General features: G+C 32.9%; 3 protein-coding genes across 3 annotated transcripts in view; 2 read left to right on the top strand and 1 right to left on the bottom strand.

The window, feature by feature from the left end:
- The first annotated feature begins 8,097 nt into the window (after nt 1-8,097).
- LOC128169906 (uncharacterized) lies at nt 8,098-17,753 on the top strand. Its single transcript, XM_052835940.1, has 2 exons — nt 8,098-8,272; nt 16,818-17,753. The coding sequence occupies exons 1-2, from the start codon at nt 8,098-8,100 to the stop codon at nt 17,120-17,122; spliced, it is 480 nt and encodes a 159-aa protein (XP_052691900.1). The 3' UTR covers nt 17,123-17,753.
- Nucleotides 17,754-28,721: 10,968 nt separating this feature from the next.
- Nucleotides 28,722-29,253, bottom strand: LOC128169904 (uncharacterized). Its single transcript, XM_052835937.1, has 2 exons — nt 29,118-29,253; nt 28,722-29,027 (listed from the first exon to the last, which is right to left on the bottom strand). Exons 1-2 carry the CDS (start codon nt 29,251-29,253, stop codon nt 28,888-28,890), a joined length of 276 nt encoding a protein of 91 aa, XP_052691897.1. The 3' UTR covers nt 28,722-28,887.
- Nucleotides 29,254-61,899: 32,646 nt separating this feature from the next.
- LOC128169903 (ficolin-2-like) overlaps nt 61,900-66,579 on the top strand; it is a 7,893-nt gene continuing 3,213 nt past the window's right edge. Inside the window, exons 1-5 of the mRNA XM_052835936.1 lie at nt 61,900-62,643; nt 63,291-63,375; nt 63,727-63,866; nt 64,087-64,183; nt 66,032-66,196. Coding sequence (XP_052691896.1) covers nt 62,344-62,643; nt 63,291-63,375; nt 63,727-63,866; nt 64,087-64,183; nt 66,032-66,196 — 787 coding nt within the window. The 5' untranslated portion in view covers nt 61,900-62,343. The remainder of the gene's footprint in view (nt 62,644-63,290; nt 63,376-63,726; nt 63,867-64,086; nt 64,184-66,031; nt 66,197-66,579) is intronic.

The raw sequence follows: 66,579 nt of genomic DNA, 5'->3' as shown, positions 1-66,579 counted from the left end.
AAATTTTGAAGGTTGAATATTGTTAAGAACATTAATTTGAACAACTTTTTTTCTGTATTGCATTTCAAAATATTTTTCCTTTCTGAGATATGGGTGATCGAAATTTTGGACTTTTGGCCCCTAAAAACCCTTAATTACGTAACACATAATAAAATCATTACATTGCTTGGATACATAACTGTGAGATAAACATATTTGCTTCTATAACATTTCACAAAATATCTCTCAGTAAAGTGCTACAGATTAAAGACTTTAGAGCCCTTTGGTTCCCTTATTTTAGGGACCAGCCCCTTTTTCGTGATATTAAATGAACGGTCATTTAATACTAAACAAATTTTGTTCAACAAGTGTTTAGAAAATTGTTACCGTTCTTGAGATATATGAGATAGAAGGTTTTAGGGGCCGATCCCTTATCTCCTTATAGGGGCCGTTTAGCGAAATTTTGAAGGTTGAATATTGTTAAGAACATTAATTTGAACAACTTTTTTTTCTGTATTGCATTTCAAAATATGTTTCCTTTCTGAGATATGGGTGATCGAAATTTTGGCCCCTAAAAACCCTTAATTACGTAACACATAATAAAATCATTACATTGCTTGGATACATAACTGTGAGATAAACATATTTGCCTCTATAACATTTCACAAAATATCTCTCAGTAAAGTGCTACAGATTAAAGACTTTAGAGCCCTTTGGTCCCCTAATTTGAGAGGCAAGCCCCTTTTTCTTAAAATCAAATGAAAGGTCATTTAATTCTGAACACATTTTGTTCACCAAGTCTTTGAAAATTCGTTACCGTTTTTGAGATATATAAGAAAGAAGGTTTTAGGGGCCGGTCTCTTATCTTCTTTTAGGGGCCGTTTAACGAAATTTTTAGAGTTGAATGTTGTTGAAAACGTCATTATAAACACCTTTTCTTTTACACTGCTTATCAAATTATTTTTCATTAAGGAGATATAGATGATCAAACTTTTGAACTTCTGACCCTTAAAAATCCCTTCTATGATTTATAACAAAATAACTCTCAGTAAAGAGCTACAAATCAAAGACTTTAGACCCATTTGGGTCCCTAATTTTAGGGGCACGCAGTACAGATAAGGCGGTCAATAAAAATATGGGCAAATCTTTGTGATGAAAACACGTATACTTTAGTTAAACTGGCATGTCCTTTTTAAAATCAATAACAGTCACTCAAATGCAATATATTTCTAAAATATATATATAACAGTACAATATTTTATGTTCATAGTGGTCACGTGATATGGCAGTCGCATGGTACAAGCAGATGTATTTGTGGTTTTGAGGTCATTTAAAAAATTCAATATTGCAAGGGCATAATCATGTCAAAATTCACAACTGAATTATGAAATAACTTGATGTTATATCGTACATTTTGAAAAACGGTGCAGACTTTTTAAGATAAGAATATTTGTTAGTAGAAACCGTAATTTATAATGCATATGTTGAATAATTTTGAAGGTCACAGGGTTAATTTCATTAAAAAATAATTAATTTGTAAGATTTTACAAGGATCGTAGAAGTTTTTAAGTTACATAGCATATTTCAAATTCACATGTAAAAGTTTGTCGGGATCAGGTAAGTGTATGCCCTTGCTTGTTGCTTGTGATTTATTTAGGTACTCAGATTTTAGATATACGATATTTTATACAAAACCGAGGTGGCTTCTTTATACGATGCATACCTTTAACAAAATGAAAAAAAGAATATATAGGTAGTATTATACTAATAATAATTTTAAACAAAATATTCATTTATACTTTTCCGTTAATGTATGACATTTATTTTTCTTCGCTATAAAACTGCACGATAGCCTTCAATGATTTAACTTAATGCGTCATTTTGAAGCATATGACGTCATATTTTGTAGTACAGCGAGAACGACATCTCGCTTATTTCAAAATTTCAAAAATTCAAAATCAAAATTGTAAGTAATAGCATTTGTTGTTTTTAATTAAAAGATTAGTATAAGTAAATTTTACTAATAAATAGATTAATAAGTACTTTCGAGGTTTGTACTATACTGTGATGTCATAATGCACATTTCCCGTACTTTTTGTCTGAACGGAGTTTTATTGACAGCCTTAACTGTGCTGCGCAGCCCCTTTTTCTTGGTATTAAACGAAAGCTCTTATAAATATAAAATTTTTCTGCTATACAAGTTTTAACAAAATATTTTTGAGAAAAGATTTAAACAAAGAAAAGCACAAAAAATCATGACTTTACTTCAATGTCTATTTTCGGGTCCAGGCGAGCTTTTAAACTCTTTCAGCTAGACATTGATGATTGCCTTTAGACATATCTTCAATCTTTCGTCTATCATCCCTGAAAATTTGAACTCAATATCTTTTACCGTTTAGGAGGAGCTCAATGGACAAGCAGACTCTAAAAAAATCACTAAATCGTCAATATCTCAGAAACGAAAATGACGTCATCAATATAAAAAGATTCCAATAATGTTCAGATCAACTTCTATTAGATCTGGAAGTTTCATAAAAATCGACAAAGCCGTTTACGAGAACTCGCGTGCACAAAATTTGTAAGAAAAAAAAAAGAAAAAAAATAATAATAATAGGGAAAAAGAAACAAAGCAAAAACAATAAGGTCTTCCGTTGGAAACGGAAGACCTTAATAAAAAACATAAAAAAAACAAAAGGTCTTTCACCTGAAAGGTAGAAAGACCTAAAAACATAAGAAATACAAAAGGTCTTTCACCTGAAAGGTGGAAAGACCTGAAAACATAACGAAAACAAGAGGTCTTTCACCTGAAAGGTGGAAAGACCTAAATATCAAGTTATAAGCAAGATACAGACTTCATAATTCTTTGTTTTGTAAACAAAGTTCGAATATGTTCGTTGTATCGGTGTAAATTTCAATTAAATGTAACATTCTTCTGTTGATAATAGTATTTTAGAAGATATTAATTGGTTTTGTCTAAGAAATGGTAATTCTCTACATTACGTTTTTTTTGTAAACAACTATAAGACTCGAGCTATGAATTCTTACCTCTGTATCACGCTTGTAACTTGACTTTAACATTTAATATTTTGGTCAATCATTTAAAATGCACCAATAAATCATTTTATACATAAAAAATAAAAATAAAATTTTTGATCTCAAATCGTGTGCAAGTCCCTTTAAAGTTTCATTGCTAAACTATAATTCGCTTAAAGGTCATATGAAACGATTTTTAACACTATGATTTTCTTTCATGAATATAAAGCTTGGTATAAACAAATGTTAAAATACATGATGTAAGATTTTTTTTGCCTTTGAATTACTGAGAAATAACCGTGAAAACTGAGCACCTGAAAAAATTCTTGCCCGCTTATCGTTCTTGATTTTGTGGATTTATGACGTCACAAAGACCCACCGATGTAAACAATGCATTAAAACTAGTGTAATTTTACAGTAGTTTATCGATTAAATTTTAGTAATGTTTGCATAATATATGAACGTGTCTTTCGTTTCAAATGAGATCATTTGATTTCGTAGAAGCCTACAGATGACTTAGTTTTAATTGGTTGTTAATGAATAAATCTAATATCAGCTTCTCACCAGAGTAAAATCATGGTGAAAATCCCGTACTGCAGTGGAAATTTAACGAAAGAAATGCTCCAACATTTACAGCTGATTAATAAATTATCCTTATCCTTTTGAAATAAAAACATCATTTTCTTCTTCGGTACGTATAATGATTGAGCTACATTTAAAGGGAATTAAAGCATTTAAATTGATTTGATTTATTTTGTCGCAGGCCAATGAAAATGTTTGAGGCATTGTGTACATAGTTTGTATTTAAGAGCTGCTATAAAATGCCGCAAAATTATTCTTAAATTTTATTTCGAAATAATATAAATTTCTGACTTATTGATATATACATGTAGCAATATCTTCAGAAAATACTTTGTGTACACGTGTATTAACGTTTTATTAAATTAGATCGCGGAAATATGGCATTTAAGGATTTAGAAATGTATCGGTAAAATAAATCGGTTGTTTGATAAAAATAGTTGTGAACGAATGTGAAGATAATCAACACGCAAAAACGCACACGATTTCATTTCTTGAATGAAAAAATACTGACGTGGTTGATTATTGTATAATTATACAAGTTTTTATATAAAATAGTTTTTTTTTTCTTTTAAAATGCTGCAAAATGACATGGATATTTGTATTCACAACATATCTTTATAAGGCGATTGGGTCTTACTGACGTCATAAGCAAGGGAGGTAAGCCGCGTAAGCCAATATTCCTTTTCCCGATTAAGTAATTTTGATCGACTGTGGCGCTCACATTTTGCATAAAATATCCAAAAAACAATGTCAGTCTTATTAAATAGGCACTTATGAACTCATTCCCGTATATAACTCAATATGGTCAGGATATCGTTTCATATGACCTTTAAGGTTTGTATAGTTGTTCATTTGAGCGGGATTATATATCAGGACTCCACGTGCTTCGCCTGTCAATCAGTTTTAGTATAACAGTACAGATCACGCCATGCGCCGCCTGCTACATAGCTCCACCTATATGGCTAGGAGAAAACTGTCGAATAAAAACGTTTTTAGCTATCCTGAGCTGAAAGCTCAAGTGGGCTATTCTGATCACATTTTGTCTGTCGTCCGTCTGTCTGGCCGTCTGTCTGTAAGCTTTTCACATTTTCAACATCTTCTCAAGAACCACTGGGCCAATTTCAACAAAACTTGGCACAAAGCATACTTAACTTAATTAGGGGATTCAAAGTTGTGAAAATTAGGGACCACGCCCTTTTGCAAAGGGAGATAATTAGGAATTTGGGAAAATTTTCGAGAAATTTTCAAAAATCTTCTTCTCATGAACCATAAGACCAGAAAAGCTGAAACTTGTGTGACAGCATCCGCAGGTAGTGTAGATACGAAATTGTGAAAATCATTACCCCCGGGGGTAGGATGGGGCCACAATGGGGGGGTCGAAGTTTCACATAAGAATATATATAGTAAATCTTTAAAAATCTTCTTCTCAGAAACTAATCGGCCAGCAAAGCTGACACTTGTGTGGAAGCATCCTTAGGTAGTGTAGATTCAAAGTTGTGAAAATCATGACCCCCGAGGGTAGGGTTATGCCAAAATGGGGGCTCGAAGTTTTACATAGGAATATATATAGTAAATCTTTAAAAATCTTCTTCTCAAAAACTAATCAGCCAGCATAGCTGAAACTTGTGTGGAAGCACGCTTCAGGTAGTGTAGAAACAAACTTGTGAAAATCATGACCCCTGGGGGGTAGGGTGGGGCCACAATGGGGGGTCGAAGTTTAACATTTGAATATATAGAGTGAATCTTTAAAAATCTTCTTATCAGAAACTAATCAGCCAGGAAAGCTGAAACTTTTGTCAAAGCATCCTCAGGTAGTGTAGATACAGAGTTGTGAAAATCATGACCCCCGAGGGTAGGGTGGGGCTACAATGGGGGCGGTTGACATTTTACATAGGAATATTTAGAGTGAATCTTTAAAAATCATCTTCTCAGAAACTAATCAGCCAGCAAAGCTTAAACTTGTGTTAAGGCATCCTCAGGTAGTGTAGATACAAAGTTGTAAAAAGTATGACCCCTGTGGATAGGGTGGGGCCACATTGGGGGGTCGAAGTTTAACATATGAATATATAAAGTAAATCTTTAAAAATCTTCTTATCAGAAACTGATCAGCCAGGAAAGCTGAAATTTGTGTGAAGGCATCCTCAGGTAGTGTAGATACAAAGTTGTAAAAATCATGACCTCCAGGGGTAGGGTGGGGCTACAATGGGGGCGGTTGACATTTTACATAGGAATATATAGAGTGAATCTTTAAAAATCTTCTTCTCAGAAACTAATCAGCCAGCAACTGAGACTTTGGTGAAGGCATCCTCTGGTATTGAGATTCAAAGTTGTGAAAATCATGACCCCTGGGTGTAGGGTGGGGCCACAATGGGGGTCGAAGTTTTACATATGAATATATCCTCAGGTAGTGTAGATACAAAGTTGTGAAAATCATGACCCCCCCGGGGTAGGGTGGGGCTACAATTGGGGGGGGGGGGGGCATTTTACCTAGGAATATACAGAGTAAATCTTTAAAAATCTTCTTCTCAGAAACTAATCAGCCAGATGATTCTTTATAATTGTTAAGACTTTGGCCCAAGGGCAATTCTTTGGCCTCACAAGAAGGTTCAGCGTTTGATGTACGTTTATATCCCATATATAAACTATTGTTAAGATTCTTTTTGAGAACCGCAATACTCAATATATGATATGACTATAAAATCATCCTGTTAGAAAAGGGACTAATGATTATAAAAAAAAGAATATCCAGGGGAAAGATGGATTTAATTTATACAGGATCTACATGTATTATTGTACAGTGTCCTGATAGTTTGCATTATGACTCCATTAAGCTGATTGTATCATACCTGTTGTTCCTCAGGTGAGCGATGTGGCCCATGGGCCTCCTGTTGTTTTATGTTTTCTTAAATCCCTATTAAAAAAATATATCGGATTAAAGTAAAAAAGTCCCAATAATCTATCTTAATGATTACATTTATTTGAAACTAAATACTAATTATACCAGATGAATCAAAATTACCTTCGCTTCCCGGTTGTCAAGTTTCACGCAACGTATCAAAAAAGGGGGAACGGATGGACGTTCTGATTTTAAATAGATCGATTGAAATACATTTGTAATATATCCTATAGATAAAGAAAAATTATTGTCATAATTACCAACTTGCTAAAGTATATCGGGCAAAAACTAAACAAAATTATATCGAGAAAAATCAAAGCGTTCAGGCCATGCCTACCTCATTAATAAAGCTCGCAAACCGTTCACAAAGCTTTTTTTTAGCAAAGCGTTCCGCATAGGAATCGAACTGTACCGTTCACAAAGCAAACCGAACCGATCCGTGCAAGTTGTGTACTAGCATCCTTCAGGGTATGTACATGTCTAATTTTATGACTTTTATTTTTGCATTATCCAGTTCGTTGAATTAGTTTTATGTTTGACTGGCTTTATGAAATTATAAACCTATCATCTCGTTGGTTAAATAAATGATAAATTACAAAATATAGAAAAAAAATATTTTTTGTTAATAAAAGAAAAACCATAATTTAAAGTTTTAAGCGGAAAGATTTTTTTCTTTGTGAAACAGATACTTAACTGGTATATGTTTGGATAAACGTTAAATATGTTTGCATATAAAAGTTGAAGTAGTGTTAAACGTGAACCATTACTTCAACGTTAAAATAAAAAAAAATGTACGGTGTTTCAACGTAGAAAATTTAAAATATTTTAAATTGAAGTAAAATTGAAGAATCCAAAAGAGTCCGTCGTGGATTCACAAGAATCATCTTTTATAGTCTGCAGTCTCATTAAAATTATTACTTTCAAGATACTCTCACGTCAATATAATAGTCACAATAGGGCAAAAATTAAAACCCGGAGCTTTACTAAAAATGATACGCATGTAGTGACTGCACGAGGTGTATCTAAGGACTGACTTTCTTTGTTCAACACTAGCGTCTGTAGCGGTGAAGCTGACAAAAGAATCCTGAAATATGCACAATTTTCAGGACTAGCATTAGTTGCAGAAGTGATGGGCCCGCATTGCCTTTTCTCTCTCTAACTGACCTAATCAACGCAATAAACCATTTGCTGTACCTGCATTTTTATCTAAAGTATTTTTGTAATCAAATTTCCTCACATATTTTATTGAATGAATTGTTAAACGTTAAATTTAAAATTTCATTTAAAAAAATTTAAAACTTAGGAAAACTATTAATTTGAGTGACTCAATTAAATATAAATCATTTTAAAAACGTCTCATTTCAAGCTTTCATAAGTTTGACATGTAAACAGTGTTGAGATATGGCTTTGGTTTCAGCGTTGAATAATGGTTGATCAAAGTTGCAACTTGATTTCAATTATTACTTACGGTTGAAACAACGTTTTGTATCCCCTGGATATATACTTGTCCACTGTCAGAAAAAAAAATATGTAAATGTACAAAAACAGTCTCTCTCTTCATTTTTATAAATTCGACACCTCTTTCATAAAAAAATGTATTATTATAGATGACAAAGAACGCTTCAGAATTGAGAAAAAACGAACCATTTATTAGAAAAAATCCAACTCCAAAGGATCAGATGCATTGTATTTTGTATGTTGTGAAAGCCTCATCAAACCTCTCTACTAAAGTTTCTCCAGTTGTGGAGCTGATGCAAGATGTACGACAGTTAATCCTAGAAGGTATGTTTTTGTTATCAGAGTCGAATACGAAAAAAAATACATTTAGTCTTTTTTCTAATGTACGACCCACTGATTTAAATTCAGGAACCACACGTTTCTTCATATCTGATCTTATTTTCGGTAGACCTACTTACCTTGCTCTTGTTTCATCCGGAGCACATAGGGCAAGGGCTTAGGATTTCTTTTGTTTTCTGTTCTTAGCTATCATTTATACCTCTCGTTAGTTACATGTAAGTTTCATGTCTTCGAGTTCATTTTTGGGAGTTGATTTAATCAACTCTCCTATGCAGTTACTTGGGCGAACCGAAAGTGAAACAGTGTTTGGACTTAAGCACAAATCAACACACCGCTGATAACATAAAGTTCTAATCGATAAATTTGATTTAATGAGTTTTTCAAGGAAACGAAATTTTAGATACCTTGTAAAAAGTCAGATTTAAAATGGTACGGATAATTTAGATATATTTTAGAAGTCGTACATTTTAAGTGTTCTTAAGCCAGATTTCAATAAAGTCTCGGTCAGCCAGACGCTCGGCTGTATCCATAAAAGTCCGACATGCAGAGAATATCTCTTTTTTGCAAGGGATAAACGGAGACAGCTGAGAGTCTGTTTGTGAAAGACCAGAGTTCAATTTTGCTTGGGTCCATACAATTTCTCATAGCTATTTCGATTACTGATACGTAGTTTGATGGATAATTCTTTGAATATTACACATGACTCATATTGAGTTTTCACGAAATTCCTGTTGGTTAATTTATATTATAAAAAATGTTCGCAATTCCAATATAAATAGGTAACTACTTGCCATGAAAAATGATATATCGTTGATTTAAAAATAAATAATAATCGATGAAATCAACTCCCGTCAGTACTTCAGTACTTTGATTAAAGTTTGCCTCATTTTTTAAGCATTTCTTTCCTTTACCTTTTAGAATCTAATTTATTGTTGTTATGTCTGTTTATGGGTTTAATAATATTAGCACAAGCACTTTCCGAACTTTATCATTTTTGTCAACCTTAACACAATATGACTGCTCGCCAAAACATACAAGAACACATGGATACAGTATCAAAGAGAAAAACGATGGTTATCGAAAAGACAAGTTCCGGCAATAAACCTTACACTTTTCTCATCTTTCCAATTAAAATTTAAATCATTACAATTAGGTTTGGTAAATCAAACAAAAGATTTGATTTTTAACATTAGGAGTAAATCACATTTAAGTGAATACGTTTAATGCTGATCTATTAGTCTCTGTGGACTGTGACATTCACGAGTTGGATATCGGGGTTATGTTGGAGTGATGTTTTCATGTTTGCGATAATCACTGGTAGACTGTTCAGTAAACAGTGAATCCTGAGAGAACATTACCGGAAATGTTGATTGGTTCCTTCCCACCTTTAAGCGGTGCATTCATGGGAACTGGGCAGTCGAACACGCTTGATTGTTTTGGCTCCGAACCTATTAATTCGCACATGGCACAACATTTACGTATTTGGTCTACATGCCGTTTCCATAACATACCACTAACACTCACATGGTATGTAACAGGTCGCGGTCTTCTCGATATGGTACATTTTATCCAAGAGACTTTGTTTCCATGATAATCACTCACCATGACAGTATTACCAAAATTTAAATTCTCGAGCATACTTTTCAGCTAGAAGTGATTTCTGATGGATACTGTCAGGCAATTTGGGATTCACCACATCCCGTCTTGTACGAAGTTTTCTGTTGAAAAACAGCTTGCTTGCTTGGTGGTGTATTGGAACTTGTATGCGGAGTAGTGCGATACGACAAAAAATACTGCCAATTTCTGATTTAAAGTTCCTGTCTCATTTGCCTTGATTTGCATTGCTTGTTTAAAAGTACGAACGACTCTATCAGCCTCCCCGTTGGATGCAGGATGATATGATGCAGACTTCATGTGACGTTTTCCATTCTCTTTTGAAAGAGTTTCACATTCCCCGGACACAAATTTGGGTCCCTTGTCAGAAACTATTTCTACAGGCAGCCCATATGAAGAAAAGAGGTATCTCAAATCACCGATAGTACTCTCTGATGTAGTAGAAGTCATCACCACAATCCCCTTTGAATATGCATTTACTACTATTAGGAACATGCCCTGCATAAAGAGTCCAGCGTAGTCAGTCGATGCGTACTCGTTTTCAGGGTGCGCTTGGCCATAATTAGGGATTGGCTAGAGCTTTAGAATTGAACCGTACATGATTCACACCGAGATACTTTCATCTCAATATTAAAGTCCAAACCGGGCCACTATACACGACATCTGGCTATTGATTTCATTCTGACCATTCCTGAATGCGAGACATGTAACTCGTCTAGTAAATTTTATCGGTTCTTTTCCGGGATAACCACTCTGAACCCTCGAAGAAAACACCCATCTTCAATAGTTTTTTCAGTGCGTGTTCTAAAAGAATGGCAACAACCACATTGGTAAAATTACACCACACGAGACAATACAATGTCATTCTATGTTGCAGCTGCCACTTTTTCAGCAGTCACAGTTTACTTCCTTAGTTGTATTTTGTGTATCAATTCTGTCCCTCTATCAAATACTGTCCCTGATTTTCCCTGCCGTGAAAGGGTATCAGCGTTTTGATGATTTCATGTAGCGCGATATTTAATGTCAAACTGGATAGCTCTCAGTTGGATAGGCAATGGTTGCAGTCGAGAAGCTGTAAAGACGGAATTGTCTTTCTTTGGTCCAATTATAGTGATTAGGGGTTGATGGTCGGTAATGAGTGAAAATTTCCGCCCATATAGATGCGGTGAATTTAAGAAACTCAAAATATAATGGAAAGGGCTTCTTGTTCTTTCTGCGAGTAATTATTATATGCAGTGGTTAAGGTTCAGGAAGCGTATGCAAAAGCATTGTCCTTCTATTCATCCGAATGCGATATCACTGCACCCAATCAATATCCAGAAGCGTCAACAGCTAACTCAAATGGTGTGTGAGAGTCATCGTAAGTCATTACTCTAGGTGACACTAGCAAGTCTTTTGGCACAAGCTTCTTAACACTCGGGGTCCACTTCCATGGAACATCTTGAGACAATAAATGTTTTAAGTGGTAATTGCTGACATGTTTGGGACAAGTTTCGATAGTAATTCACAATTCCCAACCATATCTGAAGTTCCTTACGTGACTTAGGATCCTATAGGTTAATAATTGCTGCTAGTTTCTTCGATGAAGGCTTGATTCCTTCATTACTCACAATGAATACATAGTATTCCACTTGGTCCAGCATAATCTGACACTAAGTCTTTTGTAATTTCACACCATAATCATACATGTATACGTTGGAATGTAGGTTCTAAAATCGGCTTGTGTTCAGAGTCAGTTGCTCCAGTTACAAGGATATCATCTAGTATGTATCCGATCTTGTTCAGACCCTGAAGATAGTATCCATCGTTTGCTGAAAAATAGCAGTTGCTGATGTGATACTGAAAGGTAATGAGTGTATCGATAGAGTCCTTGGTGTGTGTTAACAGTCACATACTTTCAAAAGTCTTGTCCAAAACAATTTAGTTATATGCCCGAGACAAATCCAGCTTTGGAAATATTTGTCAACCATTGAGCTTTGTGAACATTTTATCACTTTTAGGAAAGGATATTCTGAAATATCCAAGTATTGATTTACCACAACCTTAAAGTATCCATATATAAGCACAGAGCTATCTGCCTCTATTTCTCGGACTATTGGAGCGGCCAAGTCCGAACAACAAACCTTCTCAAGATACCTGTTTGCTCAAGTCTGTCTAATTTTGCTGCAATCTTGTCTCTCAGAGAAAATGGTACGGGTCTAGGCTCGAAGAATTTGGTAAAACATCATCCTTAATCTTTAAGATTGCTGTGACCTTCTTAAACAGAGCACTTCCTTAAGTCATCTGTCTTCACAATATGGATTGACTGCCAGTTAAATTGATACTTTGGGGGCCATTTCTTCCGAATGGACCTTTCCTTTAGCCAAGATAACAGGTAAATTTTGGCCTGTGTTTGATACTTCACATTCCCTTTATTTCACCCACCACTTCTAATTTTTCTTCTGATTATGTCTTAAGAAATGCTGAGCTTGGATGCAACTTGACTTTCCTCTTCAGCTTATTCTCAAAAAACAGTTAAGATATCAAAGAGACAGAAGCACCAGTATTTAAGTTCATTTCCATATGTTCATCTTCCAGCGAAACAGCTATCCTTATCTCTTTGGCTTCCCCTTTTTCATAAAACAGTTAAGATATCAAAGGGAAGAAGCACCAGTATTCAAGTTCATTTCTTTATGTTCATCTTCCAGCGAAACAGCTATCCTTATCTCTTTGGCTTCCCCTTTTTCATAAAACAGTTAAGATATCAAAGGGAAGAAGCACCAGTATTCAAGTTCATTTCTTTATGTTCATCTTCCAGCGAAACAGCTATCCTTATCTCTTTGGCTTCCCCTTTTTCATAAAACAGTTAAGATATCAAAGGGAAGAAGCACCAGTATTCAAGTTCATTTCTATATGTTCATCTTCCAGCGAAACACCTATCATTATCTCCTTGGCTCCTCCTTTTTCCTTTGACAATGAAACAAATAGCCAGTGTTCATTCTTACTGCTTTCCTCATAATGATCTGACTCTGGATTTGTTAACACAAAGTTCAATTTTGACTTTTTCTTTTGCTTTTTACGCCCACTGTTTCCTTCTTAGAACACATTTTCTGTATATGTCCCATTCCATAAAATGTGTGACATTTCTGTTTTTATAAAACAGTAACTGGTATGTGATTTGTCTCCCCGCATTTATAGCACGGTTTATCCCTAACAGTAACTTTGTGTATGGATTCAAGTTCATGAACATCTTAAACATCATTCATTCACAGCATGCTCCATTAAAATTGCTACAATTGCCTTCTTTAAACCTAACTTATCCTCTGCCAATAGTTGTCGCTGAAAAGCCACCGATAAAAAATCACACTCTAAAACATCCCTCAAAGCCTGATTTAAAAGTTCTCTAAATTCAAGAAGTTTTCTGAGTTCCGCAATAAACTGTCTTACGGTTACCTGTTTCCCCAGGTTTCTTTGATAGCATCTGAATCGTTCGGTGATGATAGAGGTTTTGGTTTTAAATGTTGGGCAATTAAATTTTTTAACTTTGCCTAAGTTTTGTCTGCTGGCTTGTTCGGGGACGTTAAATTACGGATGAGTCCATACATTTTCTGCCTACACACTGTCAATAGTATATATTTCATTTTATCAGCGTGTTTGTTATTAGTCTCCTACCGGTTTCACCGGAGGGGACTATAGCTTTCCTCTGCGTCCGTCAGTCCGTCTGTCCGTCCGTCCGTCTGTCTGTCCGTCCGTCAGTCCGTCTGTCTGTCCCACTTCAGTTTTCCACACTTTTTTTCTTTATGCATTTTGAGGAATAATATGAAACTTGCTGAACAGCTTCAAAATGTCAAACTACAGATCAAGTTTACACTTTTGTAGAGTCTGATTGACATATTCTCGAGAAAATTAATTTTTTATATTCCAATTTTTTAATGTTCGGGTTCGTTATCGGGTTCGGTGTGTAACTGAATAAACGAGGTCAGTATGTAGTCAGTATACTGTGCGTTACTTGTACCATTCCTTTTCCTGTACCATTCCTTTTATCATTTCTAACAAACAAATGAATTTTATTATATAGTGTCAAGCATTGTCTTGTAAATTTAATCGGCAGGTTTTTTTGTATTATTATTACAATCGGGTTCGTTGTCGGGTTGGGCTGTTTAACTGTTTGGTTTGATTCGGGGTACAGAAGACGGTAAGAAATGATATTGTGCATAACAGTGCATTGTTTTCACAAATTTTTACCAGCGAATACAGAATAGACTTGGCGAAATTACAGGAGATGAAATAAGGGGATTATTTTACCTATTTCCTATTTAATTTCTATATCAACTATATAGTTTTAATTTCCTCTGTTCTTTTATCTCTGATTAAAGCATGACATCTCGTTTACAATAGCTCTGAAATAGTTGTGTGCTTGGAAGCTTTCATAGAATAATACAAACCGGTAGGGGACGTGTATTGCTTATGCAATACTCTCAGAATGCTTGTTTTCTTTAGATTTTAGCACCAGCACATGTAGGAATATTTGCTTGCCAGAAAATCTTCTTTCATTTACTGGAAACTTGATAGTTTGTTTCTATCACTTTCTGTCACTATTAAACATATAATATCACACATTAGGACATATATTATGACAGATATAACAAGCATTTTGAGAGTTTTGCATCTGCAATACACATCCCCTACCGGTAACCCCTTTGATTGAGAATGGCAATGTTTGAGACCCTGTATATAAAATATCCCCCATCATAAATGTAGTAATTGTATAGTATGAAATTATGAAAAATGATTATAATAAACAGAAAACAATCTTAAAAATCCATTAAAAATATATATATTTGAAGCAGTCTAGTCTATCATTTAACGGGTCTATCATTTAACGGCCCAAACCCGATAACGAACCCGATTGTAATAATAATTATAAAACCTTGTCGTTAAAATGTAAAACACAATAATTGTCACCATTTTACAGAACTTTTTTGTTTATTATTAGAAATGATAAATGTAATGATACAAATAATGCACGATATTATTACTGACCACATAATGTCCTCGTTCATTTAGTACACACCGGGCCCGATAACGAACCCGATCATTAAAAAAATTTGGATTGAAAAAAAATAATTTTCTGGAAATTGTGTTTACCAGACGCTACAAAAGTATAAACTTGGTCTGCTGTTTGATATTTTGAAGCTGCTCAGCAAGTTTCGCACCACTCGTCAAACGCATAAAAAAAACCCAGTGGAAAACTGAAGTGGGACAGACAGAAGGACGGCCAGACAGACAGACGGACGGACAGACAGACAGACGGACTGACGGACGCAGAGGAAAGCTATAGTCTTGATTGTTGTTCTGATGCTATTTGATTTCCATAAACTCTTAAGCTTGGCAAAGGATCATTTGGTTTTACCTAATTTTGCTATAATGTCCATGTCAGTACCGCCATCTGATCTTACTGTACTTTCAAGGCATGTAAAATACGATGAGTTTTTAATATATTGTACTCTCAGTTGTATACGTTTCTTACGGGGAGTTAAAGATTTCTTCGTTGACCTCGGTCTCTTTGAGTAAGGAAAAACATTATTTAGCGGCCGATAAGTGCATAAAACTTAAAACTCGCATGCTTTCTTTAGATATTTAAATAACGTTTGGTTTTATTTCATACCCAAATGTAAAATGTTAAATGTAGTTGAAATTTAAGATAAAAATGTGGGTTTTTTTGGTGTAAACATGTTTCCTCCCGTGAGACAACAAACCATTTTCATGAATATGTTGGGGTTTTTTTCAATAGAAATGAAAGTCGTGAAAATGCTCAACTTGTCATTGGAAATCAAAAAAATATTTTGCGAAAAGCCATTCTGATTGAACACACAAGTACCATGAAGCTGATATTAAAAAGATGCTTGAGTTTCTGATAGACAAAGTCAATACAGTTTTTGGAAATCAAGTCTTCCAACAATCTGTTGGAATTCCCATGGGTACAAATTGTGCTAAATTGTTAGCAAATCTATTTTTGTACTCTTATGAAGCAGAATTTATTCAAAAACTTGTGGAAAAAATGAATCACTCGCTGTGGTCTTTAACTCAACATTCAGGTATATCGACGACGTATTATCAATTAACAATTGTTATATCCCAGTGTTTTATTTTTTGATATTTTCATGGAAACGGACCTAATGGTAACCTAACAGCAAAACGTTATGATAAAGTGCGATGACTTCAATTTTTCTATTGTCAACTTTCCTTACTTACGTAGCAATATACCTTCATCACCTGCATATGGTGTTATTGTCTCTCAGTTGATTCGATACACAAGGGCATGCTCTTCGTATGAACAGATTCTAAGGCGAGGCAAGCTACTGACGAACAAGTTGATATAACAGGCCTATTAACAGTCTCGTACGAAGTCATCTTTTCGTAAGTTCTATTGTCGATACAACGACCTCGTCAGCAAATACTTCCTATAGGTCGCATGCTGACTGACGTTTTTCATACTAATTGTTTGACCATTATTAATCACCCAAATTTTTTTCCTGATTATTTAGATTGTTGACGGTTTGTTATTGACATTTTTATGCTAAATTACAATATATAAAAACCCCCAAAAGGACTTTTTGTTTCGCGGATGGAAGAGATTTTTTTTCAAATCCGTTTTTCGTTAATTTATTTTATGAATATAGCGTTTTAAACCAGAAATACAAGATAATCCTTCTTTGTTTGACCGAATCATTTATATTTCATGATAAAATACACTAATGTTTACATTATTAAAAGAAAAAAAATTTCTTTGGACAATTATCAAAAAATTACTTTTATTTAGGCGGCTACTAAATGATACCAGTTGAAATCCATGTTAATTTGTATATCTTTGTGTTTATAAACTTATCAAAACTAAATTGTTTTCAATTTTTAATCGATTATTATTTCATTGTAGATGACGTTCGACAATTTGCTTTAGTAACGCATATTGATAAAGTCGGAGTTCCTAAAGACGACATGGTGAATGCTCTGCAATATTCCTGCGTCTACGATATCTGTCAAAAAGTGTCTGAAGTTTTTCAGCTTCCTCAAAGTCATGTCATTCCTGTGTCCAACTACTTTGATTCTGAAGATCCAGGCGACGCAAAAAATGCTATGGCTCTAAAAGCTTTCTGGCGTATCTTTAAATCCGGGCGTGACTATATTAGAGAAAACTGGGGGGATGAAAACCTTTTTGAGGGACATGATAGCTCTGAATAGATATATTATCGAATATAACGTGCTTATTATGTGCATTTTACAGATTGTTACATGTATTATAGGTGTTATTATATATATAATAATTTTACCAAAAGGAAATATTATACTGATGTCAAAAAACAAAAACAAAAAGGTATTGTACATGTGGAAAAGACAGCTTGTCCTAAAAACTTCAGCATACTTCTTGAATTTAAAACATTTAAGATTTGATGATAATTTAAAAAAATTCAGGTATTTTTATAGGCACTTAAGAATTATTTTCTAAATTTTTAAAACATTTTTGATTCAAATTATGAAAATCATTTTCTATAGATTATAAAGAATTAAACGGTTTTCAAGGTCATTTGAAACGATATCATGATGATATTGAGTTTTATACAGGGAATGAGTTCATAAAATCGAATGTGTTTATATTTGCTAGCGTGTACATATTCAGGTTAGAGACTCGAGAATGAATGATTTTCTTCATCGATCTACATCCAAGTATAATATTATTTTAATATATGCATGTATATATATTTTGTTTCAATTATTTTTAATGAAATTGTCAAATTAAAAAACGAACTGATAAATTTTGGTTTATGCAATTCATAATGATTTTATTAAATATGCAATAAATGCTGCCTCATTTGCTTTACGATTGAATTGTTTGTTTCGTTTTCAAATTATCAAATTTGATACCATATAATTATTTTAAGTCTGTTGAGTCACGTTATGTCCGCCGCCACGTTATGTCCGCCGTCACGATATGTCCGCCACTTTTTAAAAAACAAAATCGTCACGTTTTGTCCGCCATCACGAAATGTCCGCCACTTTTTTTTGACATCGTCACATTATGTCCGCCTCCTTATAAATTTCATTATTTTTACTTTTAATCGCCATTTAAAGTTCGATGTTACGAAATATTCGTCTATCTTAAACATAAATAATCTTTATGTCCGCCGTCACTGAACATATTTGCCAATAATTTTAATCAATAAGAGCGTCACATTATGTCCGCACTGAACATACTCGCCATTAATTTTAATCAACAATAGCGTCACATTATGTCCGCACTGATGAAGGTACACTTAAAAAACTGATCATGTTTTAAAATTAAATTTGTCGGCTTTGTAATGTGTTTATTTTTACTTTAAGATTAAAAGATAAAGGTGAAAATCAATACTACTTCTTATACGAAATGTCATTCCCCATTTAGCATTTAGGATCGAGTCTTTCAGGTAATCCATATCCCTCTAAAATTAATTTTAAAATGATCACGTGAATGAATCAACCAATAGAGAACGTGCTGATTATTGCACCTGGCCGCAGGTAAACACACGCATACACTTTGACCGCTGCTGCGACCCGTGACAGGTTGAAAAGAAGAATGAAGACTATCAGGTAAGTGCCACCTAATTAATATCGTCGTGTGTAAAATAATTAAAACAATTTGTGATTATAAGAGTTTGTGTTTTATTAGTAACTTGATATCTTATCTAAGATAAAGCCTCATAAAATTTCAAGCAGAATGTGAATGTTTATAAGGCAACGATTTCGTAACGGATCGTGTAACTTCAACTTCACTCAATTTATCTAATTTAAAACATTGTCACAATGCTTGCAATTTATAAAACAGTCTTTCTTTAGACAACTCATGATTAAAAATATCGATATCTTCACTTATCTTCTAATAGAAGGGATGAATTTAACGATCATTAAGTTATTATAATGTTTAGTCTTCCAAGACGTACGCTTTAATTTTCATTGTCTGGTTTTTCTTAATTTCTGTTTTTAAGTTTTCTTTCATAACTATAGTTTCTTTTATTTTTCGATTTTTTTTGCCGATTGTCCACGTTAATGATAATGTACTAACATTTTAAGAAATTGCAGATCTCATTGATTCAAATTTCAATAGATTATAGATTATTTATATTTGAAGTTTTATATATTATGAAAATTTACTAGTTTAGAAGTGAACGTAATGGCGCTAAAATCATTAAATTTGAGGTACAATTACAATGTCTTTGATTAAAACTAGTGATATTCTCGTGTGTTTGTCGAAATTGGCTTCATTGTTTCAAAATAACAGGTGTTGCAAATATATTGTACACATCCGGTATTGCCCAGTTTTAAAACAAAAGGTGTGAATCTCTGGTGTCTGTTGAAAATGGCTTCATTGTTCTAAAAACATAGGTGTTGCAAATATATTGTACACATCCCGCTTTTACCTGAAAGGTGGTCTCTCTGTATCGTTTGATGTGATTATGACATCCCCACCCCACCCCGTCAAACAATGCGCTATCCCATACCAAATTCTACTTGCAAAAAACAAGTAAAGATATTGGAAATTTATTTATTTAATTATCAAATGATTTTTTAATACAATGTAAAAAAATGTTGAAAATAATTGTAAGTAATAAATGAAATGTACTGATATTATTAATTAGAGAGACAATTTTACAGGTTGATAAAAATTAAGATTTATAAACGAAAGCCGTAAATTTAAATTAGAAAATAAACTAGAAGTCTTTTCATTCTTCAGTTAAATTTCCACATTTTAAAAGGTACTTTTTTTTAAAAAAAAAAAACCATGGAGATGGGGCAAAAATTAGAAGAAATAATGCTTTTGATATGTCAAGAGCCGACCGAGAATATTATATTACTTGTAACGTTATGTATCATATATATTCACTTTGCCTTAATTTGTTTTTATGAAGGACGGATAACAGAACCTCCATTGCCCCCCCCCCCCCCCCCCTCCCCTTTTCATCGAGAAATAAATTTCGTAGTTATTATTTATAATCTAATATTTGACAGACTGGTACAACCCGAAAAGAAGTAAATAAATTTTTGGCGCTCAACGGGCATATTCATTGTTAAATATTTGATTAAAATGGCAATAATAAATATTCGGCGTTGACATCAATATTTTATTAACATGTAATAAATATAATCTTTTTTTTAAGACATAGAGTTTTAAGCGCCTATTGACATTTTTCCAAATATTTTTAAAAGAGATCTGTTCGTAAAACCATCGTTGTGAGAAATATTTCCACGTCAGTTTAGTTTATGCGTGTGTCGAACTTAAGAGTAATTAAATTAATTTGTAAATTGGGATAGGGAAAACACGCATTAGAAACACCTCCACAGCAACCCAAAAAGCAAAATATCTCTTAAGATAGGAAGACCAGTGCACTCTGTATTTATTTTTCAGTTCAACCCTTTCATAAAATAGTTATCGCAAACCTTGCATTGTCCAAGTTGTTAACAATAATAAGTTAAATTTATCATCCTTAGAAAAGCCATTCATTTGATCCGCGCCTGTGATTTGTCGTAGCCATATACATGTACACAATGTATACCGACATTAGGGACAAAAGCCTTCTTTAAAGTTTCCAATTCAAAAACATACTTAAGAATACGGGTTCCAGATATATATGAGCGTTCTTAATAAAAAAATTATTTAGAATTATTCAACTTCAATTCTTTATTCACTCAAGACCAGTTCACTGGTATTTATGGTTCAAAATCAGTATATGCAATTGTACACAAAAAACAGTCAAGGATCACATGTACAGGAGGAGTAAGAATGATGGAAAAAGTTAAGTTTATACAATACAATAGGTTGGTTTCTGGAAGAACAGACATTGAACATTTTCTTAACAAACCTTGACAAGTTTTTTTTTTTTATATTTTCTACATTAAAAGTATTCATGAGCTCGTTTAATTTTATAACATTTTCATGATATATCTTGGACACAAACATTTTTCTATCGTTTACAAAATGTGTACATTCAAAAATATAATGAAATTCATCCCCAATACTTTTAGAGTCACACATTGTACATTTTCTTAAATTGTTTTCAATAGTATGTCATCTACCTGTTACTATGGAGAATCGGTGATTATAAGCATAGGCGTCGGAACGGGGGGGGGGGGGGGGGGGGCTAGAGGGGCTTAGCCCCCACCCTTATTTTTGCAAAGTTAGACACAACCATTAGAAACATAGTATTATCGAGGGTTGAGCCCCCCTCCCCCCACCACTTTTTCTCGCAGTAAACATAATTATTCACTAATATACCATGAACAGATTGAAATATTGAGAAGTTGGAGTCATAGTGTATATTAGCCCCCCCCCCCCCCCCCCCCCCCCGAGATTAAGATTTTCATGATTATGGAATGAAGGGCTGTTTTGTTTTGTTTTTTGCTCGTCAAGATTTCTGAGGATTTGTCCAGTCCCCCCCCCCCCCCCCACTTTCAAATTGTATCCGACGCCACTAACATGTTCGTAATTTTGTAAACGTGATCCATAGATCTGTAGGTAAAATCAACAATTAAATTTAAAAATTCTATAATTAATACATCTTGGTGAGTTATCTACTATACTTCTCCAATCTTGTATAAATTGACTTAAGTACAGCTATTTGTAAGAACCAGGCAGAAACATAGATGACTGATTCATGATAGTTAATTTGTTTATAAAAATTGGTACAAACACATTAAAATACATCCATTTGAATATTTTTTCTTAAATATGATTTTATTGTGTGCACTTGTTTTAAAAAAAAATGAACTCAACAAACACCATAGTTGCTGATTCAGTCTATATTCGCTATTGTAAAGTGGTTACACATTTAAGGTTTGTTTCTAAAAATCCTACATTTTCCGGGTATATGGAAAACAAAATTGTGTTTAATTGATTATGCAGAATTTATATCAACTGAAAATTCCATGGGTTATCCAAACTGCGAATATATATTACAATTAGAAATTAAGCAATTTCATCAAAATCTAGTTATCTCCCTTTGTCGCTCTTCAGTGTTGGAGTTGAAAAGGGTACAGTTATGCTCTTCTGTGTGTAGAAGGTCATGGAAGGTGAGGATTATGCAGTTTTATTTGAAATTAAGTAATATATTGAACATGTAGTTAATATATTTCATATTAGGGGAATATTAGAATCCATGGAAAGTAGTCTTGTATGCAGTTTTTCTTCATTTTTACCTGATAAAAGCAAGTGTACCACATCACCTTATTTCCCAAATGAAAACAGTTTAGTGAACGTGAAAAACTGTAGGAGAAACATTAAAAACCACCTCAAATCATGTAACATAGGAGATATAGCTTCTGAGGGACATTTAATATGTTACCGTGCTGGTGTTTTTTAGCTATTTGGGGACTATACCATCTGTCCATTTCATCGATACTCCCTTGGAATACGATGGAAGAAGAAGTCATCCTGCTCACACCCGAGTCACAGTACAACGGCAAAGGCAGAGGTTGGCAGGAGCATTACTTTGTCTATGTCTCGGCACTTTCATACAGTATATGGATATATTGTCCATATTGGCTCAGGTATATATATGTATTGTATTTGTGTAGTGGAAGTTGCATATATCATGTCAATGAATACATTTTGCATACATTAAAAATGCAGACACATATCAATTTATATAATATTGAGAACAGGATAGATTTCAGAATTAACATAGGCAGAGACATAAATAACAATCTCTGTTATTTATGTCTCTGAAATAGGCACTAAAACCCATCTTAATCAATGTATAAAATTTTTATTCTATAACATTTTATACATGTAGTAGGTTATATGGAGATAAAAAAAAATATTATATTGATTTAAATAGGGAGCACCTATAATTAAGTGCGAAATGCCACAATTAATATATCCAGAGACATAAATAACATTTATTATGTTATTTTAATATGTCTCTATATATCACTCTTGTAGCTTTATTGAATGCCTTTTAAAAAATTCTATGTAATTAATTCAAGACACAATAAAGGAACATAATTTAGCTTCTATGTCTTTTATGTATAATTTAAAATACATTTTTAGGCTTGTGCAGTAGATGTAGAAAAAATGTAACCCAGGAAATGAAATGGTGCGAGGTAAGAAATAATTTTTATGTTTTATTTTAAAACAAATAAAACAATGAATTGAATGCTGTTAATTTTTTAAAATAACTTGTACATGTTTGATCTACATGATTGATTAAGGGAATAGATGAGCTAGCACACACACAGACACACATAAAAACTTATTTCTGTGTGCTATTTTAAAGTGCATATTACCTATAATATATAAAACTCTAAAAATAATTTGGCTGCATTTTTAACAAAATATATTTAAATTTGCAATTTATTTATCTGTTTGATCATGTCTATAATCAATATGATTATGATATTGACCTTATCGGAATTGCACGTCATACACAAATTAAACTAAAAACAATCGGGATAGGCATTTATAAAATAAAGAATTTATATCGCTGCATGGCCAAGTTAAAGTTCAGATGCATTTGTGTCTCATTTTAGTTATTATATTGGAGTAACGAACTATTTTGTCAAGATAAATTTTAAATATATGACATAATTTCAGTGCTGTAAAGATGCATCTTCTGCTCAAATTTGCAAAATTACCTCGGATGACAACCCTGAAGCAACCTCACAGGTAACATTATCAGCTGTTATTGATTTATCTCTCACTAGTCTTTTAACAGTTTTATTTTATGCACTAATTTCATGTGCTTATAAAATATGGCTTATTGTAATACAATCCTGAAGAAAGTTGTGTGTACAACTTGTCAGAAACTTTCTGAAGTTTCACAGGGCGAAAAACAATCTTTAAGCAAGTCCTTAAAGGTGGCGTAAAGGTGGCTTAAAGGATATACAATCTTTAAGCCACCTTTAAGTCACCTTTAAGCTGAGCTTATAGGTCCTTAATGTCCAAACTTCTTTAAGTCACCTTTAAGCTATCTTTAAGCCACATTTAAGCATCTTTAGGTGACATTTACGCTCCCTTTAAGTTGTCTTTAAACCATCTTTAAGTTCCCTTTGAGTCAAGTTTGATCAAGCTGAGCAATAAAAACATAATTATATTAAATACAAAAACTCTTTTATAGGGATGGGAGGGGGTCATCCGAGTGACAATATAATTTCCAAGGAAGGGGAGGGGGTGTTCCAGCCGGTTTTAATTGTCGCTCCATTAAACACAGAACGCTATCATCAACACAGCTCCGATGGACACATATTGCCGTTATAAAATTCTTTATAATTTTTTTGGGGTTTCAAAATTATTGTAGGGGCGAGCGCAGTCTCTGTATCTTAATCTGTGCATAAAACTAATTAAAGTATGTTTGTTTCCTATTATAAATTAATCGGTGAAATCTCTCTCTCTCTCTCTCTCTCTCTCTCTCTGTGTTGAAGGTTTGTATTTTTTTCTTCAATTTTCATTATTTCTAGGTCTAACTCTAGATCTACTAGATACATGTTAAAGATGAAAAGACTCTCAACTGCCTTTGTTATATCGGGCAGGATATTACTGCTTTGTTTGTCTAGACATCGTTTTGTTCGTTTGTGTATATCTAATTAGAGCCTATTGTTTGTCCAACTTAAGAAAACCCCTGGAACGAACACAGAATATACAAGATATATACAACAGGTGTGTCGTGTGCTCAGGTGCAGGTCAGGGTTTCTAAAGGCGTTGAATCTTAGTATGTACGAGTATACGATAAGTCTAGTGAATAAAAGTTAATTTACATTTGTAATTCATTTTCAAGGTATTATTTCCTAGCTCTGGGTTTCAAAAATGTTACCTCTACAAATTACATGTATGTAAGAGTCAAATCTTCAGGCTAATTAATTACTGTACCGGTGATCATAAATAGGGGTTAATTATTTAAATATATGTATAAGGGTAAATATATCACATACCCGGCCTGGTACATCATACAATTGTATGTACAAGTATATGTGTACATCATTTGCCATTGCCACATGCAGTAAATACGTCGCCGGTAATTGGTAATTTTGTTTGTTATAGAATTGATAGTTTAAAAATCATGTATACAATTAAATATTTAAACATACTGGAACGGCGCCGCGATCATGGAAATTGCGGGGAATTGAACACATACCCTAATAGTTTCAATGCATTTAATAAAAGAAATGATTTCATTACCTATCTTACATTTTTATAGTTATAAATTAGATGAACGTATGTACATGTATACTCGGTTTAAATTTATTAACTAAGAAAGCCTACTAGTGAGCCTAACGGTTTCCATTTAGGTATATTATATTTTTGTTCACTGAAGACCAAGTTCCGTATTTCATTTTAAATACATGCATGCATGTAATTTATAAATTAGATATAATTGATTGTTACAAACTAAATGGTTTGTCAATGGTTTGTCAAAATCTTTTCAAGCAAACACATTCAATGCATTGATTCAATATCCACTGATATATAGAATATAAAATCGCCCGTAAATTTGTAAGTTACCGTGGAGCAGGGGGAGTGTGGTGATGCTAGTAAACAAAGGGCCCCGGGTTCAATTCTCGCCGTGGGCGTTTTTTTCCATTTTATTTTCTAGAACAAAAACCGTTTTTTAATACCTTTTCTTTCATAAAGTTAATACATTTTGTTGGTAAATTAAGCACAATATTGAATTAATTTTTTTTAATGGCTTAAAGGTGGCTTAACGGTAGCTTAAAGAAGTTTGGACATTTAGGACCTATAAGTTGTCCTTAAAGGTGGCTTAAAGACAGTCTTTAAGCTGCCTTTAAGCCATCTTTACGCTTTCATTAAGCCACCTTTAAGCAACACATATCGCTTAAAGGTGGCTTAAAGATCGTCTTTAAGCTACCTTTAAGCTTTCTTTAAGGAGAACTTAAAGATGGTCATTCATCCTGTGTTTGTTTTAATGATGCATAAAATTCACAGTAAATTGATCAACTCTCAAATTTGGACAAAGTCAAACGATTTTGTTTTCAAATGATTTTGTTTTGTTTACTAAGTAGTTGCAGGTCTTCAGCTCCCGGTCTTAAATAAATTAAGATGAACGACCAGGGAGCTACAGTGCCAACCATTGAAACAATTGTTTATTTATTGCCCACAACAATCTGCAATAGTTTTGGACTGTTATTTATACGCACCTTCTGTGAAAAGTAATATTATTCAATTGTGCATGCAATTTACTACTGAAATCGTCTCCTTACTTGCCTCAGACTTTCTTCGGAGAACGCTATACCGACCTCGGAAAATTAAGAATGTTACATGTAAACAAACTGCACCACTTCTCTTTACGGGGCTGGTAATGTTGCTTTAAAAGAGACAATATCAGTAGAAAATGGCATGGCGAATTTAATGGTGCTAATTGTGTTCACAGAATCATTCCAAAACTAGCGCACGTTTACGTTCGCAATAAGTATACAGTTGTTCCACTTTTATTCCACCACACGTATCTCAATGTTTTCAACTTCGAATCACTAGGCTAGTGTTTGTTTTAAAAAAACATGAACAATTGTTTCTCGTTCGAGTCAATTCAAACTACATAGAATTCGCAATTCCGTGTATGTCAACAACGTAATAATTCAAGTATTCTGATCAGTATTTCCATTAAATGAAGTAATTAAGCTCTAAGAAAAATTGAGAGATAAAATAATATTTTTAAGTTTATTTCAGTGAAATTTTACATAAAAACAGTAAAATTAACTCCGAAATAATAACTAACTTGTATTGCACGATGTCACTATTCTGCCTCAAGAAGACAGATAGCTTATCAATGACTTATTCCTGAATTCGGTAAAAAGCTACAATAAAACGAAATGATAATAAGTACACAATTAACTCAAATATGACACCAAATTACACATTTCCTCAATTTCCTTAAAGCTAAACACTGCTCGTAAATATGCACTTGCGCCGAATTTCTCTATTACCACCGGTATCTCTACAACCCCTTTAGAAGCTGCAGACCTCTTCGCAGTTAAAACTAATTCGCTGTAGAGGTCTCACCTGTGTGGACATACATTTTGCCTCGCCTTGTTACTCGATCGCAATAAAAATATAAAGCTTTACGCACTTTTTTCATGCCAAGAGAATATTATCACCAAATAAACTGGTCAAAATATAATAACAAACTGAATATGCAAATAAAATAAGAACTAAATGCATAAAATCCAAAGACCACGAAAGGAATACTATACCTCAGCGACGAGTTTCAGTTGGAAATCCGGTGTAACGAAATCGAAGGGTTCATATACCAGGTACCTGTGTGGCGGTGACAATTTACGAGCGGTGTTCAGCTTTAAGACAATATTAGGGTTCTGAGCAATTCATGCATTCAGCACACATTATGTAGAAAACAGGCATATACTGCAAACATACATGTGTTTGACCTATTTTTGACGCTACAGATTGACCGTAGAATAAAGTTTAAATCTTCATACACAATATCATGAATTATAACTATTAGATGCACGTTTACAATACTTATTTCTGTTATATTAGGACAACAATCATTTCTCTAATTATAAAGTTTATCCCCCCTTTCTTAGGAAAACAATGGAAAATATATAAAATAGGACGAACTTTAAATTGGTCAATAACCAAAAGGGTTTACGGAAAAAGGTCGCCAAGCAAAGTTCTGGATATTTTACTTTTTTTAATAAACACTTGGTTGGTGTAAAAAACAAGAAGGTTAAATTGCTACTTAAAGGGGCATGGTCACGATTTCGGTCAATTTTTTTTTCTGTTTTTATTATTTGCAATGCTTTAGGAATGCATTTCTAATGATTAAATGAAATGTGGATGCCAGTCGCTGAGTTTTAAGCGAGATACAGGGCTCACTATTCTTCGTCATGTAAATAAGGCTCGTTCCCTATTTTTGTTGACATAGGTTCAATATACCAGTAAAAAATCTTTTTAAAGCTAGTTCGTCTATCTTATTATTCATTTAAAGCATAAATAAACGGTTCCTAACGATTAACACATTTATTTTAGGTCTTAAACTGGAATTTTCACTTCAACATTCGAATATAAACAAACGCTGTGTTTACATAGCGAAGTATTGTAACTCGCTTATAACTCATCAAATGACACTCAAATGTTGGTTGCCTATTAAAAATGAATTACTAAAGCATTGTAAACATCACAATCGAAAAATTAATTTTTGACCCAAATCGTGACCATGCCCCTTTAACAAACCAATTTACACGGGAATGACTGTTTTAGACCTGTCAAGAAACAGTATAGTGACAGGGCAACTTTGCTTGTTTTACAAGTTTCAAACGGAAAATTTCTATCAAGACATGGCTCGAAATAAAGAGTTATTTGATACATCCAACTACGCAAAGAACCATTTCATTTACAGCGAGACAAACAGATACGAAGTTGAGAAGATGATAGACAAAACCGGAGGTGTGTATTAATTTGAAGCACGTGGAATATTGATTGTTTCTATATACTTAACGATTGAACTAATACTTTCGTCATAATATGGTATTCAGGGTATCCCGTAAAATATACAAAAATGATAAAAATATTTACATTCAAACTGTCTAATAATCTCTTTCTTACTAGTAGTAGTACAGTTCAATATTATATAGAGTATAAATAAATCGTTTTACACAATTAATGAAACTTTTCTATATAGAGTAATATTGTTTGAAAGGTGGATGTTTAAATTTCCCCGTGTTATTCATACCAGTAACAAATTATTAACGCATGCAATAATTCTGATAGAAAAGTTTCATTTTACAGATTACATATAAATAATATATATTATCTAAAAATACAATGCCCCGGATATTTTTTTTTTCTTTATCCCTTTAGAACTCATCATCTCCGTCTAAATCCACCACTCGCTTCTTTTTGCGTGGTGTCATCACAAGCTATTGATTGACGAAAACACTCTCCATTGTACCCCGATATATCCTATTAGAAAAATTAATTGAATGTAAGGTCTGCGACGCTGAATTAACTAACTTACCAGTTCCGGGCTAGGTGGTCCTTGATTGGACTTCTTGATTTCATCCACCGCTTTATTTATTGTGAAGAATAGATTGTTCATAGTGTCAAAAATGTCGTCTGGGAGTGACACCTGTTTACCGTTGTTGTTGTCTAGAACGTTAAACGAAAGACAACTCTTTAATATATAGATCCAGTATTGTCGTTGTAAATTTACGTTATTTAATTCAAAATATCACTTACCCTGCAAATGCAAATACACCTTCCCATTGTAGTAGGACAGTTTGATGGCATACTGTCCTCTGGCGTATCTTGTAGACTCTTTCAGCACAAACTGTACATTCCCGTTGCTCTTTTCGTCTTTTTCAAATGACTGCATCTTAGTGTGAGTAAATTAATCGCAATAACACCGCAAGATGAAAATTGTGAAAATGTTCTGTACCCTATTTATATAAGTATATGAACATGAACTGTCCCTGAACCTTTTTTGTGTGTGTTTACTAAAAATTTGGAAAACAGTAGTGAAACCATTGCATGAACTATCACCCCACCAGCAAACTTTATTTCCCACCCTCTAAAAAGAGGAAATTATAAGTTGTTCACCTTTAGTTTTAAAAAAAGGTATAGTGTTACAAGGTGCTTACTTGATCATTTTGTGAAGTAAACAACATTTTTGAAGTAAACAATACAATTATAGTTCGTTCACGACTTGAGAAGATCTCATCATGAACCTACACCTGCAATGCTGCTTTTCTTACATCAACAACGGGACAAAGACATCACCGAACACTCACATCAACACACTCAGAGTTAAAAGATAGCATTATAGTATATTTACTATACACAAGAGTAGATTAAGTTCTTGTAGACCACAACCTCTGCTTAATTTCGTGGGAATAGTTTTTAAACATTATGTGAAGTTTTTTTTTGTTTTTTTTGTTTTTTTTTTACATACATTTAGGTAATTTGTAGGAGTCAAACAATATAGATCACTGCTTTAGAAGACCTCTTCGTGAACTTCTTGCAAACAATGACGCTAAATGAAGACTCCTGAAATTACATTAACAGCGGGACCAAAAAACCTCATAGATCTCTCACATCAACAACGAAATTTTGTTGTAAAAAAATAAAGTAATTAATAAAATATAATGATAATAACATTAAATATATTATTTCAACCTTAAATACAACATCCCATCTAATGGTCTCATGTGTGTACGACCGTAAGCCTAAATCCCCCCCCCCCCCCCCCCCACCACTTCAAACACTCACATACACACAATGGTTTTTACGAAATTTCATTTTACTGATGTATAGTAGAACATATAACTGTTAACAACTTTGTTAATAAATCCACGCTTTATCGTCTTTACATAATACAATGAGCTTTTGGTATTCGATAAGAATTTTTATATCGGGATCGATATCCTAAATAATTTAACACAACGTTATCAAAATCCCGCGAAGAAGTTAGAAATAATGGCACAGTTAACGCGGTTGTCTCTTTTGTTGTGCGTAGCATGCATGTCTTTGACTTTTTTCTTTGGATCAGGCCTCTCTCAGATGCAGTTTGGATTATTGTGCAAGGATTACGGTTCGTGTGATTGGAGACCAAATACGGTACACACTGGATGCTTGTCCAATGATGTAACTGTTTTGACATTTGAACGATTTGATTCAAGCAGTCACGTAGTGTTGTCCTGCACGTCAGTACAGTTGATTTACATTGAAAATACATAGCTCACGTGCAGTGAAATTTCTACTCTTTTTACAACGCCGAGACCCCTTTTAGTTCAAATCACCGACCCTTTGTCTTCTTGCGTAAGTATTGACTATAAATCAAAAATAATTTAGAGTCAAATGAAGGGGGGGGGGGTTTCAATTTTTTTTTTGCACACATTAGAAGCATGTTGTGAATGTTTTATTGTTCATATCATAGGAGGTTACCCCTATCTTACTACAGATATGATGCATGGAGGATCTACCAGGGGTGTGGAGGTTAATATTTTTAATTTTTTTTTCTGCAATTTATTATTAATTTTTGCATCATGTACATAATAAAGTTTAATGTGTTTTAGACCATTCAACACCCTGCCACGGATCTTAAAATAAAATCCCAAGAAGAGAGCTTACAGGAGACTTCACCCTCTCTGCAAGGAGGATCTACCAAGGGAGTGGAGGTTGATAATTATTTTTTTCTGCAATTTATTATGTATTGTCCCCAAACTATGGCCGTCACTGTATTTTTTTGCATCATTTACATAATATAATTTAATATTTTCAAAACACTGTGTAACCATTAGCCTAAAATTTATTTTACTGCATGCGAATTCCGTGGTTTATGTTTAAAGCCCCAAAAATTGTCGATTGAATGCGTTTTTTATAGGTTCTGTTCATCCGCGCACAGTTTTCTATATAAACCATAGTACGAAGTGTTTAGAAACAGACTATAGGGTAGCAAGGGACAGTTTGGAATAAAGTACCCGTCAATATTTTTGTAAAATTGAGAGTTGCTGTACTTGAAGGCTTATGAGTGTTGCTAAAATTCATGAAAGGATTTTTAATGATTATCATTAGTTAGAGGGGTGTGTCTTGTTGAAATTGATATGCAATATGTAGGCCCCTTATGTTAGGTACATGAGAATCAGAAGTAAAATGCGAAACCTGCGGCTATGACTGTTGTGCTGACTTTACACATTGAAATTGCAAGTTACAGACGGGAGGTAAAATAACACGAAAAGTAGGTGGATGGGACATTGTAAACTATACACCGGTAAGTTTCTGACATGTGATAGTGCAACATGCACGCGGTACGGAAGGTCAACCCTCTGCAGAGAATAAGCTGGGGGAGGTCTAAAAAGCTGAAAAATCATGAAAAATTAGCAAAATATGAAAGGGTCGAAATCTCATAAAAACTAGTATGTAGAGAATTTTACAGGTTTTGATTAGTAATTTTCTTCAGAAATTGGTGATTGGCCTTATAAAGAGTGAATTAAAGGTATTTGTGCTGAATGGGAACAGAGGAAATTCTAGTTACAGAGTTCCAATGACATGCATCCATTGGCTACAATGAATTGAATTTAAAAAACTGCCCTCTGCCACCTAGGCGACCTTGACAGGAACTCTTCTACGTTGGAGGTGTGAATGAATATGAAACTGAATTGAAAAATCAACAAGTATATATTTTGTGGGATTTAAACCATTTTAAGGTAGGAAACAAACATTATATGACGATAGAGAGTTAAAAGGATGTCTAAAGTGAAAAAGTGAAGCGGGCAGTTAATTCAAATATACGTATTTCTATCGTAACAATCGGCCGAAGTTGGGGCAGATTTTCCCGAATCACTTTGTGTGGCACTGGACTGAGATTCGGAAGAGACGTCCGTCAAAAAATGTGCTATCTCGACGAATCTCGCTGAGATTAAGTTATGGTGTCCATAAAGACTTGTACCAAAAATTATGAAATTTATGGCCCCTGTGTCAGGGGTTCAGGCTCTAAGGTGGGGCCAATATGGCCATATTGTAAAAATGTAGTCAATCTTAAAAGATCTTCTTCTCTACTACCATACATATTTGTTAAAAACTAAATGCATGATTATGATGTCCATGAAGCCCTCTACCTACATTGTGAAATTTATGGCTCCTGGGTCCGGGGTTCTGGCTTTAGAGTGGGGCCAATATGGCCATATAGTAAAAATGTATTAAATCTTTGAAAATCTCTTCTCTACTCCCATATATTAAATTTTTATTTTAAAAATTTGGAAAATAAAATAACGAGACTGAGATTTTATTGCTTTAATTTTTTTTTAAATAATTGATAGAAAGAAAACAATTTCACAATTTCTTCATATATTTCTTATACCAGAATGTGAAGTGCTTCATCCTAGAAGGACCAGGGACGAGGGCAATAACTTCAAGGTACTCCGCAACAGGAAAGACGTCAAAGTTTCTGTTCTCATGCCTGGTCGATGAGGATACAGAACCCCACATTATAAGCACCTTTAAGGAGGATTTGAAGAACAGACTGCTGCCTGGATCCAGTTATAAACTGCTGTCTACAACATATTATCAGTAGGAATACGAGCTGAAAACAGATTCAATTGAAAGTATATGTATTACAGTATAGCTGAAATCCTATTTCTTTTAAATGGTTAACTTTAAAATACATTGATAAATAATTTAAATTCTTTTCCAATTTCTTATCCAATGTTTTGAAACAAGACTCCACATGGAAAACAATATCAGCTTTACAAGAACAATAAATATGTAAGCCAATGCTTACTAGTGATAACCCGATGTAATGTTTAAATATTTTAACAATAAAATGCTTTTTTGGTGATTCATACGGGATATGAAGGTAGCGGTCATTGCAGAAAAAATACATTACCATGTTAGCGATGCCGCCACCTTCATATCCTGCATGAATCGCCAAAGAAACCATTGTATTGTTGAGTGAAGCAATGATGCTGGTGTACACATTTGTTACGCAGCACATTCCACAACATATAAGCAGCCATTTCAAATGTATGCTAATGTATTCCCTTGAGAAGACAGAAAATGTCACATTAAAAGGTCATATGAAACGATATCCTGACCATAGTGAGTTTTATACGGGAATGAGTTCATAAGTGCCTATGTAATAAGACTGACATTGTTTTTTGAAAATTTTATGCAAAATGTGAGCGCCACAGTCGATCCAAATTACTTAATCAGGAAAAAGGAACATTGACTTACGCGGCTTACCTCCCTTGCTTATGACGTCAGTAAGACGCAATCGCCTTATAAAGCTATGTTGTGAATACAAATGTCCATGTCATTTTGCAGCATTTTAAAAGAAAAAAATACTATTTTATATAAAAACTTGTATAATTAAACAATAATCAACCACGTCAGTATTTTTTCTCTCAAGAAATGAAAACGTGTGCGTTTTTAGACGGTGGCTATAAATAGCCACGGTCTATTGCTACGGTCCTGGCCGGAAGAGTATTTCTCACGGGGACCCTAGCGGATAACGAACGATAACTCTGTTAGGTATGCAGTGTTACACGCAATGTTTTATCTATGTGTCGATTTCAGTATGATAGCTAATTTTAATCTTATCAGATATTTTAAGCATTATAGCTGCTAATCATTTTGTACATATATTTAAATAATTTATAAAATTGTGTTTTATTTTAAATGAGCCGTTACCCTGCTTGCTTACGCGGTATCGATAATTTATGCACCAACTGCCAGTTGTGACGTAAAACTCTGTATCAGGACTGCATAAACTATATCACTGCGATAATTGGCTAAGAGATCTCACAATAATCGCTTCTTGTTTTTTTTATGATGTAAACAATTGTCAGAAACACACACAATTTAAAAAGGTTTGCCATTTCATATTTCAGCAAGTATACTATATGCTTCATCGATAAATTCATTCATTTTCAACGCATTAATTTTAGTTGAGGAAGAATATTTATTTTTTTGTAGCTTATTCTAAAGAATTCACAACAGATACTGATAATGAATATAAGATAAATTACATTTTATTGAACTTCAACCGATCAATGGCACACTTTCTTCTACAAGTGTTCATGTGTTCTTTTAAAAAACAAAAAACTTAAAATTTACGATACAAATGTGTTTAATTTTGGACTATCCTGTGATTTACCTAATTTTGTAACCCACTCAGTCTGTAGGAACATTAATATAATTACAGGCAACTCAATATTCATCAGACAATATTTACTACTGATGTTGACGCTTTATTTGCTGCTGACTTTCTCTCAAACACGCTATTCGATCGACCTCGGATTGTAAAATTCACGTGCAAATCAAGTCGCCATTTTACATGTACATGTATAAACAAACAACATTTTACGATGTTTCAAAGATTTTCAGTTCAGATTTTTAGTAAGTAAATAAGGGATTAAAGACATGCTGTAAAATGTCTTATGGATTTCACGGCGTATCAGCTCGTGTATCTCTAATTTGCAGCAATTAAACGCTAGCTTTTTTGTGAGAAAAAACAATCAGTTCAACTCATGCAATATTCCATATACATTTATGGTACATTGTTAACGGTAATGTTAACGGTAAGATATAATAATTTTGTTTACTTAACAGTTTCTGACGAATTTTTCACACTAAACTGAAATAACGCAATTTGATGAGCAAAGTACAATCTGTAACTTAAATCCATATGCACCCGTCTCTGCTTTTAGAGAACCATTTCTTTGGTTTTGGGGGATTTTTTCGCAAACAGATAACATTATTTATTAACTCGCGAGTACAACTCTATTATGAGCTTTCTTCGTCATTTGTTTCCATTTACAAATAGGCGGGCCTATATAAATGCGCCAGTTTGTTGCGACTCGCAATCGAACTAAGTGTCAACACTCAACTAAATGCTACATCGGCCGTAGCGTATACATCCATGCTATATTTGCGATAAATAATGAAACATGAAGGTAAGAAATGTGCTTCATAGATGCCTGTAGTATTCTGCTTAGCTACAGAACTATAGCTTTCCCGGAAATATTTCCGGGATTTGCGGACCGTAGCTCTATTGCATAGACTATAGTACATGCAAAGAATAAAATGAAATTTATATACACAGCTGTACGGTCAGAAAAACATGCGTTTAATTTGGATTCTGTTTGTTTGGTGTTTTTAAAAACTAATTTTGAATAATTAATCTATATTTCTTGTAGGTTTTTTAGAAAAGTTTAATGTTGCAAGTAAATTATGCGTGTTAAAGTGTACTGAGAAGCGATAAAATATACATGTGACTTTCCCAAATTCATTCAAATGATTTGAATAAATCTATAGCTAAATACAATTAGACTAATGTACTTTTAAAGGTTAATTAATGAAACTGCCGTGACTGAATATTGTATGATATTTTTTTCTCAAATTTTTATTCACTTTCGTTGTGAGCAAATGGAAATAATCCACTACAGTCGAAGATAAAATATTGATTGAATTCTGTTTCATGATGACGTGCATTCCTAAAGCAATACCAGTTTTATCAAACAGGTTCTTGCAAACCATTCCGTTTTCTAAACATCTAAATGTATAACTGACTATGAGGACAAAAGCAAGTGTGATAGTCCACAAGCAAGTGTGATGATGCAACTTTTTCCCCGTGAAGAAATTGAGGGGAAATGCTGTCGAGAGGGACAATAAACATACTACATGTATGCCCAAATAGTTAGTAAAAACCTGATAAGTATTTTATCGTACATGTATTACCGAAAACGGAGTTTTAATATCAACTGATATAGATACAAACATATCTGGATACAAACATATAGATACAAACTTCTATACTACAAAGGCTACTGTGATAAATCTATGGATTTTCCCCAAAAGATGACGATAAAGAGACACAACATTTGTAAAGTATGGATTGTGATCACAACTACGATTTCCACAGAATTATTCATGTAGGTAACTCACGACCAGTTGTGCGAGTAAGCGTTCGGTATTAGTACATGTATGAGACGCTGGCTGTGGATTTTCGACAACAATACGTAATTTACATACATGTAATATGCCACTTTCAAACGGCACCACCGTCTAACAGTACTTTCAGTACTTTGATTATTTACATGTAATAGCGTGTACATAATGATATTCAGTTTCGAAACTGCACGCAGAATAAATGATTTTCTTCATAGATCCACATGCAAGTATAATATAATTTTAATATAAGCATATTTATATGTTGTTTTTTTTTTATCTTTTTAATGAAATTGACAAGAAACAGCAAAATTGGCCCTGTTTTCAAAATTAATGAAACTTTAAGTGAAATATTTGGAGAATTAGCCGGTTTCAAAACAGTTTAATTTTTACCTCACCGAGACGAAGTCAGGGGGAGCTTATGCTATACCCTCGGCGTCGGCGTCCGGACCTGGATAAAGTTTTTGTTGCAGGTCCTGTATCTCAGCTATTACTTGTCCTATCTTCACCAAACTTGCATGGATGATGCATCTGGACCTACTTATGGACTTGAAAGGCTTGGATGCTGAATCTGAGTCCTAAATTTCAGATGCTGGAGGAGGTTAAGGTTTTTGGAGCTGGTTAAAGTTTTTGTTGCAGGTGCCCTTTGATAGCAATGTCTAAGTTACTGCAGGTCCGTACTTCACCAAACTTGCATGGATGGTGTGTCTTATGATACTGATGCACCAGACAGGCTTGACTGCTGAATCTGAGCTATAGGTTTCGGATGCTGAAGGAGGTTAAGGTTTTTAGAGCTGGTTAAAGTTTTTGTTGCAGGTGCCCTCTGATGATTATATCTTAGTTACTACTTGTCCTAACTTCACCAGACTTCCATGGATGGTGTGTCTTATGATACTGATGCACCAGACAGGCTTGAATGCTGAGTCTGAGCCATAGGTTTCGGATGCTGAAGGAGGTTAAGGTTTTTAGAGCTGGTTAAAGTTTTTGAAACAGGTGCCCTCTGATGATTATATCTTAGTTATTACTTGTCCTAACTTCACCAGACTTCCATGGATGGTGCGTCTTATGATACTGATGCACTTGACAGGTTTGAATGCTGAGTCTGAGCTATAGGTTTCAGATGCTGGATATGGTTAAGTTTTTTTGAAACAGGTCACATGTTTAATACATAATAGTACTTTTTCAAACTTGCATAGTTGATTAAACTGTAGTATGAATGAATCACAGAGGAAGCTTCAGATGCAGAGCTTGATCTCCATTATCAAGGATGCTAAAAAATATATCTTAGTAATTACAGGTCCTAACTTCACCAAACTTGAATGGATGGTGTGTCTTATGATACAGATGCACCTGGCAGGCATGGATGTTGAATCTGAGCCATAGGTTGCGGATGCTGGAGCAGGTTAAGGTTTTAATTGCTAGTGCCTGATGATGATATCTTAGTTATTACTGGTCTGAACTTCACCAAACTTGCATGGAGATGCGTCCTATGTATACTGATGCACCTAACAGGCTTGAATGCTGAATCTGAGCCATAAGTTTCGGATGCTGGATGAGGTTTAGTTTTTTTGGAACAGGTCACGTTTTATAGATGATAGCATGCATAGTTGATTTAACTATATTATAAATGAAATGCAGAGGTTGCTTCAGATGCAGAGCTTGATCTCCATTATCAAGGATGCTAAAGAAATCTCCTACCTCACTCAAACCTGCTCGATAGATAGATGTGTTTGTTGATAAATGATATAACATGATTCCTATGATATAGTATTGTATGATATGAAATAATATTTTTTAATATGATACAATATAGTATCATATGTAATATTATAAAAAGTTATATGATACGATATGATATTGTATATTTTTTTTTGATATTTTATGTTATGATATTGTATCATGATATTGTTAGGTATAGTATTGTATATTATGATACAATATTGTATAATATTATATTGTAATATTAATTTATTATTTAATCACATGATACTATTACATAAGATATTGCAAAATATTAAATTGTATCCTATGATACAATATTGTATATTCTATAATATTGTATCAAACGATTTTGTATAATATGATATTAGTTTCTGTTATATAGAAATATATCACATGAAATTGTATAATATGATACTGTAATATTATATAATATCGTATCATACGATATTGTATAATATGATATTGGTTTATAATATGATATATTATCACATCACATGAAATTGAATCGTATGATATTGTAAAATATATTATTGTATCATATGATAGAATATGTATAATGAAATATTGTATTATACAATATTTTACTTTATCACATAATATTGTATCATTTGATATGAAACAATGTTGTATCAAATAATATTGTATCATATGATACAATATCATATTATGTATAAAAAATGATACGGTATCATACAATATCATACTATATTATACAATATAATATCATATGTTTCAATGTTATGATGTATTATGTAATATAATATTGTAATATAATACTATATTGTTTTATTTATTATGATATTGTATTATTTGATCAAATAAATAACGTATAACACAATACAATGTTATATCATACGTTACAATATCATATCTCATCATTGTTTATCGTGGTATTTTATTGTATTATATGATATATGTTGTAAAATTTGATAGGATGCAATATTTAATATTATATTATTGTATTGATTAACTTATGAACATATGATTATCATACAATTTTTTTAACAGATGATATACGATATTGTGTCAAAACAGAATCCATGAATATCCAAGATCATAAAGTATGATTTTCATTTAATATGATAAAGATGGTCTCATACAGGTGAAGTCTCATAAGGGTGATGTCTCATCTCGGTGAGCTTTGTAATCTGTGATTACCTATGTTTTAAAATATCTTGTACGGTTTCCATGTAATAGTTATCTAAACATAGCATTGTTTACAGCTATTCAGTTAACCAATAACGTCATGACGTCATGAAATGTATTGATAACGTTCCTCAAATAATAATTACAGAAAGGGTGTGCTGGTATATAATGTAAATAAAGACATATTTTATACATTATTTATTTGTCTTTTGCATTAAGAAATTAATTATGTTTCATGCTTCATGTTTCATATAAATGTATACATCATCATCATAATAGTTTGCATTCTCTCACAAAAGGTTGTGTTACGCAAGTTTCGCTTGCATCTCTGTCAACGCCCAATGTACAAAAAGATTAATGTACAAACTGAGACGATGGGCAAAATGTATTTCAAATCAATGTAGTTTATTTTTTCATCTAAAAGCAGTGATAATAAACAAATCAATTTAAATGTTTAATGCATGCGAACATCTTTCTTACAAAGTTACTGTAATAGCTTTTTAGCCGAGGTAAAAATTTAAATCTGCATGATTACATAGTTAAGAGGGCAATTTTTGACCGCTCCCGATTCATCGGTAGTTTAATAGAAATCAGCAGCAATATCAACTCCTATAATCTTAAAAACTTGCCCACAATGTCTTTGCCGTTTCTTGTCCTCTCTTTAAGATGATAAGACAGGAAAATGAAAACAGCAATACCATGTGCCTGTCATCCTTGTTTTGAGCATGTGACATACTATTTCTCCAGTGTTGACAGAAGTGAGAGCTGTACAAATAATAGGTTTTCAAAAAGCTTGCTCGACTTAACAAAATAATTCAAGGCCAGCCGTATCTAATGACATGAATTTTAGTTTTCGCTGTTGTTCATAAATTCATAAACGGAACTTGCAGATTAAAGTAGAAAATTCAGTCTTTTTCTTCGATCTATAGCTTGAGCATGTACGTGTCTATTATTTGAAATTAATTTATTTCATTTTTTCAAATGATTTTGAAATGTACATGTATCAAATAATTGCATGTAAGCTTAAAAGATAAAGCAGTTAAATTGTATTTGTTATATAAAGATGGAAAATCAAAGGCCTGTTTGTCATTTTCAACCATAGGAAAGTAAGGTTTTTGTTTTTTCATATATTTATAAAGCTGCAAAAAGCTGTATTCTCTTGATCCCGATAATAGACTCGAATTTTAGGGCTTTACTACCGAGAAATCAGAGGAGTACCGTGTTTGTTTTATATATTTCAAACATCATGTGTACCTGAAGATTACCGATTTGTTTTTTGTTTTTTTTCCCCATCAAGCTTCGCTTATTTTAAATAATCAACGAAAATTCCTAACAAAAATCCCGAAATCATTTAAACTTTTTACAATCTAGCGCAAAAATCCCGAGAGTTCCGAATGTCAATAAATAAATTGTAAATATTGAAGGGAGTAAAAACCGTTGATGAAGAAGTGTTGAATTCGAATTAAATTTTTATTTAGATTAAGGTATTTATGCGTAAAAAACGTTATGTCGTCATAGAGATTTTAATTGTTCTCTCCTTAATGTGTTTATAAAAATATATTTGAAAAGACAATTTAATATTAATGTTTTTGTTATCGTGTTGTTAGGTTTTGTTGTCATGGTGAATATTTAGCCTTTGTTTTCTCTACTATTGTATATGGTCAAAACACTGTCTCTTTTACAAAACAATTAAAAAAAACTTTTTTATGTGAAAAATAATTATTATTTATTCATCATGAAAAATAAGTCTTGTTTTCATAAATATTTCGCTGATAAGTGATGTGTATACACACATTTCAGACGCCCAGAACTAAATAGAAGGTCAAAATTGAAATTCGTGCAAAAAGAAGATTCCAGATGATAATTATTAAATTGTCGATTTTTCATTTCTCTTATAATTTAAATAATAAATTATTCACAATCAATTAAATTTTTACCTTGTCAAATAACCATTCCCTTTTTTTTGATACCAATTAAATTTTCCATCATGATAAACAAAATTCAATTTGGCGTAAAACAAAGTAGAAGAGTTAGATTTATTTCAAATAGTTCTCCTTATTAACATTTGATATTTATGATCATTGTTTAAACGGAAACCAAATTAAAACTTTTTCTTTATTGTTAACAAAGGATTTTAACATGCATTTAAAAAAAAATCAAGTTATCTTCTCATTTTGGTGTCGAAGTCACAACAAAACCCTTCAAGTATATTTTAACATTTATTCAGCTTTAAAGTACATTTAATTTTCTTTTGGCTTGGTGGAACCGTAAAAAAGAAAAATAATTAAATCATGTAATTGGAAAATATCAAAAAAAGTGGAAACTAACTTGTTCTTTTACATTTAAATTATTATTTTTACCCACACCAAAATGATTCTTAAAAAAAATTTACTTACGTCACTTCCATGCATGAAGAAACATGCTTACTCTCCTGGTTACTTTCCTCTACACTATAAAAAGAGGAGTTTTGTGTTTTTAAATCAGAGTTTAAAAAAAAATAGTTTTGATTTTAAATTTTATTTTAAAAGTTCTTATAAGTAAATAAAAACTGAACTTACATTTCATTGACCCCTTCATGAACCGGTCCGGGACCACTTGCCCTGGTACTTTCATCTTCATACATGTTGTAAGAAAGTTTTTTTTAAAGTATATAAATATATTTTCTTATGATAAAAATTAAGATAGTTTTACTTACTCATCACTTATTGAAATAATTTCTCTTCTAAAATAAAACAAACAAAAAATATCAGTAAAAAAAAAATACGGCATTAAAACGTTAATGTGTACGATACTTACGGGTTTCGCACAGGGGCGTTAGGCGGCTCTCTGGAAAAAAAATCAATACAAAATATAACAACAAAACTTGCTTGATATAACTCTGTGTAAGATCAGATTAAATCATGAGTTACTGACCCCATTCCTCTTGGTCTCTTGGGTGTGCTATAAATAAATAAATAAATTTATAAAAATAAATCTATCTGTGTGTATATTAAAGATAAAAATTTTGTTTGATTTTAAAGATTCTTCTTTTGCTAATTTGTATTAACTTCAAAGCAATGTTAACTTACCTTTGATATCGGGTGCGTCTTTTTACCCCAATGATACCCCAATGAACTTTGAAATACCCAAATGATACTAAGTATGTTCATAATTGATACACTTAATGAATTTTATGTAACAACATGTTACACAAATAAAATTCAACTACGTGCCGTTTTTTCACCGATTGGGCCATATCTTGTAATGGGAAATGATTAAAATTGATTGTTTGTGACCTGTAATTATGTCCTGATGGGAGCTTTGGTCATTTGTGCTAGTTCAACATAACTTTACGAAAAAGAGACATATCGATTCTTTTCCATTAGAGAAAGACTTCAGTTGTGATATTTTCATTTGTGAGCTTGCTCGCAGTACCTCTAGTTTCGTTAAAAAAACCAAACATTATGAAAGTACATTGTATACATGTATTAAATTATACAAAACGTATCCCAAATAATTATAACACAAGGCACATTTGTTGGGTCTAATGTATAGATACTAAGCCAGTATTTTGAATATATAGAGCAGTGAAAATGGCTAACAACGCGAATTTTCACAATTTCAATTTTTCGTGTCGCTAGCCATTTTTAGTGCTTTATATACTGCGGATTCATATACGAGGGTTTTTCAGTAATTATTGAGACATTTTCTCTTATTTGTTTAGGAACAAAGATTAACCCTTGAAATTTCACAAAAATCTAAATAAGGATAGAGTTTATTGATGTGAAATTTTTTTTGTCTACGGCATGATTAGATCATCCCTAGTTAGCTGTTCAATGTGCCTTTGGCCAGTGACCCAGCGCAAGTTCTGCAAATTTTTCGCAACGTCATTTTAACGCTTCTCATTGCTCCTGTGTTTTAAACACCTTACAAACGAACAGAAATAAGACTTGTTCTTTATTTCTCATCTTTTGTTTTCATTTTAAGATGTCATCATTTACATTTTCTCTCATTCTTGACTTTTTGTGGAAAACATTTCGGGTTATTTTTTACACGAAAGTCAAATTACTGTAAATGTCTCCTTCAGTCATTTTGTACTTACAATTATTTTAGAACTGTTGACAAAAGTTATCGTGTAAAAAATGCTTGATATTTAGTCCCTTTGTTTTAATTCTAGTAAAACCAGCAGTAAAAAAAATATGACGAACTGAAGCTCTTTATCCCTTGTCATCATATAGTTTTTGTTTAAGCAATTGCGTGGCCTTAAAAGGTCTTCTTCTGATATTTCAACCAGTTTGAAGTATATACGCCTTGACGTCAAAATTCAAAGTAAAGTCGTTGTCAGATTTCTATTGCTTGGTAAATATATTCCTACCATATTCGTATTTCAACTCAAACATCAGTGAGACATGGTCAAAAGGTAGTCGCAAAAAATGTAAAGGAACATATATTATTTGATTTATTATAACATTAACTGTAAGTGTACGGCCTTTAGAAAGGGGATGTTCAAGTTTTTAATCTCAGAGTTCATGGCTGCGCCAGGTAATCCGACCACCGACTTGTTTATCTACAGCCGTAAACAAAACATTTGATATTCTTTTAATATTACTTTCTTTAATTATTTGTTGGGGTTTCTTCGATTTTTATACCAATTTTCACACTAATTCGTCATTTAAAAAGGGAAATATTTGAATTGTCTCAATAACTTCCAAACAACCCTCGTATATATCTAAACGCCCTGAATGATTGGTCGAAATCAGCGGCTGAAACTGACAAGAAACTGATACCGGGGTTATGTTTTATTTTTCTGTAATGTCGCTACCTTCATATCCCGAATGAATTACCAAAGAAAGTATTTTATTGTTTAAATAAACATACACACACCCTCAATCACACAAACACATATTCTTTGCTTTCTGGTATGTGTTGATGAACATCCCAAATGAATGATCACAATAGATTTGAATAGAAAATTAAAATCCTATGAATGCCTTAATCACGGTAGATTAATCTATTAACACATGGTTACTGCAATATTGTCCCGATGAAAATTATCAATATTCATAAGCCAATAAAAAGTGGCTTATTCAGATAGGTCATTCATCACCCGTGGTGATTTTATGATAGCTGATCATTGAACTTTTGATGATATATTCAAATGATGGTTGTACTTGCACACATTTTGCCAACATTTTGTTTAACCTTTACCGCATTGACAATGATTTTGAACCACAGTAGTCTTCTGTTTACAGACCAGTTTAATTTTGTATCAAAATCATGGAAGGATATTTATACTCCATTTTTCAATGCTATTAAAAAACACTTGACTTAATGAGGACCAATTTTGGTGAACTGCTAGTGTTTTATTTTAGGTTCATAGTTCAAATTTCTTTAATCATTATGATTACTGATTTGTCAAGGTAAATGGATATATCCAGAAAAGCAACCAAAATTGAGCCATCATGAATACAAATGATTCCATTTTATACTAGAATATGACTGAATAATAACAAAACATCAATAATAATTATTTATGCAATTTTATATAGCAGTCTTATGATATTTTCACATATTCAACAATGACATAAACGCAACAATGACATGGGTACACTAGGGTTTCTGCTATCCAGTCTAAGTCAAGCATTACACTTCACAGCGCACATAAGTGATGCAAAAAGTTCAATATATTTGCTGATGGTATAGACATATAATATATTGCATGCAAAGATATTAGTCCACAGAACTATTCATAATTATTTTAATCTCGTACAATATGTCACTTCCAAAAGTCTTACAATAAATATCAGCTAAGTTTGTCTTTTTTTTTTTTATAATTTATTTTTTTTGTTTTCATTTTCACAATCATATATGATTTCATAAAGAAGGTAATATATATAAGAAATTTTTTTTGGCATTCTCACTTTCACACTCTTTCTCTCTCTTACATACTACACGTACCTTCTCTTCAAGAGCAAACATAAAGGAGATATATATATATATATATATATATATATATATATATATATATATATATATATATATATATATATATATATATATATATATATATATATATATAAACGCACATATACAAATATAAATAGTACAGTTGTTTACCATGTTTAAAAATTATATCTCAAAAATGTTTTTCCAATTTACCCAGAGTTTATTAAATTTTGTAATCTCACATGATTTGATAGCTATATATTTTTCAACTTTATATTTGAATGACAGATGATGTAACATTCCAACAATGTCAGGTTTTTTGTCTTGTTTTGAACAATTAAAAATGTATTGCTTGGAGTACAGAATTATAAAATTAACTACTTTGTTGTAACCACTGAAAGGAAGTTCACTAAATAGTACATTTTTAACATTAAAGCCAATTCTATTTGAAGTTTTCCTATAAATGTACATACTAAGATTATTCCATATAGGAAGTATTTCTGAACATGTCATAAATACGTGCTGAATTGTTTCCACATTTTCCTTACAAAAAGTACATACATCATATGAAATAACATTAATCTTTTTCAAATAATAGTTTGTTGGAAGAATTCTGTGAAGAATTCTGTATTGTAGCCACTGTATTGAAGTATCAGTTGTTGTCTTAAAACAAATTTTAAAAAAAATCTTTCACAGAATCATTTATATCTAAGTGAAGTGATAGTTCAGTGTTCCATTTTTGAATTGCCTTTGGAACAATATCTTTACTATTAATGAGTTGATACAAAACTTTGGAACATTTTTCATTCAACAGTATATATTCAAAATAAAAAGGAATAAATGGTGAAAAATCTTTACTCACATCAGATCTATTAACTGACATGTTCTTGAGAAACTTAGATATTGCACCGATAACACTATTAAATTGCATGGTACAAATATTTGTCAAGCTAAATTGCTTTTCAAAATCATGTTGTGATAAAAAAGTTCCATCATTATTCAAAAAGTCACTAACTATTTTTACACCATGTTCATACCACAATTTGACATAAATTGTTTTATTACCAACACATATATTTGTATTGTACCAAACTGGCATGGAAAAGAATTTTTGCTTAAATATTATGTTATCCGAAGCTTGAAATATTGTTAAGTATGACTGAAATACATCTTTCCAGAAAACATTACTATGTTTCACAATATTATGCATATATTTGTCACCAAAATCAAGCATATTTTTTTGTAACCTCATTGCCATGGATTTCAAAAAAAATGTCCATCCATGGTTTCTTATCTTTAAAAAGTCTCCTAATCCAGGAGCATTTTAATGACTTTAAAAAATTGTTAATTTCTAGCATTTTAAATCCCCCTTTTAAATAATCTTGGGTGATAATTTGTCTCTTCACTTTGTCAATCTTTGAATTCCATACAAATTCATAGAAAAGATTACTTAAAAAAGATAATGTTTCTTTATCCGGGTTTGGGAGAGATATAAAAAGATGATTAAGCTTTGGATAAAGTAATGTTTTTGCTACAGTGACTCGACCAATGGGAGTGAGTATTCTCCTGTTCCACTGTTGTATCATAGCTTTAATTTTTGGTATTTGGATATCATAATTTAAGTTAACTATTTTTTCCAAATCTACAGAAAATTCTATTCCCAATAAACTAAATGTTGTACATCCCCACACTAGTTTCCACCTAGTATGGTGATATACTTGCTTAGAAAATTTTTTAGCACCAATCCAAACAATTTTTGTTTTCAAGCTGTTGATATTTAGTCCTGAGAAAGTAGAAAAAAAATCTACAGTGTCAAGTGCAGCAAAAAGTGAATTTGGTGAACCATCAAGTACTAAAGTTGTGTCATCTGCATATTGGGTAATCTTATGTTCCTTACTATTAACCACAATACCTTTGATATTTGTATTTTGTTTTATTAGAATTGCTAAAATTTCTGCACATAGAATAAATAAATATGGAGCAATAGGATCCCCCTGTCTACATCCTCTATATATATCAATTTGTTCTGAAAGGAAACCACACTGCAAGATTGATGCTTTGATCCGTGTATTTAAAATTCTAATCCATGTAATCATATTTTCCCTAAAACCCAAATATTCTAAAACTTTATAAATAAACTTCCAAGATATGGAATCAAAAGCTTTCTCTAAGTCTATAAGCACAAGTAAACCAGGTAAATTTTTTGTTTCAGTAAAAGACATTAGATCATAAACAAATCTGGTATTTTCTCCTATGTAACGACCTTTTATGAAACCAGATTGAGTTTCTGATATCAAATAATTTAAAACAGATTTAATTCTATAACTGAGACATCCTGATATTAATTTGTATAGTACATTCAACAAGGTAATTGGACGCCAGTTTTTCAAATATTGTCTGGGTTTGTCCCCTTTTGGTAGACATGTAATAATTCCTAGCCTTTGAGATATAGGGAGCTCTTTTTTAACAAAAATATGGTTAACCGCAGACACAATGTAATGTTTGAAATCCTTCCAGAAAAACTTAAAAAATTCAACAGTAAAACCATCACTCCCTGGAGATTTGTTATTTTTCATATTTTTCAACACATTATAGATCTCACTTTCCGATATATCGCCTTCAAGGGATATTGAAGTGGATGTATCTAACCTTGGAATGTCAGTTTTTATTATATCTTCAAGATTAATATCTAGAAGATCTGAGTCTTTACAAGAAAAAAGAGATTCATAAAAAGTTTTGACCTGATGAAGGATACTGCTTTGATCATATATAGTGTTATTGTTGTGTGTTTCAACTTTTTTAATAGTTTTATTAAGAAAGTTTCGAGACTCTAGTGAGCAAAAATATTTGCTTGGTTTCTCTCCTTCTTCTACCCACTTAGCCCGGGATCTTATAATATGACCTTGTAACTTTTCTTTTCGAACTTTTTCAAGTTCAGACTTTTTTTCATGCAAAAGCTCAAAATCAATATCAGACTGTGACTCAATATTCTCAATATCTTTCAGTAAGGTAATTTCAATTTTATCTCTTTCTTTCTTCTTAAATGAAGAATATGAAATTGTAATACTACGGATCTCCATAAGTAAAACTTCCAGAAAAATACTGTGATATATATCATCATCATGTAGATATTGATCTTGGACTTTATGAATAGTTTGTTTAACCTTTTCAATGTAAGTTTTATCTGTCAGAAGACTGTTGTTAAACTTCCATAGCCCACGGCCTCTTACAAATTTATTGAATTTTAACTCTAAAAGTACTGCAGAGTGATCTGATCTATAACCAGGTTTAATAGAAATTGTTTCTACCATGTTTGACAGGCTTTCAGATATTAGTATATAATCAAGTCGGCCTCGTTTTAGAGGATTTCTTTCAGCTAAGTTTGTCTTGTATGCCGAGGTAATGCTCATTTGAGAATTAATCTTCATCTGTTGAACATGCAGAATTCCTTTTGGACTTTTTTAATTTGAAAAACGACCTAGTTCTCTCAGCACGGGGTCTGCTTCTTTGGTTTGGTTTCTTGGCTAATGACTTTGTTTTTGGTATTGTAAATTTTGAATCAAATTTTGAATCCTCTAATTCTTCAGAGATATTCACTTTCCTGGTTGTTAAAAACTTATTAAATAGAACTTTTTTTCCCTTGTAGATTGTACTGCCCATGTTGATTCACTTAATCGAAATTTGGAAAATTGGGTGGTCAACTTGAAATTTCCATAACCATACAAAGATCTCTTCAAGTTCTGCATCTGACTGTTTGTAATCTTCTCAAGGCATTCAATAAGGGCTGGTAGTTTTTTCACTTTCCAATTGCATTCCATCTTCATCCTGTTGTTTATTGATTCTGTGTTGTTATTTGTCCAGAGCTCATGTATAATTCCATCGTTGATAGGCTTAATGGCATGGTTGATGAGGTTGTCATGTAAGTCTTTGTCAAAGTAAGTTTGAAAAGATGGATATTTTTGGAAATATGGTTTCAACTTATAGAAGGTGGTTTCAGGAGAGGTCGAGTCATTGCAGTTTTTAACAACGCCTTGTGGTCCAAAAATTTCTTTAACAATTTTTTCGCGATCTTCCTTTGAACACCCAATTTTGTCTTGTAAATTACGACGAATGTTTTCTTTCAAATGTTTTGTGCAAAGCAAATGGGTTACTACAGGAAACACATAGTGAATTGCTTTAGTTAAAGCCTTTTCCTCATCACTTCCAAGGAAAACTAAATTGTCTCCTATTTTTTGATGAATATGTTGAAGGAAGGTGGTGTATGCTTCAAAATTGCTTTCATAATGCAGCATTATCTGTTTTCCCTTGGTCTCTCGCTGAACAACTGCTTGGTGTTTGAAAGTCATGGCCGTGACATAGCAGGATCCTAAGTTAAAGGTTCGGTCAATGCCAATCACGCTGTCATGCTTTCCTAGGCAGTTCGCTCTCAGATCCTTAATTTGGTTGTCTGAGTAAAGGAGGATAATAGGTCTCTTCTTCTTGGTAAAAACTAACTGTTGAATAAAGTCAGAAGTTTGTAGGGAACACAACACTTGGTATACTTCGTCTGCTTCATTTGTCGGTTTAAGGGCTTTAGGTTTCCATAACACGGCGCAAGAAAAATATATAAACACCTACATCTGAAGAAATGGAACATCAGCACTGTACTGGAGGAATACGTTTAATTAGAAATTAAGTACTTTTTATAATCGGGGCCCTGTAAAGTTTGCATTTTAATGGAGTTTATATTTACAAGTCTGGTTGTTTTGACTAATGAAAGATCATTCAACTTTGATCTTTAATAATGAATATGTTATAACTAGAAAACATAAAAACAAATTCGTTTCCAATACTTTTAATCACTTTACCTTTTTTCTGTTGTTAAAAAAGGCACTTGAAGAAGAAATGCTTCTATACAAAATACATTATACACAAAACTCAGTGATGCAGTAACACTGTTTTTTTTATCTTAATGATACAGCAACAAATGAGGATGCGAAAACTGCTTCAACTAGAACTGTCCTAATGGGACTAATACCCCCGCTAGGCTAATTTCAAATGGGAAAAAGAAATGAATGGAATAATAAAGGTTCGGAACACATACAAATAAAAAAAAGTTCTATAATTGTAAAAAAAAAAAAATTAGTTAACAAAGAAAAATTAAAATCAAAATTGTCAGAATTTCACTGTAAATACAAATGTATAACAGTAATACATTTACAAATGTATGCATCTGATGATATTTTTTTTATTTAATTGTTTTAAAGAACAAAAAAAAAAAATGACAATAACCCCTCCCTTTGCATTAAACGGTAGCCAAGCAATGCTCTTCTGTTGATAAAACTTTGAATATCTTTCTAATCACTTGGGACAAATAAATTCAGTCACACTTGTCTTTGATGTTCTTATTAGTTCTTAAGAATTTATCATTAAAAAACAATCATTTTGCATTGTCAGTTGATAAAATACTTTACAAAAATAATTTAGCTAAGACATAAAAACAAAAAACCTCCATCTGGATATATTTATATAAATATATTTTAGAGGTTTTAGTACTACTAATTAATACATAAAATCTGTAAGGATTACCTCCTTTACTTTTCAACACCAGTGTACAATATATAGAATAAGTAAATGAAAACTCATAAAATCATTAAAACTTGTCTGATCTTAGACAAAAATTGCAGTTGGTGATCAGCATATGTACACATTTTCAGACTGTTCCATGCAGTAGTAAAACATTCTATAAAGGGGACAAAGTTGCGTCTACAGACAGACGGACAGGATGAATCGCACATACCCCCCTACTTCGTTTGCGGGGTTATAAAACCTGAGTCTTTTTTAAATACGTACTGGAGCATTGTGCATGATCTTATGAAATTGATAGAAGCTTATGATGGGAATTAGACGGACTATTTCTAAAATAATGAATAGTCAATATTATTGGCTGCGAATGAAGCGATACGCTCAAGATTATGTGTCATCGTGTGTTATTTGTGAGGAGATGAAAAATCCAACACGGAAAAAACAGCCGTGTGTGATATCCTATCTATGCGGTGAAAGGGTTTCAGAGGATTGCTGCAGATATTTGTGCATTCTTGTCGTCTCTGAATATTTTACGAAGTTTTTTAAAATTTGTCCTCTACAAGACATGGAAGCTGAAACGGTGGCCGAAACTATATCTAAAGGATGGGTTAAACGATACGGATGTCCGTTAGAACTCCATTCCGATTAAAGTAGACAGTTTGAAAGTCAACTTTTCATGAGATGTGCAAATTGGGCAATGTGCAAATTGTTACAGATCAATGAAAACACGGGCAACTACATACCACCCACAGTCAGACAGGATGCTTCAGAGATTAAACCGAACTATCAAAGAAATGCTATCAAAGTACATTTCAGCGCACCACACAGACTGAGACAAGTTTATAGATGTAGATGGAATAGTTTTAGCCTACTACAGTACTCCCCATGAAACAACGACTATTACCCGGCCGTACAGAACCTACAGTTCCGTTGAATATTATGACTGCGGAACTAAAAGACGGCAATTCAAGTCGGATATATGAATCCGAATATGTGACAAACTTAGAAAGTGGACTTTTTTAGTGCACAGTATTGCAAGAGAAATTTCAGGGAAATTATCGCTAAGACTAAAACAATACGACAGAAATGTTGGTCACAAATGCAGCGAACGCCATGTTGGAGAGACTGACTGGTTGACCTTTGTTGGTGACAAAGAAGCGGTAACATCAGAGGATGCAGTAGGCGCGACCGAGAAAAATCAAAGTACTGAAGTACTAACGGGAGTTGATTTTATCGATTGTTATTTATTTTAAAATCAAAGATATGTCATTTTGCATGTCAAGTAAATTCCTATAAGTATTTGAATAACGTACATTTTTATAATATGAATCCTACAGGAATTTCGTGAAAATCCAATATCAATCATGTTGTGTAATATTCAAAGAATTATTCCATCAAACTACGTATAAGTAATCGAAATAGTTATGATCCTAGCAAAATTGAACTCTACTCTCGATCAACCAGACTGAGGCTCTGAGCTGTATCCGTAAATCTCCAACAAAAAAGAGAGACTCTATGCTTGTCGGATATTTACGGAGACAGCCGAGCGTCTGGTTGAATGAGACTATATTGAACTCTGGTGTAGGAATACATAAAATGTACGACTTCAAAAAATATCTAAATTGTTCGTACCATTTAAAATCTTACTATTTACAAGGTATCTATACATGATATATAGTTTCCATGAAGAACAGTGCTTTAGAAATCATTACATCGAATTTATTGATTAGAACTAATGTTGTCAGCGGTGTTGATTTGTGCTTAGGTCCAAACACTGTTTCACTTTCGGTTTGCCTGAGTAACTGCATAGGAGAGTTGATTAAAATCAACTCCCAAAAAGAAGAGGCTCGCAGAAAGAAAGAGAGAGAGAGAGAAAGAAAGAGAGAGAGAGAGAAGCAAAAGATAGAGGGAAATTGTTCTTACTGGTAGTTTATAGTATTAAATTTTAAGTATAGAATAAGGGGTTGCCCTTTTGAGGAATCGAGTGGTGGTTCTAAATGCGCTTCGTAAACGGAAACTTCAAAGAGAAATTACAGAAAAAGAAATAAAATACTTAACAGTATCCCAAAATTAACCCTATCCCAAACTTAACCCTACCTAACTCGCTACCAGAGATCCAGGTACCTAATCAAGAAAGACTCAAAAATTACCTTAAAGATTACTGAAAAAGCTTGTCAAAAAAAGGTTGCAATGTACATAATGAGATTGAGGCCAGATAAAACTCCTAAAACCAAAAAAATGATTTTTTCTAATATACTGAAATACTGGTCAGCAGCTAAAAATAAAAAAAAGATGTGCATGAAAAAGAATTTTAGTATTTTTCACAAAATATTTTGTGTATAGTACTGCCATAACATGTTACATGTAAAGAGCAATTTCTCACAGGGTATGTTATGTTACTTTATCAACACATAAACCTATGTATGATATACAAAAAGTGACATAAAAATAAATTCATTTCTTTCTTATGTGACTAAAATATGAGAGGTGCAGATGACTGTCTGAACTGCAAACTCAAATTTCTAAAGAATAAAATATTTGTATGTATAATTGTAGATGAACAAAATGAAGCTGAATATTTTAATCCCCCACTTTTTCCAGGTATGTTTTAGGTCACCTACACAAAAAGCACTACCTGACGTATCCAGAGAAATGGATGACCAATTTGCAATATTTTGCCAAAAAATGATTAAGTTCAAAAGCTGGTATTTTTTCAAAAGTTATCAGATATCAAAATCCTAGAAAGATACACACTTTTGATATACATACAATTGATCTGCAAAAGAACAACTTCCTTCCTTGAAAACTGTAGGAGAAGTTATCCGTACAATAAAGGTACCCTATATTTTTGAATATTTTTGCCAAAAAATGACTAAGTTCAAAAGATGGTATTTTTTTCACAAATTATAAGAAATCAAAATCCTAGCAATATGCACACCTCTGATATATGTACAATTGATCTGCAAAAGAACAACTTCCTATCTTGAAAACTGTAGGAGGAGTTAACCGTGCAATGAGGGTACCCTTTTGGCAGCCACCCGCCCGCCCGCCCGCCATTTTCAACATTTTAATAATTTTCCGTTGGAAAACCCGGTTAACTAAGTCTACAAAAAAGTCTTGTCCCTGGCTTACCTCATTCTTTTCAACAGATAAATTGAAACTGACAATGACTTAGCTCAAGTATCCAGATTAGAAAGAGCAGACGCATCAATAGGTACAGTACGTGTATAGAACGGAAACATATAAGTTATATGAGTGTGTATCCGATATCATTTTACTATTGTTCTTTGGAAATGCAGTCCATGAAACAATGTATGTTGAATATTATGAATATAAATAGATGCATGCAATTGACTCAACCAGTATAACAAGACATCATCCAAATTCTAAACGCACAAAAAACATTACATGTACATTACATGTACATAAATCTACGTAATAGAATAGAATAAAATAGAATTTATTTTCGAATTTAGGGGCATGACTTTTTGGGGCATGACATTAAACAATTATGATTTCATATCCTGTGGAGTTCACTGTCGTGTATCCGCGCCGGTAGTGACGCGTTTGGATAAAGTGAAAATGGCGGCTCCGTTTGTTTCTTGACAAGTTTTTGTGTTATTTAAGGCTTACATTGTTGACTTTTACATTAAAAAGATCGTCAAATCTATTTAAAAGCATATTTAATCTTCAAAGTTCTACGAAGTTTATGTTAAAATTAGGTAAATAGTCGTTTATGTCGATTAATTTTGAACAACGGAACAGGTTTGGCTGACCTTGTTTTCCAAAATAGGAACGGTTTGGATACGCATCTGATACGGTTTGGATATGGTTCATATGTTGTTATCTTTAAAAAGAACAGAGGAGAGATCAGGCTCGGCACGTTTATTTATTAGCAGGCACACATATTATTCAGAATGCTCTGGATTTCATAATTCCGGGAAGTAGAGTTATCTCCCATAACATTAAAAAAAATATAATATGGTACCTGCAAACGGCCTTACAGTACTACAATGTGAGTGCAAATAGTTCTTTTAGTTATCCCTTTGCAAAGGGGATATAGCATCGCTACTGTGCGATATACATGCCCTCACTGCAAATCATGCTTTCAATATTATGGAGATCGTCATATGAGAGACATATGAAGTCACATTGTTTAAAAAATAAACATACACGATTATAGATATCATTTCATAATAACTAAAAATACATATAGTATATAGTGGTTTGCCATAAAAGTAGTAGATAGTTGTCTGTTAAGGTGTTTATATTATGTATTGCTTTTTACGTTTAGTGAAAAAAACTTTTTATACATTGTTTTATATAGTTTTATTGTGTTCCTCAAGTTTTAACACATATTTTCTTTATAATTTAAAATTAAAGAAAGTTTTCTTTTGAGATGTTAGTAAAATAAAATTGATATAACTATATATACATTTTCAATTTTTTTTTCATGTGATAACACAAACGTATCAATTTTGTATACTATATTCAGTCCAATAAAGGCCTGCGAACGATAGCATTGTCTAGCCACCTAACTAAAAGTCATTTTTTGAAAGTTGTCTAATTAGAGTTAATTTTTTATAATAATGTAAAGATTTATGTATATTTTCATTAGATATAAATAATTTGGTCAAACAAATCGAGATAACTTTGTATTTTGGGTTAAAATAGCTCATTTTATAATAGAAAATAAAGGAAAACGGAAATGCTTTTTAAAACATCCCCCCCCCCCGTGAAACAAAAATTCCGTTTGAGTTTTAATTATTGTTATTTAGCATATTTTTACCAAAGGGTTTGTTGTTTCATGGGGGGGGGGGGGGGGGGGGGGGCATATGTCTACAGACCAAAATACATTCCAAAAAAGAATTTTCGAAAACTAATTAACAGGTATGAATTAAAATGAAATTTTACTTTAACATATATCGTAAATATGTTATTATTAAGTTTTTATGCACATATCGCCCGCTGAATACAATTTTCCTCACTCATAGAGACCGGTCTCAATGAGATTTTTTTAGACCCCGTAATAGCAAAACTTTTGTTTAAAAATTAATAATTTTATTACAAATTTTATTTTGATATGAATTGATTAGGATTTGATTATACTTTTTAGTAGAAAACTTAGTTTTTGAATATCTGACAGAAATTCCGAAATATTTGGATGTAAAATGTAGGCGGGTTTGGATGTAAAATGTAGGCGGGAAACGGGCGTTAGCGTTCGCAGTTCTTCAAATGACGTGTAATTGAAGTGCAAGTGGGGTTTGCTTATTTGTATTCAAATATTTAATCGTACAATTGCTGTGAATTAAATTAATATAAGTAATATTGAATCATTCTTTGGATACTGTGAGGTGATAATTTCACTTCGGGCTTTATTTGACCACTCCCCGACCGAAATTATCAATTATGTACTAAATATACCATTTTATCAGAAGAAAAAAATCATGCTTGTCTACAGAAATGAACTTAGTCATCCAGTTTTAGTTCCCTTCGAACATGTGGAAGTATTTTGTTTTCATGACGTTTATGAAACTGTCGGACAGGAAAGAAAAATTCACCGTTCTTTTGATCTTTTGCATGCTATGTAATTGAATGGTCAACTGTGTTTAAAAAAGATGTATCTTCGATTGCACACCGATAAAATGCAACTGCTCCATTTATGTCTAAAATATAAAAAATGCTATATCCTTAAATAATTCAAACCGTACCATTTGCACAATTTATATTTTGGCATCAAAACCGGAATAATTTAATTATCAAAATCGCACTACTTCTTTGGCAGGTGCATGAAGTAATTGCTATTTTTATACGTATTAATGTATCAAAAAGATATTGAAATGATTTCATTTTGTTAGTGTACGAGGGTTGTTCGGAAATTATTGAGACAACTCGAACATTTTCTTTTCTAATTGACGAATTTTGATGAAAATTGGCATAGACACTGAAGAAACGCCACCAAATAATAAAACAAAGTAATATTAAAAGAATATTTAATATTTTGTTTACGACGGTAGATAAACAAGTCGGTGGTCGGGGTACCCGGCGCAGCCATGAACTCGGAGATTTAACAACTTTAACATCTACTTTATAAGTGTACGTAGAATTACAGTTAATGATGAAAGAAATCAAATTAGATATATTCATTTTGCTATTCTTTGCGACTAACTTTTGATTAAGTTTCACTGATGTTCGAGTTGAAATACGGATATGGTACACATATATTTACCAAACAATAGAAATCTGACAACTACTTTACATTGAATTTTGACGTCAAGGCGGCGCACTGAAAACCGTCAAACTGGTGGAAATCTCAGAAGAAGACCCTTTAAGGCCACGCAATTGCTTAAAAAACTATACGATGACAAGACAAGCTATAGAGCTTCAGTTCATCATATTTTTTTCACTGATTGTTTAACTAAAATTAGGCCAAAGGGATTAATTATCAAGTACTTTTGACACACTAAATGATGTCAACAATTCTAAAATATATTTAAAAAAATGACTGCAGGAGACTTTCACAGTAATTATTAGGGTAAAAATAACTCGATTTTTTTTTCTTTAAAAAAACAAGAATGAGAGAAAATGGGAATGATGACATCTTGAAATGAACCAAAAGATGAAAATAAAGAATAATTCTTATTTCCGTTCGTTTTTAAGGTGTTTAAAACACAGGAGCAATAAGAAGCGTTAAAATGACGCTGCGAAAAGTTTGCGGTTGCGCCGGGTCACTGGACGAAGGCACGTTGGTCAGCTTACCAGGAATGATCTATTCATGCCATGGACAAGAAACTTTTCACATTGATAGTCTCTATCCTTATTTCATTTTGGTGAAATTTCAAGGGTTTATCTTTTTTACTAAAAGAATAAGAGAAAATGTCTCAATAATTTCCGAACAACCCTCGTAGTGTTTTAAATTAATTTTGGCTGCTTCAGATTTTTAGTAGGTGTCATATTATTTACGTTATTTCGAAATAGATCTTGGATTTTGCGTTTAAATGACACGTTAACGATTGATATTCCTATAAAGAAGTCGTTATTATTTACGATTAAGAAAAATAACGCACACTTTTTTCAACTGCAAAACCTTCAGAAAAATATGAATGATTATTACGATATTTTAATTAATATTTACCGCGTTGTCGATAGAAAAAAGGACACAACACTCATTGTGTATGAAGTGGATACGCCATTTTCACGTTATCAAAACATGTCACTACCGGCGCGGATACACGACAGTGGGATTTGTTCGTGGTAGACCAATGTCCCGTGGCTTTTGTGAGTAACTCTTGCCAACGGACTAACATCCAAACGAACGTATATACTAGTATTTGTTTAATATTTATCAAATCAAATTTAACTTTAACTTGCTACCAACGAAATTACGTCTCAACAAACTATGCTGTCTACAAACATCGACCCCCACGAATTTAAATGATATCACAGTAAACACAATTAATACACATACACTTTGACAGTTTTGTATAGAAATATATATCGCGGTTATGCAAATTTATCATGCCAAAAAAATTGAACTCAATGGCTTCAAGGAAAGTGTACAAGCACATTTATATATTTTTCTCAATGTAATTGTAATTTAACAAGTACACATACATGCATGTACATATACAAAGTAAAAATAGCTAGAAGTTACGAAAGGCGGTGCTTATAGACATCAATTTGTTTACTTTTACTTGGAGAATATTTCAGCAACTCCAATTTATGTTTATATTCAATGTTATAGAAATAAAATATACCCTGGTCCAGGTATAAAAAATATCATAATTTCAATGAATATTTTTACTAAGAAAACTATCACGAAATTTTATGGGTTTTCAAGATTTCTTTTTATGATAATTTTAATTGCAGTCACTCATTTTTAATCAAATCTACGTAAATAGTTAAAACTTCTCTATTGATTTGGATTTAAAATGTTGTTTGTACCTTCATTTAAGAAAACTGATTTAATTATGCTACAGCTGAGTGTTCAAGTATCGGAGACATAACAAAGATCTGAAAGATCCGAGGTAGGAACTTTGATACTTGCAAAATGATTTGAGGGTAAAGACTGAATAAAGTATATAATTTGTCACTTAACAAGATTTTTTTTAGACTGAAAGTTGCAATGAAAGGAACATTGATATTTTGTAGGATGTCGGATCTGTTGCTCCGAATAACACTCCTGGCTTTCACAAAGGGCATGCACTTAAGGACTATCTTGTAAGACTAAGGAAAAAACCACTAGGCTTTGTCTGATCAATTGTTTGCTGAAATTTCAAAATTTTCATTAAGGTTGAGAATTTGTTATAGAGAAGAAAGTTTGCTTGAAGTAAATGCTGTAGGATCTTTACACCTGCCTTCTTTGCAAATAGTCGTTACCCTGTGATGACCTGTAACTGTAGGGGTATCGAAAAGACTGTTTTCATCATTACCAACATCATCTTGCTTGTATGATCCTACAATGAAAACAAAATTACTTTATATTTGATTGCTGAAACTATATTAAAAACCATATGTATATTTTAATTTCTGTTGGTCATACAATGATTGTCTTGCATAGAATAGCAAATAAAAAAGTTTAGTTATGGAGATGTATAATTGATTGACTTTTATTGTTTTGATTTTTCGTTTCTGGGCTTTAACAGATTTTAATAATTTCAACTAAGGATGTTACCAAATCTAAGATCTGTTTTGCTACTCGGCCTTGTAGGTATTAGGTAAATTTGGCAAGTTTGATGGCATATAACCTTGCGTCTGAGCCTTTCAGTTGATTTTTGTCGCCTTTAGTTGTTTGACAGAATTCATCATATTCCTGCTTTGCTGCTTTGTAATCTATGTAGTTTGCGAGCTCTGATATTAAGTTTTGAACCACATTTGTTATATCGTGTAGTGGATCACAGCCCAACATTATAATGACATGATACATGTACATACCTGAGCCAACCGGTACCAAAGTAGCTTAGCTTGAGCAAACAAGTCTGCTCATTCGAAGAGAAAAACCAATGCGGTATGATTTCGCCTTCCCTTCGTGAAAAGGATATTGACACTATGCTCTCTGCTGCCATGCTAGTCCTAGAGAGTCTCTATGAAAGGGACACATGGTGAATGAGCTAAGATCTGTGTCGAACAGTCCGCATCGAAATGCAATCAACTGTCCTTCACTTGTAATGTCGGTGCTTTTAATTGAAAACTGTCATAAATGGTTGAAAATGGGCCTGTTACAGTCATTAAACCTCCTCACTTCACAGTCATTCCGATATCTTGAAGATACCTTGCAGTCTGTTTGAACTTTAATAGATATACAGGCGATCGAAAACCTGCCGTCTGCCGTTTGTTTACATCAGTAATACGAAAGAGTTTCAAAGGGGAATAACTCTTACCTCAAAAACGGATTTATCAGAACTGTATTTTAAAGGGGCATGCTCACGATTTTGGTAAAATTCTATTTTTCTGTTTTTACTATTTACAATGCTTTAGAAATGCATTTCTAATGATTAATTGAAATTTGAGTGTCAGTCGTTGAGTTATAAGCAAGTTACAGGGCTCAGAATTCTTTGTCATGTAAACAAGACTCGTGCCCTGTTTTTGTTTACATAGGTTCAATATACCAGTAAATAACCTTTTTCAAGCTGATTTGTCTATCTTCTTTTTCATTTTAAACATAAATAAACAGTTCTTAATGTTTAACACATTCATTGTAGGTCTAAAACTGGAATTTTCACTCCAACATTTAGAATGTCAACAAAAGCTTTGTTTACATAGCGAAGAATAGGAAGCTCTCTAACTTGCTTATAACTGAACGAACGACACTCAAATTTAAGTAGCCTTACTGAAGCATTTTAAACAATTAAATCGAAAAAAATAATTTCTGACAAAAATCATGACCATGCCCCTTTAAACCGTTATATTTCATAAAATAAAAATAAACACATCAGTTTTTTTTTTATCATGAACTTAGATCAGTATTCAAAGTAATTGTTTATTATATATATGGGATTGTATCTAACAAGTAAAAGGTGTCAAGTCGATGTGAATTTTTAACACTTTGTATACACCGTTATGGCGGAGCTTGATTCGTAAGCTTGTAAAATAATAATGATTAGCGATATTCTTTATAAACTTGATTTTAACATTTCCTAGTGTTATAATAGGAATTTTTAGCATGGAACACACGTTAAATGTACCTTTTGTTGCCATATCTCATTCATTTTTCAAACACGGTGCCTTTTTCTTAGTAAGACCGGTACTTAATTATTATAAATAATTTCAAAATTATTGATGGAGGAATTTATTCTCGACATCTTAGTCAGCGAGGAGGAAATGGCTGAATTATACAGAGACATCCGTCCCCTCTAGCAGGAAGGGGGATGAGGTGCACATCCGGCGGATGTGATGCTCTTAGACAGTATATTGAAATGCCGGAAGCACTGAATAGAAATCCATACCGAGTGTGATTCTGGATACAAGTGTACATTGTCGTTTTACAACCATGCGAAGAAACCAGGTAACGAGACATATGAGTCGCATACACCCTTGCAAGCCAAGTGCACTTTCGTCAAGAAGAATGATAAAAATCGGGAAAGTGGCCTTATGCCAATAAGGAAGTATCCGACAGTAGAAAACAATTCAGAAACCAGGAAGCCAATCGACGGAGGTCGCTTTTTGCGGGTATTGAGATCAGTTTGGTCAGAGATAAAACAAACTCACGCGACCAAGTGGTGTTTGCACATGAAAAAGAAACCGTGATCTTGGCAAAAAAAATCTCGGAGCCGAAGAGTAAAGAAAACGTTATCAGAATAAGAAACAGTAATTTCAGTTAAATTAAAGTGTTGTATAGATGGAATATTACTAGAATTAAAAACATAAAACCATTTTGTTTTGTTTGAATGGTTGATAATCATTGGTTATATGTTTCAAAGTATTGTCTTTGTCTGGTAAAGTAATTTAAATATTTTTATGCTTTGATAACAGTGAAAGTGAAATAAACGAAATTCACCTGACATGATAATATCTTTATAAAAACCAAGCAATTTTTCAACTTCATTAGATTTAAGAATTAATTCATTTGATAAAGAGAAGATAGTTTAATTTTTTTCAAACTCATATTTAATTGAGAGAAAGGGTATGCATTTACTCACAAAGAGGTTCGATTAATTTACAGTTTATTTTACAATATCGATATAAATGGATCATTCAAAGTGCAATTAATTCGACAATAGTAGAATTCATTTGGTGGAGAATTATATCAATAATATTGTGTTTATATCAGGCCATCCATTTATTACGTCAAAATTTGGTAGTTATACATCGAAAACCTTAATTTAATATGATTGAAATAATATGGAAAAGAAAATATCCCAATATAGACGTGAATCAGAGAAACATAAATAATGGATTACATCCTGTTAAAGACGTAGTTATATCTTCAGAGATTTCCGGTCGTGTGCTTCGTGATCTAATATTCAGAACAGTTCAAAGACGTTTATTCTAGAGAACTTCCTAATATATATTATTAATTTCGTCAATGGCTATGTGAAAAAAAATGTACATTTGTGGATTTTAAAACATAACTGGCTGTCAGTGTTCACTATAGAGTCTATTTTTTAGCAAGGCAAAGACAATGTAGTTTACACGTGTTCTTAATATTAAGAACAAACACAGAATGGCAGGCCTTTTCATAAGTAAATCTCTGGAAAAAGGAACATTTACACTAGTACTGCTTTGTGTGATATTATCTTACAAGGGAGTGACATCTTCGGTTGTTCCCGGTGAGAGGTATCGTGGTCCTGTTGTCCGGGTTGTGGGGATGATTGGACAACAGCAGTGTGTCCGGGAATGTAGACACAGACCCAAGCTATGTCGGGGAGTCAACTACCGGAAACAGGAACTGCTGTGTGAACTCGTGTCGGCCATCAACAAAACGGAACCGAAACCTGACTATGTCAGAATTGAACTCCATCAGGTAAGTTCTGTTTATACATCTCTCTCTCTCTCTCTCTCTCTCCTCTCTCTCTCTCTCTCTTTTCAAACTGTTCTTCACATGCTGTACCAAACTGATAAAACTTTTCTTTTTTATATATCAGGTATTGTTTAAGTTATGGGATGTCTTGTGAACAGGCACGCAGCATCGTTTTTGAAAGTGGGGGGGGGGGGGGGGGGGGGGGGCGGAAGACTCATCCAAAAAATCTTGAAAAGTCAAAAAAAGGGAATTAGGACTTTCCCAAAATCCTAATCCGGTGGGGGGGGGGGGGGGGGGGGGGTAGTATATAACTTCAATTTCAATCCTGATTTCCTTATTTTCATATTAATTTTTCCATGCTTCCCAAAAAGTGGGGGGGGGGGGGGGGCAACTCAATGATGATTCCATTTTTTATGTGTAAATTTTAAAAAATTAATTGCTGCGAGAAAAAGTGGGGGGGGGGGGGGGAGGGGGGTAGCACCCCCCCCCCCCGATGCTACGTGCCTGGTGAATACACACTATATCTTGTTCATTTCATTACCACAAAGTAAGATAATATGCATAGTAGATTCCTATATTTACAGCTTTATTTTTCAATTGTTCCTAACTTTTAAAATGTTCCAATTTTTATGCACATGTTCTCACGGAAGAACGATGTACCAGACGAGTGCATGGCGTGCTCTACTGACGATCTGTGTGTGACGCTCTCTAGTAAGAAAGTTCACTGTATTCGAGGTATGTTATCTAGTTGTTAACCATTACATCACTGGGGTAATAACACAATCATATATCTTTTGATGTCTTTAAGTACATATAGTTACATATTGGCGTTTTCAGCTTACTTGACTCTTGTGTACATTAATTCATATATTTAAGAAGCAACTTGACTAGGGATGGGGATTCAAAGCATCCACTTACGGTGTAACAACATTGTTACACATATGTAACGACATCTGACAGCCACTAAGCACATTCATCTGCTTTATAGGACAGATATGCTCGTTTACATACCGGTTTGTCAAATACAATTGTAAATTTAATGATGTATCACACGTTTTACAAATAATATAAATTGCATGTTATTAGACAATGGCAGTCCGACGGATTGTACATCCCTGCACAACATCAACTGTGGCCTGCCTAATGGACTGTACAGAGTACGTCTACCATACCTAGGTCACGTGACAGTTTTCTGTGACATGGACAAAGATGGCGGTGGATGGACAGTAATGGCAATTTTCTAGGGTTATGTTTTCGTCATAATAAAAAGCACTTTGGTTCTATCAATTATAATAATTTAATTTTTTATTGTTAAAGTGTACAAGGTATTTAGTTTACGTTAACAAGTAGTTCATTTTAAAATAAAACAAAACGTTTACAAACTTTAATAATATAAAGAACCAAGACTTTGCCGTGAAGTGGCTACCATGTGACATGTTTATTAAGGTGTTTCAACGTCGTCAGGATGGTTCGGAGGATTTTTACCGAACCTGGACAGAGTACAAGAACGGATTTGGAGATTTGAGCTCCGAGTTTTGGCTAGGTATTTAACTGTTATTTTCTTAACCATTGTTTATTTAATTATACACATATAGATACCCGGCGCAAGCACGAGAATTAACACTTTACGTATGAAAATGATACAATGCTTAATACATAGAACCATTTTTTTGTTCGTTTTTTTTATATATTGTGCCCAGTATTTAAAACAAAAAAACTTTTTATAGCATATTCGTTAACTGAAATAAAAACCAACTACATGGCTAAATATTTAGAGTAGCGGACAGGGATGGAAAATCTAAACTGAATGGATGTTGTAGGTGTCCTTTTATAAATATTAACATTGCAGCTGTCTGGAAAAAGTAGCAGTTTTTTTTAATCTTATTTAAACCAGTGTCTGGTTATTTAGTGGCGTCGATTCCCTTAACCGTTTCTTAATTCAGATTTCACAAAAGTCAGTCCATGCATATATTCTACAACATACACTATAGCATAGAATTGGAATCTCATCCCTCAGCTGTGAAGCATACAGCATGGTCTTTGGTTTTAGACGCTTTTATTAAAAGGAATGGATGTTCACATTGCAAACTACTTGTAAACTTTTGCTTTTTATCAGTTTAACCCGAAAGGTTTGGAACTCTTCAGTATCTTCAGAGACGTTTTTGTTCAAATCTCAAAGCATAGAATAGCTGACGGGTGTGTCGGGTCAGTGGAAGATGCTCACTCATCCTAGGCACCTGATCCTACCTCAAGCATTTTAAAGACTGTTTTGAAATTAGTACATTGTGCCACCCACATTCAACTTCCCCGTTTTATGCATACATAAGATTAATACATATAGACGTAGATCTGTTCAATGTTCAACAATATATCGTGTTAAAAGATTATGAAATTTTTAAAAAAAAACGCTAGTGATTGCATGTTTATTTGTATATTTTAACCCAAAGTTGTCATCTAAAAAGTTTCTGTGCAATTGGTCAACTTGCCCTTCACTTTCCGCCATGAAGTTAATAGGTCTGACCGCGCTCCTTGTGAAAAAGTTCTGGAAAGTTCTCTCCATCAAAACTATCATAGAATTATAAAAAAATCACATAAAATTATTCCCATGTAGTTATTAAGGTTGGTTTTCGAAAATTAACCATAAATTTTCGATCCAATGGGTCTGCCTGAGATGCATGACCAACTCGTCCTGTCAACCCACGTTCTTGGTTACCCTTTTCTAGAAAGTTTTACCTTATTTCTTCTCAAGAGGTCGTGCTTTTCAAGCACCTATCCATCAAAACTAAAATCTTGCGTTCCTCAATATAATTAAGGTAATATTCTTCACCTACAGATTATTTACAGGTATCCTAATAAGGGTGATATAGAAATGTATATGTATATTCCATAGTCTATTTTTTCTTAAACACTTCAAAATAGCTTGGAAAAGGTGGTATGAAAGTTTATTCAATGGTCCTTATCTTTTTTATTTAATTTCATTCATGTATACTGTTTATTTTTTCTTTCTAAGTTTTAGTTTTATTACAGCTCACTGTATAATATATTTTTTATCACATGTTAAGCATGAAATTTTACAAAACAATTGGACAAACATGTGATAAAAATAATCTCTCATTATTTTGCGATCATATAAGAAACTCATGATTTGCGATGGTTTAAGATTTTTATCTAACTGGTTTTCGTGTGATCGCCAAGGCTCGGGGTAAAAAAATACATGACTTGGATAAAATTCTCGATATCCTATATTTAACGTTTACGTGTATGTTTTATTTTTTGGAACATTGTGCAACAACGGTTCTATATTTGTGTAATTCGATTTTAGGCAAATATTTTGTTGTTGTATTACAGTTCACTGTAGATGTATAAAATATATTTTCATTGTGTATATCAGGTAATGACGAACTACACTATCTGCTGAGTCAGGGGACGTATGAGATGAGGATGGATATGGAGGACTTTGACAACCAGACACGTTACGTCAAGTACAGCAGTTTTAACGTAGGAGACGAATCAACCAAATACACCATCACGTTGTCGGGCTTCTCGGGAGATGTTGGTAAGAATTTGTTTTCCTTTCATACAGATCTGTGAAACTGCATTACTTATATTGGTATCTTAATGGTAACCATTTTTCTTTTTCATTTGCGAAAAATATATCTGAGCTTCATAACTTCATAGACTGCCTTTTTAAAAAAAAAATCAACAAGGATATAAACTATAGGCACAGTTGAAGAACGGTTACCAGAAAATAACCACTTCAATATTTGGTTTATGCTTGGCAAGAGGCGTTACCATTCTTTTTCTTTTTTTCATCAATGTTACAAACTTATCACAGTAAGGTTGTTAAGTTAACGCATACATTTTGTGTGCATCAACTTTAAATCGCTTTAAAAACTGGTCAAACTATGCATTGCACCACATTAGGTACATACAAAAGAA

Source organism: Crassostrea angulata, unplaced genomic scaffold (genome assembly GCF_025612915.1).
Source record: "Crassostrea angulata isolate pt1a10 unplaced genomic scaffold, ASM2561291v2 HiC_scaffold_256, whole genome shotgun sequence".
NCBI lineage: Eukaryota > Metazoa > Mollusca > Bivalvia > Ostreida > Ostreidae > Magallana > Magallana angulata.
Note: the sequence above shows the minus strand (reverse complement) of the source record. Positions and strands in the feature narration are given on the sequence as shown.

Bases quoted from the DNA above. Each gene is read 5' to 3' on its own strand.
- LOC128169906 (XM_052835940.1), top strand. From the start codon at position 8,098: ATGACAAAGAACGCTTCAGAATTGAGAAAAAACGAACCATTTATTAGA. The intron at 8,273-16,817 runs GTATGTTTTTGT...ATTTCATTGTAG, and splicing joins ACGACAGTTAATCCTAGAAG to ATGACGTTCGACAATTTGCT.
- LOC128169904 (XM_052835937.1), bottom strand. From the start codon at position 29,253: ATGCAGTCATTTGAAAAAGACGAAAAGAGCAACGGGAATGTACAGTTT. The intron at 29,028-29,117 runs GTAAGTGATATT...TTAACGTTCTAG, and splicing joins GGTGTATTTGCATTTGCAGG to ACAACAACAACGGTAAACAG.